Genomic DNA, 72,089 nt, shown 5'->3' with positions numbered 1-72,089 from the left:
AAGGAGTTGTCCCATTGTAAAAGCCTGATTTTGGAATAGGAAAACTGGGTCCTTTCATTTTCTTAATTTCAATGAGCCTAAAATCTATTTCAAAAAATGTTGATGGTATTTATCAAGTATTTTTTAAAAAGATTTGGGACAAGGATTAAATTCTCTATTTAAAAAGTATTGAAACAATGATTATACAGAAAGTTAACGATTGTTAATAAGCTTTAGAACTATAGAAAAGCTTGCTTCAATATTAAATTAACTTTTTTCTTATTTTTTTCATTTTTAATTTAATAATAATTACAATGTTGTGTTGCTTTCTGCCCTACATCAACATGGATCAGGCATCGGTATATATATGTCCCCTCCCTCATGAGCCTCCCTCCCATCTCCCACCCCATCCCACTCATCTAGGTTGTCACACAGCCCTGGTTTGATCTTAATGAGAGTTTAGAGTATTCAGAAACAATGCCATCTTCAAACTGACCTCTTCTTGAATATGACCTCTTCTTTGACCTCTTCTTTGAATATGAAAGATAAGCTAAACTTGGGAAGACACTATTCAGATAACTCAGTATCAAGGCAGTAGTCAACAAGTAAGTTTTGTTTTGCTTTTTAAAGTCTAATTATTTCCTTGTAGCCTGAAGCCTCAAAATGTTTGTATCAAAAACTTTGAATTTGAGCTTGGAATGGATTCAGTTGAACCACTATAGAGGCATGGTCTTCTTTAGACAGCTCTGGTTCTGTAATTAAGAGGCAAAAGGTGTGGTGGAAGCACATTCAAATGTATCATTCCACCCATGATGACTCTTGCTCTGGAGATTCAAACACACACACACAATTTTCACCTTGCATTACATGAATATTTAAAGAAATTGCTACAAGGCTAAAGGATTTTGTCTTGTAGCTGCAACTTTCTTTCCCAGGGATTAATTATTTTCTTTGATAGAAAGGTTTTGTCTTAAAAACAGGTATTCTGAAGAGACATCTTTGAAAAACTTAAATTTGAGTGGGGAATTGTATTGTCTACACTTAGAGCCTGAAAATGTAAGATTCTATTTGAACTTGTGTTTCCATGTTTCTAAGAAAGCTAAATTCATATGAATATTAGATTAGTACAAAACCAATTGCAATTGTTATTCACCCTTTGATATCAGAATGCATTCTTAAATAAATATGGTTATGTTTTACATAATTTTAAAACACATTTCTCACTTTAATTTTTTGCTGTTAATGACATTATTTTCTGTTTATTTTATATTTATTTTAGGCTAGGGGAATTATGTTTGACAAATAGCAAATCAGAGTGATTTTCTTATTTGAGTTTAAAATGGGTCATAAAGCAGTTGAGGCAACTTGCAATGTCAACAACACAATTGGCCCAGGAACTGCTAAGGAACAGATAGTGCAGAAGTGTATAAAGAAGTTTTGGAAAGGAGACAAGGCCCTTGAAGATGAGGAGCACCATGGCTGGCTATTGGAAGTTGACAATGACCAACTGAGAGGATCATCAAAGTTGATCCTCTTACAACTAACTACACAAGAAGTTGCTAGACAACTCAACATCAACCTTCCTATCTTCATTTAGCATTTGAACCAAATTGGAAAGGTGAAAAAGCTCTATATGTGGGTGCCTCATGAGCTAACCACAGATCAAAAACAAGTCATTGTTTTGAAGTGCTGTCATTTATTTTATGCAACAATGAACAACTTCTCAATTAGATTGTGATGTGCAAGGAAAAGTAGATTTTATAAGACAACCAGCAAGTACCAGCTCAGTGGTTGGACCCACAAGAAGCTCCAAAATACTTCCCAGAACCAAACTTGCACCAGAAAAAAGGCCATGGCCACTGTTTGGTGGTCTGCTGCCAGTCTGATCCACTGCAGCTTTCTGAATCCTGGCAAAACCATTACATCTGAGAGATATGCTCAGCAAATCTATAAGATACATAGAAAATTGCAACTCTCCAGCCAGCACTGGTCAACAGAATGGGTCCAGTCTTTCTCCATGACAATGACTGGCCAGACATCGCACAACCATTGTTTCTAAAGTTGAATGAATTGGGCTATGAAGTTTTGTCCCATCTGCCATATTCACCTGACCTCTTGTCACCCTACTACCACTTCTTCAAGCATGTCAACAGGTTTTTTCAGGAAAAATGCTTCCACAAGACAGAGATAGAAAATGCTTTCCAAGAATTCCTTGAAGGCTGAAGCACAAATTTTTACTCTAAAGAGTTAAACAAACTTATTTCTCATTGGCAAAAATGTGCTGATTGTAGTGATTCTTATTTTGATTAATAAAGATATGTTTGAACCTAGTTATAATGATTAAAAAGTCATGGTCTGAAACCTCAATTACATTTGCACCAACCTAACAACAAGGTGGCATGATTACGTTGTGAGGCTTCTCAGGTAGCACAGTGGTAAAGAATCCACTGCCAATGCAAGAGACACAAGATGTGGGTTTGATCCCTGGGTCAGAAGATCGCCTGCAGTAGGGAATGACAGCCGCTCCAGTATTCTTACCTGGAAAATTTCAAGGAGAAAAAAGCCTGGCTGAATATAGTCCATGGGGTTGAAAAGAGTCAGACATGACTGAGCCCACACACACACACATAATTCCAGTGTGGGAATGAGTGATGTAGTTTTGTTATTCAATTATGTCAGAGAAAGAACTTTATTTTTCTTTTCAAATTCAAATATTTTATGGGAAAACTACTCTTGATTGCTTGAGAGCCACATCAGTAAGGGCATAAAATTAATGGCAGCCGTTTGAAAGTATCTGACTCTGAAACTAACCATCAGTGGGTTATAGAAGTAGACAGAAATTCTAGGAAGTTCCCAACTCCTTATCTCTAGGACCCAAAGTTTGGTTTGTATGGATGCTAGGCAGTTTTAAGAAGGTGGAGAAGCATGAAAAACACAGGAAGAGATTTTGAGTTTTTCTATGTGCTTGCCACTTGGTTTAATGAGTTATTTTCCTTTCAGTCTTTTTACATGCTCATTTCAGTCGCTCAGTCGTATCCAACTCTTTGCGACTCCATGAATCACAGTATGCCAGGCCTCCCTGTCCATCACCAACTCCTGGAGTCTACCCAAACCCATGTCCATCGAATTGGTGATGCGATCCAACCATCTCATCCTCTGTCCTCCCCTTCTCCTCCTGCCCCCAATCCGTCCCAGCATCAGGGTCTTTTCCAGTGAGTCAACTCTTCACATGAGGTGGCCAAAGTATTGGACTTTCAGCTTCAACATTAGTCCTTCCAATGAACACCCAGGACTGATCTCCTTTAGGATGGACTGGTTGGATCTTCTTGCAGGCCAAGGGACTCTCAAAAGTCTTTTAGGTGCTACGTTGTGGTAAATTATTGTGATTTTAACATGCATGCTCTGATGATTAAAGATGTTGAGTATTTTTAAATTTTTATGTTATTATTGGCCATTGTTATCTTATTTTGTAAAGCTTATGATCAAGTTATTCACATATTGCAAAATTAAGGATTATGGGTTTCTTATTACTAAGCTATTCTTTACACAGTTTACATACAACTGTTTTGTCATATTTATGCTTTTTGTGTATATACAGATATATGAATCAATAATCAATTTACATATAATTATATAGAATTATATATAAAATTGCATTCTTGTAAAATTTAAACTTAAAAATGTGTACTATTGTTTATACATAAACTTGTATATACATATATATATATATATATATATGCAGAATTTACCCCATTTCATGGATTGTCTTTTTAATTTTAAAATGATGACATCTGATGAGCGAATTTAACATTTTGAAAAGGTCCAATTTTTAAATTTTCTTAAAGTTTTTGTTTTGTAATATATATATTAAAAAATTGATCTAACTCTAACTCAAAAAAAGTCTTGTAGGTTTTCTATAAAGTTAGCTGTAACATGTGTGTCTCTAGGTCTCTGACTCATTTTGAGTTAGTATTTCTATAGTGTGTGGTAATATTTAAGGTTCTTTTTTTCTTTTTTCCTTATGTATGATCAATTGATTTGCTATTTATAATAAATAGCATAATTTGTTAAAAGTCTATTTCCACATTTAAATACCTCAGTTTAAAAAATATCATGAGTAATTTGATGGGAACTCACATTAAATTGGTAGATTGCTTTGAGTAGAACTGCCACTTTAACAATATTGATTTTTCCAATCCCAGAGCATGGGATATCTTTCCATTTCTTTCAATCATCTTCCATTTCTTTTCTTAGTGCACCATCAGTTCAGTTCAGTCGCTCAGTCCTGTACGACTCTTTGTGACCCCATGAATTGCAGCATGCCAGGCCTCCCTGTCCATCACCAATTCCCAGAGTTTACTCAAGTTCATGTTCATCGAGTCGGTGATGCCATCCAGCCATCTCATCTTCTGTCTTCCCCTTCTCTTCCTGACCCAAATCCCTCACAGCATCAGGGTCTTTTCCAATGAGTCAACTCTTCGTATCAGGTGGCCAAAGTATTGGAGTTTCAGCTTCAGCATCAGCCCTTCCAATGAACATCCAGGACTGATCTCCTTTAGGATGGGCTGGTTGGATCTCCTTGCAGGCCAAGGGACTCTCAAGAGATTTCTCCAACACCACAGTTCAAAAGCATCAATTCTGCGCTCAGCTTTCTTTACAGTCCAACTCTCACATCCATACATGACCACTGGAAAAACCATAGCCTTGACTAGACAGACCTTTGTTGGCAAAGTAATGTCTCTGGTTTTTAATATGCTATCTAGGTTGGTCATAATTTTCCTTCCAAGGAGTAAGCGTATTTTAGTTTCATGGCTGCAATCACCATCTGCAGTGATTTTGGAGCACCACAAAATAAAGTCTGACACTGTTTCCACTGTTTCCCCATCTATTTCCCATGAAGTGATGGGACCAGATGCCATGATCTTAGTTTTCTGATTGTTAAGCCATAATTTTTAGCATGTAAGTCTTTCACCTCCGTGGTTTGTTGTATTTGTAAGCTTATATATATATATAATTAGTTTTAGAAAGAATTTGTTTGTTTTGCTTTCACTTTCCTTTTCTGATATATACATACATATATACGTGTGTTGTGTGTGTGTGTGTGTATGTGTGTGTGTGTATTGTTAATAATAAAGAAATTCAACCAATATCTGTATGTTAATATTGTATCCTTCTGGCTTTGCTGAATTTATCAGTTCTAATAGTTTTTGTGAGTCTTTGGGGTTTTCTATATATTTATTATATTACTGGCATGTAATATTAATTTTACCTTTTCTTTTCCAATTTGGATATGTTTTATCTCCTTTTCTTATCTGATCTCTTATGGCTAGGATATCCATTACTATGTTGAATAGAAGTGATGAGAGTTGGCATCTTTATCTTGTTTCTGATTTTAGCGAGAGGGTTTTCAACTTTTCAACATTGAGTGCTATGTTTCCTGTGGGTTGTTATAAATAGCTTTGATTATGTTAAGACATGTTTTCTACATACCAACTTTGAGTTTTTATAATGCACAGATATTTAATTTTATCAAATACCTTTTCATCTACTGAGATATTTGAATGCTTTCTGCCTTTTCTTTTGTTGATGTGGTATATCACATGAATTGATTTGTGTATGTTGAACCATCTTTGTGACGCTTGTATGAATACAACTTGGTTGTGGTGTATGACCTTTATGCATATTGTTGAATTTGGCTTGCTAATATTTTGTTGAGAATTTTTGCATCTGTATTCATAAAAGATATTGGGCTATAATTTCTTTTTGGTACTGTCTTTGTCTGATTTTGATTTCAGAGTGATGATTGCTTAATAGAATAATTTTATGTGGGTTCCCTCCTCTTCAATCTTTTGGAAGAGTTTGAGAAGGATTAGTGTTAAGTTCTTTTGTGTCTGGTAGAATTTCCCAGTGAAACCTTCTGGCTCCGGATTTTTTTCCTTTTTTTGCAGGGAGTTTTTTCTTTTTTTTACTTTTTTTTTTTTAACAGATTCTGTTTCACTTCTAATGATAGGTGTGTTCAATTTATCTATTTTTCCTTGATTCTGTTTTTGTGTATAATGTTTCCAGGAATTTGTTCATTTCTTCTACTTTGTCCAATTTATTGGCATATAATTATTCTTAGTATTCACTTCTGTACTTTTGTATTACAGTGGCTTTGTTTTTTCCCATCTTTCATTTCTTATTTTGTTTATTTGGATCCTCTCTGTTTTCTTCTTCATGAGCTTTACCAGAGGTTTGTCTATTTTGTTTTTCTTTTCAATGAACATGCTCTTGGTTTTATTACTTTTCTATTATTTTGTATCTCTATTTTATTGATTTCTATGTGATCTTTATTCCTTCCTTCTGCATACTCTAGGTTTTGTATGTTCTTTTTTTTCTAATCCTTTCAAGTGGTAGATTAGACTGTTTATTTGAGTTATTTAATGTTTTTTGAAGACCTGTATTGCTATGAATTTCCCTTTTCTGCATCCCATAGGTTTTGTATGGCTGTGTTTTCATTGCCATTTATCTCAAGGTATTTTTTAGTTTCCTCTTTGATTTCATCAGTAGCCCATTGGTTTTTCAGTGACATGTTTTTAGTCTCCGTAATTTTTTTCTTTTTGTTTCTGTTTCTGTGGTTGATTTTATTGTGGTCATAAAAGGTTTTTGAAAGTATTCCAGGTTTATTTAAACTTGTATATTTCTACATAAATTTCAGAATGGGATTATTGATTTATTCTGATTATTCTGTTTTATTTTATTGGAACCACATTGATATTTAAAAAGCAAAATGGTAAAATAGAATGTCTTATAATTCACCTATATGGCATATCTCTTTGCTTATTTATGTATTGAATTTTTCTAAGAAATACTTTCTGCTTTTGATATACAGGTTAAGTGTTCTACAAGTATATATTATTATATACTCAAGTTTATCTCTCAGGTTTTGTATTTTTTTTTTATTACAGCATACTAACACATATATATGGAATTTAGAAAGATGGTAACAATAACCCTATATGCAAAACAGAAAAAGAGACACAGAAATACAGAACAGACTTTTGAACTCTGTGGGAGAAGGTGAGGGTGGGATGTTTCAAAAGAACAGCATGTATACTATCTATGGTGAAACAGATCACCAGACCAGGTGGGATGCATGAGACAAGTGCTCGGGCCTGGTACACTGGGAAGACCCAGAGGAATCGGGTAGAGAGGGAGGTGGGAGGGGGGATCGGGATGGGGAATAAGTGTAAATCTATGGCTTATTCATATCAATGTATGACAAAACCCACTGAAATGTTGTGAAGTAATTAACCTCCAACTAATAAAAAAAATTTTTAAAAAAAAGGTTTTGTATTTTTAATTAATACCTTATATAGATGTTGATCCTAATTTCAGTTTTTAACTGTTGCTATTATAGAAATGCATTTAATTTTTTGTATTGAAATTATATCTTGTGAACTTTCTAAACTAATTGATTGCATGCATGCTAACTCTCTTCAGTTGTGTCTGACACTTTGAGACCCCTTTGGGCTGTAGCCCACTAGTCTCCTCTGTCCATGGGGATTCCCCAGGCAAGAATATTGGAGTGGATTGTGATGCCTTCCTGTAGAGGATCTTCCTGACCCAGGGATCAAACTCCTGTCTCTTGTGTTTCTTGCATTGGTAGGTGGGTTCTTTACCACTAGTGCCACCTTAGAATTCTTTACAGAACTCTTAGCATTTTCTATCAAATAACCATTATATCTGTATATGTGTATATTTATTACAATTTTATTCCTACCTTTTGAATCTGTATGTCTTATGTTTCTTTCTCTTACCTCATTACAGCGTCTAAAATTTAGGATTTAATCCAGAAATAGGACTGGACAGTCTTTAATTGGTCCAAACTTACAAAGTCTTCACTATTATAAGTATTAGTAGTTATAAGTCTTATACAGTTGCTATATTAGGTTAAGCAATTTCATTTCATTTGCTGAAATATTTAAAAAATATATATACATGTAAAAATTGAATTTTTAAATTATAACTAACTTCATGCATTTGTTGAAATAACCTTGTGATTCTCTTTATTGTGCTAATATAGTGAATTAAACTGCTGCATTTTGAGTCTTTTATTGCTGGGATAATTTCCACATGATCATGATAAATTATTATTAAATTCATTGCACCAGAAGTTATATTTGGCAAGAAGTTTAGCCATGAATTTAATTTCTTTAGCTGATATACAACAATTCTGCTTTTCTGAATCTTCTGTTAGATTCTACAATATTTTTATTAAAATTATTTTTTAATATTTTCTACACCCTGTTAATGTCTATCGATTCTGTAATGCTGTACATTATTTCATTCTTGGTTTAAGTATTTTGTCTCTATTTTCTCTCTTTCTCTTCTTTACTACTCTTCCCCTTTTCCTTATTTTGAGATATTATCAGTTTTATTGATCTTTCAAAGATTGTTTCTTATTTAATCAAATTTGCATTTAAGGACTTTTATTGCTTTCCAATATCAAGCAGCAAGGAGAAGACAGAGTTGTACACCACAATTTAAGGTGATTGTATTAAAAGATTGTTTCTAGATATTAACAGCATGGGGCAAGTACAACTAATATGAAATGCCTGAGGGTAGTGAGAGTTATATATATTAGAGTACAGTAAGTATCTAGAGTGGAAATGAGCAGTTTAAAAAGGAAAAATATATTATAAAATAAACAAAACCTTAGAAGGATCCTGCATGACCCATGAAAATCACTTGATAAGAAATAGGAACTAAGGACCACAGATACTCCACCTGACCCTTTAGTGTCTACTGATGCCCTTCTTCTCTCTTGCCAAAGGGATGAAAAGGGACAAAGGAAAGCAAAAAAAGAAAACTAAAATAAGAGAGAAAAATGGATTGTGGCTTTCTCCCCAACTGTCTAACGTTACCTGATACTAGATTACACCTGTTGACACAAATTGCTGTTCATGGCTTCTAAATTTCAAGTGGGAGTAAACAAACATTGAGAAATAATTTCCAAATTGTGGGTAATGTTAAGTATATATGGGAAGTATACATGTTCTGATTATCTCTTACCATACTTACACAATTAAACAATAAAGATTTCAAATATATTAAATGTGTATCATATATACCTTGGTAAACATTAGCAAACTCAGCTTTTGAGGAAATTATTTTAGGAGAAGTGAGAGACAGAAAAATAACTATCCATAATATTTCATTGGTTTCTATAACACTATAAAGTTATTGAGTAATTCCCATGATAACCCTCAAGAGATTAAAGAAAGAAGTATCAAACCTGTCTTATATATCCCATTAATTTTAGTAGCTTTATTCTTATAATTATAACCTTATACACACTGGCTGCTGTAAAATGCCTGTGGGATTTTTTTTTCCTGCTTTCCTTTGGCATGCTTTCAATTCAAGTTATACACAGCAATGCTTTCCTAAAAGAGTCTTTTGGATGGACAATTCCTGAGAGGGTCAGATGTATTCTATGTCCATTTGCTGTTTCAAAGCACAGTCTCAGAGAAATAAAAAGAAACAGTCTGAAGGATCACCTGGCATTTCAAATAAATGTAAAATTTTGCAGAAATCAGTATTATGATTAGTTGTACAGATGTACATTAAATTTCTATTAAAAAATTGGGATTTAGAAAAATTTTATGTAATTTTTGATTATAGTAATTGAAATCTTACATGCCTTACTAGGTGTTGGTAAAGGTGAAACAGTCAGTAAATGATTTTTTTTTTTTTTAGTTTTGTGCCCAAATCATTTAATCAGTTAGTGTCTAATGGCAACCCACTTCAGTGTTCTTGCCTGGAGAATCCCAGGGATGGGGTTGCACAGAGTCAGACACGACTGAAGTGACTTAGCAGTAGCAGTAGCAGCAACTCAGTGGGTAAAGAATTTGCCTGCAATACAGGACACCTGGTTTTGGTCCCTGGATTGGGAAGATCTCCTGGAGAAGGGCATGGCAACTCACTCCAGTATTCTTTCTTGGAGAATTCCATGGACGGAGCCTGGAGGGCTACAGCCCATGGGCTCACAAAGAGTCAGACACGACTGAGAAAACTACACTTGCACGTTCTGTTTTCATCTCAACACTTTACTCTAAATATGGAAAATAATGAAAACCATATGTGTTAATTTCATGATTTTTTCATCTATTATTAATATGATACACATTTAAAACGTTGATAACAATTTTATCAAATTACCCTTGATGGGTTTTTACACTGTCCTTGTACTGTCATGACCTTAATTATAAATCCCTGTCTTTCAAGTGCTCAGGCCTGGTACACTGGGAAGACCCAGAGGAATCGGGTGGAGAGGGAGGTGGGAGGGGGGATCGGGATGGGGAATAAGTGTAAATCTATGGCTGATTCATATCAATGTATGACAAAACCCACTGAAATGTTGTGAAGTAATTAGCCTCCAACTAATAAAAAAATTTAAAAAAAATAAAAATAAAAAATAAATCCCTGTCTTTAATATGCTTATTTAAGTGCTTTTTTTCTCTTTCAAGCTGTAGTTTGATATATCTTTTCAAACTATTCCTCACAGACTTTTTTTTTTCAAGAATTTAAAGTTTGAAGGAGGGATTTTTGGAAGAAACACCTTATCTGAAAGGTACGTGAAAACTTGAACTCAATATTCTTCCTTCACTCCCCAAACCCTTGGAATTTAAATATGTACTTGGGTGATGGTGGTGTGTGTGTGGGCTGGATGCAGCGAGGGAGAGAGAGAGAACAGGGAGGGGCAAAGGAAGGGACAAGGCGGGCTTTTCTTCCCGGTTTAAAGGAGGCCAGAAGAAGGGTAAGGCCTGCACTGAAGGACCTTTTTCCGTGAGCCTGTATTTTCCAAAGTTCTGCTCAACTATTGTAAGTAGTGGAGCACTGATTCAAATATTAAGGGATGCTGAGGCTTGTACTACTGTTTAAAAATGATGCTCAACTAAGAGTTGCATTTTCTACAGTTTTGGTTCTCTAGTTTTTCTATAATTTCTATTATAATTTTAATAAAAATGTGTCTTTAAATTTGTTTATATCATGTGATCAGAGTCTTCCATATAAATATAGACTATGTATGAATTTCACTTTGTGTTCTTCATGTAAGGAAAATACATCCAGTAGTACTAATTTCACTTACAAGTGGATGAAGCCTTACAAGTTGAAGAGAGGGTGAGCTGTTAAGTGCTTAACAAAAATCAAAAAAAGACTTGTCAGCCTGTATCATTCATTAGATGATGAATCTAACATGTCACATTGTTCCTCGATGATGCATTAAACAACAACTCATTACAATTAACAGTACTTGATGCAAACAATGATTTTACTGTGGAGAACATTTGGTTTTGGGTAAAAGTTGATTTTTTCAACATATTCACTCTATTCTTCTTGGTTTACTACATCAAAAAGGTGACACTGTTTTAAAAGTATTTAACTAAATAGGTCATTCTTTGTGTTGAGTTCACCCAATGTCAAAAATAAGCAAACAAACAAAAAACCTACTAGCTCTAAGGAGTATCAACAGAAACCTCTGAAACACATATTTATTGAAACTAAGGTAGGGTGAATTTTTATGTAACAATAAATTTTCGTCCTATATTCAGATGGCTCACATTGTGCTTAACTTCTCTGTTTCCAGTCTCTCCATGTTCTGAATCTTTATCACACATAACTACAAGGAGAGCCACTGAAAATATTTTCAACTAATACAGGTATGCTCTGCTATGACTAAAAGCATTTTTTTTCTTTTTTTCCATTTATTTTTATTAGTTGGAGGCTAATTACTTTACAATATTGTAGTGGTTTTTGTCATACATTGACATGAATCAGCCATGGATTTACATGTATTCCCCATCCCAATCCCCACTCCCACCTCCCTCTCCACCCGATTCCTCTGGGTCTTCCCAATGAACCAGGCCCAAGCACTTGTCTCATGCATGCAGCCTGGGCTGGTGATCTCTTTCACCATAGATAATATACATGCTTTGATGCTGTTCTCTCGAAACATCCCACCCTAGCCTTCTCCCACAGAGTCCAAAAGTATGTTCTGTACATCTGTGTCTCTTTTTCTGTTTTGCATATAGGGTTATCGTTACCATCTTTCTAAATTCCATATATATGCGTTAGTATACTGTATTGGTCTTTATCTTTCTGGCTTACTTCTCTCTGTATAATGGGCTCCAGTTTCATCCATCTCATTAGAACAGATTCAAATGAATTCTTTTCAATGGCTGAGTAATATTCCATGGTGTATATGTACCATATCTTTCTTATCCATTCATCTGCTGATGGGCATCTAGGTTGCTTCCATGTCCTGGCTATTATAAACAGTGTTGCAATGAACATTGGGGTGCACATGTCTCTTTCAGATCTGGTTTCCTTGGTGTATGCCCAGAAGTGGTATTGCTGGGTCATATGGCAGTTCTATTTCCAGTTTTTTAAGAAATCTCCACACTGTTCTCCATAGAGGCTGTACTAGTTTGCATTCCCACCAACAGTGTAAGAGTGTTCCTTTTCTTCACACCCTCTCCAGCATTTATTGCTTGTAGACTTTTGGATAGCAGCCATCCTAACTGGCGTGTAATGGTACCTCATTGTGGTTTTGATTTGCACTTCTCTGATAATAAGTGATGTTGAGCACCTTTTCATGTGTTTGTTAGCCATCTGTATGTCTTCTTTGGAGAAATGTCTAGTTCTTTGGCCCATATCATTAACAAAATTCTAGCAAACAGAATCCAACAACATATTTAAAAAATCATACATCATGGCCAAGTGGGCTTTATCCCAGGAATGCAAGGATTCTTTAATATACACAAATCAATCAATATAATACACCACATTAACAAATTGATAGATAAAAACCATATGATTATCTCAATAGATGAAGAAAAAGCCTTTGACAAAATTCAACATCCTTTTATGATTAAAACTCTCCAGAAAGCAGGAATAGAAGGAACATACCTCAACATAATAAAATCTATATATGACAAACCCACAGCAAGCATTACCCTCAATGGTGAATAATTGAAAGCATTTCCCCTGAAATCAGGAACAAGACAAGGGTGCCCACTCTCACCACTACTATTCAACATAGTTTTGGAAGTTTTGGCCACAGCAATCAGAGCAGAAAAAGAAGTAAAAGGAATCCGTATAGGAAAAGAAGTGAAACTCTCGCTGTTTCCAGATGACATGATCCTCTACATAGAAAGCCCTAAAGATTCTTCCAGAAAATTTACTAGAGCTAAGCAACAAATATAATAAAGTTGCAGGATATAAAATTAACACAGAGAAATCCCTTGTATTCCTATACACTAACAATGAGAAAACAGAAAGAGAAACTAAGGAAACAATACCATTCACCATTGCAACAAAAAGAATAAAATACTTAGGAGTATATCTACCTAAAGAAACAAAAGACCTATACACAGAAAACTATAAAACACTGATGAAAGAAATCAAAGAGGACACAAACAGATGGAGAAATATACCGTGTTCATGGATTGGAAGAATCAATATTGTCAAAATGGCTACACTACCCAAAGCAACCTATAGATTCAATGCAATCCATATCAAGCTGCCAATGGTATTTTTCACAGAACTAGAACAAATAATTTCACAATTTGTATGGAAATACAAAAAAACCTCAAATAGCTAAAGTAATCTTGAGAAAGAAGAATGGAACTGGAGGAATCAACCTGCCTGACATCAGACTATACTACAAAGCCACAGTCATCAAGACAGTATGGTACTGGCACAAAGACAGAAATATAGATCAATGGAACAGAATAGAAAACCCAGAGATAAATCCACGAACCTATGGACACCTTATCTTTGACAAAGGAGGCAAGGATATACAATGGAAAAAAGACAACCTCTTCAACAAGTGGTGCTGGGAAAACTGGTCAACCACTTGTAAAAGAATGAAACTAGAACACTTTCTAACACCATACAGAAAAATAAACTCAAAATGGATTAAAGATCTAAATGTAAGGCTAGAAACTATAAAACTCCTAGAGGAGAACATAGGCAAAACACTCTCCGACATAAATCACAGCAGGATCCTCTATGACCCACCTCCCAGAATATTGGAAATAAAAGCAAAAATAAACAAATGGGACCCAGTTAAACTTAAAAGCTTTTGCATAACAAAGGAAACTATAAGTAAGGTGAAAAGACAGCCCTCAGATTGGGAGAAAATAATAGCAAATGAAGCAACAGACAAAGGAATAATCTCAAAAATATACAAGCAACTCCTTCAGCTCAATTCCAGAAAAATAAATGACCCATTTTTCAAAAATTTCAAAAATAATATTTAGTTCCATTGAATGTATAGAATGTTCATCTGAAATTGGGATTTTGTATGTGATATACATGCACATGGAGAAGCGGAGACGTTTCCATAAATATGTAAATAGCCATTACATAGATGGCTAAAGGCTGGGATGGAGAATGACTTTATATTTTTTACAGTGATGGACAAAAGCTATAATTTCGGTGGTCAGTGAATATTGCTGCATAGTTCCCAAGAGCAAGAACTCTGGTATCAGAGTCAGGCTCATCTTAGTTTGATTGCAACTTAATATCTTAATGATTTTGTACAAATTACTGAAACCTTTTGCTTTTATTTTACAAATATAAAATGAGTATCAGAATACCACCTCTTGGTTGGGTTAAGTTCCAGACATAATTATTATTCTATTAAATATTGTTTGAAATATGCTGCTCTTAATATCAAATGATAGATTGCTTATAGTAAATCTTCTGTGACATACATCTTTGCTCAATGTACAATAATCCAAAACTTAAAATATGCAATTTAAGATGTATTATGTTCTGTATTGTTTCAGATGAACTGAATTTCTGTTGGGTCCTCTGAGTCTACCCTACCTCATGGAAATCCAAAACAACGTCACAGATTTTGTTTTCATAGGGTTGTGGGGAAATAAGAAAATGGAGTTACTGTTTGTCTTCCTGTCCCTGCTCTGTTACCTGGCTGTCTTACTGGGGAGTGTTGTCACCTCACTCACCATCAGCTGCAGCCATCTCATGCAGCAACCGAGGTACTGCTTCCCCTGTCACCTCTCCCTCATGGATGTCAGCTACACCTCCACGGTGGTCCCCAGGCTAATCAGGGACTTAGCTGCAGCAAGAAAAACATTCCCTATAACAACTGTATGACCCAGCTCTTCACTGCCCACTTGCTGGCAGGTGTGGAAATTTCTTCTTGGTGTCCATGGCTTTTGATCACTACGTCACCATTGTCAACCCCTGCACTACATGGTCATCATGAACAGACAGAGGTGTAACATGTTGATCGTCCTGGCCTGGGCTGTGGGTTTTTGGCATTCTATTGCTTTACTTCTCATGGTACTCAAGCTACCTTTCTGTGGTCCTAATCAGATAGGTCACTACCTATGTGAGGTGAAGACTCTTTTGAAACTGGTGTGCAAAGATGTTCATGTTGTGAGTATCTTAGTGATTGCAAATTCAGAAATTGTGGTGGTTGTCATATTTCTTGTTCTAGTAGCTTCTTACATAGTCATATTATATAACCTTAGAACACATTCTTCTGCAGGGGGAAAAAAAGCTCTCTCAAAGTGTCATTCTCACACAACAGTTGTAGTGTTATTCTTTGTGCCCTGTATCTATACTTACATTCTACCTGAAGAGAGCGAGAACAAGGACAAGGACATCTCTGTGTTTTACACTGTGATTGCCCCCATGCTGAACCCTCTCATCTACACCCTGAGAAACATGAAGATGAAAATCGCCATGAGGAAGATATGGTCTAAAGTGACACATTCAGGTTTAAAGTAAATAGGGTGATATTCATTATGATTTTGGGCTTCCCTGGTGGCTCAGAGGTTAAAACGTCTGCTTGCAATGCAGGAGACCTGGGTTCAATCCCTGGGTCAGGAAGATCCCCTGGAGAAGGAAATGGCAATCCACTACAGTATTCTTGCCTGGAGAATCCCATGGACGGAGGAGCCTGGTGGGCTACAGTCTACGGGGTCGCAAAGAGTCAGACACGACTGACTGACTTCACTTCACTTCAATTCATTATGATTTAGGTTTCATGTCTTGTCTTCAGGACCTGTGTCCTTTGAGGTATTAGAAGAAACATATACACTTTCTTTGAGGAATTGAAATAAATGTCATCTGGCATTCAGTTCAGTCACTCAGTCATGTCCGACTCTTTGTGACCCCATGGACTGCAGCACACCAGGCTTCCCTGTCCATCGCCAACTGCTGGAGTTTACTCAAACTCATGTCCATTGAGTTGGTGATGCCATCCAACCATCTCATCCTCTGTCATCCCCTTCTCCTGCCTTCCATCTTTCCCAGCATCAGTGTCTTTTCCAATGAGTCAGCTCTTTGCATGAAGTGGTCAAAGTATTGGAGTTTCAGCTTCAACATCAATCCTTCCAATGAAGATTCAGGACTGATTTCCTTTAGGATGGAATGGTTGGATCTCCTTGAAGTTCAAGAGACTCTCAAGAGTCTTCTCCAACATTGCAGTTCAAAAGCATCGATTCTTCAGTGCCCAGCTTTCTTTATAGTCCACCTCTCTATGCCTGGCATTAAGTTAGCCAAAGAACCATGCTGCTGTGATTCAGACTATAAACTGCACTTTAAAGGATCCAACTAGTTTTGTGTACGAGCACTTAGAGGAATGCAAGAATTGTCCTTCTAAAGCATATCTTTTATTGTATGACCGACTTGCCCCCAAATTGCTGAGGAACCCTATTTTCCTTGGAATAAAATCCAACAGTCTCGCTTGTGCAATAGAAAATTAAGTATGACAATCTAATTTCATAAATCATCACACTGAAAGAAATTATGAGGTTACAATGAGACTGTATGTTAAAGGAAACCTGGGTGACTCCTCAATTCGTTTGGTTTTATGCCTTTGTCTTGGAAATTTGTTCTAATTATATTGTTTTTGACAATGAATGTTTATGAAATGAGAAAATATTATGCTCCATAAAATGAAATATTAATTTGGCTACCAGCTGTTAAATTCTGCTAGGGTATGGATACAAGAAACTCATACTAGGTGCTTTGCATGGGATTTGGTGACAAGAAACTCATACTAGGTTCTTTCTTGTTTCTTCATTATTTTCCCTCAATTTCCTCTCATTAGATGCTTTTATCCAGCTACATTGGGATCATCTACATTCTCTAAACTTACCCTAAAATCTGGTAATCTATGACTTTTTCTTCTATTTTCTCTGGCTAGGATCCCTCTACTCTTATGTTTTAGGGTCAAAGTCTTAAATATTATTCACATTTCAAATATTTTCTTAATCAGGAATATTTTGCAGATCCATAAATAGACCAATAAAGGAGAGAAATGGTAGGGACATAACAGAAGCAGAAGATATTAAGAACAGGTGGCAAGAATACACAGAAGAACTATACAAAAAAGATCTTCATGACTCAGATAATCATGATGGTGTGATCATTCACCTAGAGCCAGACGTCCTGGAATGTGAAGTCAAGTGGGCATTAGGAAGCATCACTATGGACAAAGCTAGTGGAGGTGATGGAATTCCAGTTGAGCTATTTCAAATCCTGAAAGATGATGCTGTGAAAGTGCTGCACTCAATATGTCAGCAAATTTGTAAAACTTGGCAGTGGCCACAAGTCTGCAAAAGTTCAGTTTTCATTCCAATCCCTAAGAAAGGCAATCCCAAAGAATGATCAAACTACCACACAGTTGCACTCATCTCACATGCTAGTAAAGTAATGCTCAAAATTCTCCAAGCCAGGCTTCAGCAATACGTGGACCATGAACTTCCAGAAGTTCAAGCTGGTTTTAGAAAAGGCAGAGAAACCAGAGATCAAATTGCCAATATCTGCTGAATCATCAAAAAAGCAAGAGAGTTCCAGAAAAATATCTATTTTGTTTTATTGATTATGCCAAAGCTTTTGACTGTGTGGAGCACAATAAACTGTGGGAAATTCTGAAAGACATGGGAATACCAGACCACCTCACCTGCCTCTTGAGAAACCTGTATGCAGATCAGGAAGCAACAGTTAGAACTGGACATGGAACAACAGACTAGTTCCACATAGGAAAAGGAGTATGTCAAGGCTGTATACTGTCACCCTTCTTATTTAACTAATATGCAGAGTACATCATGAGAAACACTGGGCTGGATGAAGCACAAGCTGGAATCAAGATTGCTGGGAGAAATATCCATAACCTCAGATATGCAGATGACACCACCCTTATGGCAGAAAGTGAAGAAGAACTAAAGGGCCTCTTGATGAAAGTGAAAGTGGAGAGTAAAAAAGTTGGCTTAAAGATCAACATTCAGAAAACTAAGATCTTGGCATCTGGTACAATCACCTCATGGCAACTAGGTGGGGAAACAGTGGAAACAGTGTCAGACTTTATTTTTTTGGACTCCAAAATCACTGAAGATGGTGATTGCAGTCAGGAAATTAAAAGACACTTACTCCTTGGAAGGAAAGTTATGACCAACCTAGGTAGCATATTAAAAAGCAGAGACATCACTTTGTCAACAAAGGTCCATCTATTCAAAGCTATGGTTTTCCACTGGTTATGTATGGATGTGAGAGTTGAACTGTGAAGAAAGCTGAGCGCTGACGAATTGATGCTTTTGATCTGTGGTGTTGGAGAAATCTCTTGAGAGTCCCTTGGACTGCAAGGAGATTCAACCACTCCATCCTAAAGGAGATCAGTCTTGGGTGTTCATTGCAAGGACTGATGTTGAAGCTGAAACTCCAATACTTTGGCCACCTGATACGAAGAGTTGACTCATTGGAAAAGACCCTGATGCTGGGAAAGATTTAGGGCAGGAGGAGAAGGGGATGACAGATGATGAGATGGGTGGATGGCATCACTGACTCAATGGCCATGACTTTGGGTAAACTCCAGTAGTTGGTGATGGACAGGGAAGCCTGGCGTGCTGCCGTTCATGGGGTCGCAAAGAGTCAGACTTGACTGAGCGACTGAACTGAGCTTAAATAGACCAGAATTATTTCCCTTTTGCTTTTCTTTTATTTTGTTGGTTTTCAGCTGTACAGTTACTGTATGCCAAATAACCCAAACCGCATACTACTGTTTGTGTGTGTGTGTGTGTGAATTGCATTTTCCCTGTTTGACTGAGGCAAAAATTATATATTGTATCTTTCTAACCCTGAAGTTTCTCATAATAAATCTGAGACAAATTGAGCTGCAATTAAACATTTATGAAGTTAAAATCAAATCTTGTATTCTCCTTTTAACATGAATGTATATATTGTTCTCTTGTATATAAAATTCCACTTATTTATTAATAATATGTCAGAAAGAGTAAAACATTAGCATAAATCCCATGATATATCAGACAGGGAATGCTGAAGAAACTATATTTTTCCCTATTATATATACTTGGCATTTATGTAGAAGATTAATTGCCCATAGATGTCCATAGGTTTAATTCTGGGCTGTCTGTTATGTTCCATTGATTCATATGTCTGTTTTTGTACCAGTACCATGCATTTTGTTTACTGTTGTTTTCAGTATTGTATGAAGAGTAGAATTGTGATACCTTTAGCTTTTTGTTTTTGTTTTTGTTCTAGTTTGCTTTGTTAATTTGGGGTCTTTTGGTTTCATATGAATTTTAGAGTTGTTTGTTCCAGTTCTGTAAAAATTTCATGGGTATTTTGATAGGAATTGTATTATATTTCTAGATTGTATTGAATAGTATAGACTTTAACATATTAATTATTCTAATCCAAGGGAATGAGATGTGTTTTCATTTATTTGCATTGTCTACAATTTCATCCATCATTTTCGTTTTATTTTCTTTTTCAGAGTGTAGGTTTTTACCTTCTTGGTTAAGTTTATTACTAGGTAGTTTATTCTTTTTGATGTTATTTTAACCAGGAATTTTAAAAAATATTGTCCCTCTTTGTTAGTTCATTTTTAGAGTATAGAAAAGCAATAGGTATATACTAATCTTAAATCTGGTAACTTTGCTAAGTTTCTTTTTCTAATATTTTAAAGGTAGAGACTTTAGAGTTTTCTATATAAAGTTATGTCACCTGCAAAGAGTGAGTTTTACTTCTTCCCTTTCAATGTGGATAGCTTTTATTTCTTCTCCTTGTCTGATTGCTGTGTGGGACTTCCAATACTATGTTAAATAGAAGTGGTGAGAGTGGGCAGACTTGTTTCATTTCTGATTTAGCAAAAAGACTTTATGCTTTCACCATCGAGTATGATGTTACCTATAGGTTTGTAATAAATGGCTTCTACTATCTAATGAGATGTAATGGATCAGTGAATTATAAGCAAATATATTTTAATTATAATTTTATTAAAAACATTGCATGTAGAGGTCAAATCATGTTCTGATACTGATTCTGTGGTACTGGAGAAGTTGCGATCTAAAATTAAAGTAATATTTACAATTTCTGATAGAACATTCATATATACATCCACTAGAGTCATTGAGAAATGAATTGTGCAACAACAACAGCAACAAAAACACCAGTATGTAGATTATGTTTTAAAGTAGTTTCTGGGTCAACTGTTCTGACTTCCCTTTGGAAAAAAAAATAATAATAGTAGTAATTAGTGTAGACAGAGAAAGAAGCAAAAATTCAGACTAATATATATTCTACCTACTGACCAGATTTTAAAAACATTCCCCATAAAACTTAAGGAACTAAATTAAAATGTGTAAATATTCACCCACTTCTACTTGTCTAAAACTCGTAAGTGAATGGAAGTCAAAACCAAAGACCTTACCTTATACACTTAGGAAAAAAACTAAATACAATCAGCAAAAGACAAATATGATCTAGAATAGAACAAACAAACTGACTGCAAAACTTACTTGTTTGCACATGATGTTTATACCAACTTCATTAATAACTGCCAAACCTTGAAGCATCTAAGATGCCCTTCAGTAAATAAAGCGAGAGTTATGTCCAATTCTTTGCAATCCCATGGACTATAGTCTGCCAAGCTCCTCTGTCCATGGGATTCTACAGGCAAGAATACTAGAGTGGGTTGCCATCCCCTTTTCCAGGGAATCTTCTGAACCCAGGGATCGAACCCAGGTCTCCCACATTACAGGCAGATTCTTTACTGGCTGAGGCACCAGGGAAGTCCAAAACCATGGCACATTTAGACAATGTAATACACCTCAGTATTAAAAAGAAGTGAGCTACCAAGTCATGAGAAGATACGGTGGACACATAAATGAATATTATTAGGCAAAAGATAAAAAATGAGTCTGTAGAAGTTAAGTGATTAATTCAAATAGCTAGTAAATAGGAGAAAAATAATTGAGTGCTTTCTGTAAGTGAATAAAACAGCATCTGATCAGTTTGGTAATTACTTTATGTTCTTGTTAACAAAATAGAGGTAACAGCATTTATATCATTACTGTGAGATGGAATTATAAATTTGAAGCATGAAATAATCTCAGTAGACAATTGTTATTATTACTTTGTACTACTTAAGATATTATAAAAATTAATTTTCTGAAGTCTTACATACTTGAAAGAAACCATTAACACATGGATTTCAGTATGAGTAAGGGATTAAATACCTAAACTTTAGGGTGTACTTTTAGGGTGTTATCTAAGAATATTCAAAGGCCTATTAATTTTTATATTGTAATATAAGCCACATTCTGCTCTTCACAACCAAATTTCCTTTCAGTTCAGTTCAGTTCAGTTCAGTCTCTCAAGCATGTCTGACTCTTGCGACCCCACTAATCGCAACATGCCAGGCCTCCCTGTCCATCACAACCCCCCAAAGCTTACTCAAACTCATGCCCATCGAGTTGGTGATGTCATCCAGCCATCTCATCCTCTGTTGTCCCCTTCTCCTCCTGTCCCCAATCCCTCCCAGCATCAGGGTCTTTTCCAATGAGTCAACTCTTCGCATGAGGTGGCCAAAGTATTGGAGTTTCAACTTCAGCATCAGTCCTTCCAATGAAAACCCAAGACTTATCTCCTTCAGGATGGACTGGTTGGATCTCCTTGCAGTCCAAGGGACTCTCAAGAGTCTACTCCCACATCACAGTTCAAAAACATCAATTTTTCAGCACTTAGCTTTCTTCACAGTCCAACTCTCACATCCATACATGACCACTGGAAAAACCATAGCCTTGACCAGATGAACCTTTGTTGGCAAAGTAATGTCTCTGCTTTTTAATATGCTACCTAGGTTGGTCATAACTTTCCTTCCAAGGAGTAAGTGTCTTTTAATTTCCTGACTGCAATTACCATCTGCAGTGATTTTGGAGCCCAAAAACATAAAGTTTGACACTGTTTCCACTGTCTCCCCATCTATTTCCCATGAGGTGATGGGACCAGATGCCATGATCTTAGTTTTCTGATTGTTGAGCTTTAAGCCAACTTTTTAACTCCCCTCTTTTACTTTCATCAAGAGGCTTTTTAGTTCCTCTTCACTTTCTGCCATAAGGGTGGTGTCATCTGCATATCTGAGGTTATTGATATTTCTCCCGGCAATCTTAATTCCAGCTTGTGCTTCTTCCAGCCCAGCGTTTCTCATGATGTACTCTGCATATAAGTTAAATAAGCAGGGTGACAATATACAGCCTTGACATAGTCCTTTTCCTATTTGGAACCAGTCTGTTGGTCCATGTCCAGTTCTAACTGTTGCTTCCTGACCTGCATACAGGTTTCTCAAGAGGCAGGTCAGCTGGTCTGGTATTCCCATCTCCTTCAGAATTTTCCACAGTTTATTGTGATTCACACAGTCGAAGGCTTTGGCATAGTCAATAAAGCAGAAATAGATGTTTTTCTGGAACTCTCTTGCTTTTTCAATGATCCAGACGATGTTGGCAGTTTGATCTGTGGTTCCTCTGCCTTTTCTAAAACCAGCTTGAACATCTGGAAATTCTCGGTTCACATATTGCTGAAGCCTGGCTTGGAGAATTTTGAGCACTACTTTACTAGCATGTGAGATGAGTGCAACTGTGTGGTAGTTTGATCATTCTTTGGCATTGCCTTTCTTAGGGATTGGAATGGAAACAGACCTTTTCCAGTCCTGTGGCCACTGCCAAGTTTTACAAATTTGCTGACATATTGAGTGCAGCACTTTCACAGCATCATCTTTCAGGATTTGAAATAGCTCAATTAGAATTCTATCATATCCACTAGCTTTGTTTGTAGTGATGCTTTCTAAGGCCCACTTGACTTCACATTCCAGGATGTCTGGCTCTAAGTGGGTGATCACACCATTTTGATTATCTGGGTCATGAAGATCTTTTTTGTATAGTTCTTCTGTGTATTCTTGCCACCTGTTCTTAATATCTTCTGCTTCTGTTACCATTTCTGTCCTTCATTAAGCCCATTTTTCCATGATACGTTCCCCTGGTATCTCTAATTTTCTTGAAGAGATCTCTAGTCTTTCCCATTCTGTTCTTTTCCTCTATTTCTTTGCATTGATCGCTGAGGAAGGCTTTCTTATCTCTCCTTGCTATTCTTTGGAACTCTGCATTCAAATGGGAATATCTTTCCTTTTCTCCTCTGCTTTTCATTTCTCTTCTTTTCACAGCTATTTGTAAGGCCTCCTCGGACAACCATTTTGCCTTTTTGCATTTCTTTTCTGTGGGGATGGTCTTGATCCCTGTCTCCTGTACAATGTCACAAACCTCATTAGTCACATAGTTCATTAGGCACTGTGTCTATCAGATATACTCCCTTAAATCTATGTCTCACTTCCACTGTGTATTCATAAGGGATTTGATTTAGATCGTATCTGAATGGTCTGGTGGTTATCCCTACTCTCTTCAGTTTAAGTATGAATTTGGCAATAAGGAGTTCATGATCTGAGCTACAGTCAGCTCCCAGTCTTGTTTTTGCTGACTGTATAGAGCTTCTCCATCTTTGGCTACAAAGAATATAATCAATCTGATTTCGGTGTTGGCCATCTGGTGATGTCCATGTGTAGAGTCTTCTCTTGTGTTGTTGGAAGAGGGTGTTTGCTATGACTAGTGCGTTCTTTGGCAAAACTCTATTAGCCTTTGCCCTGCTTCATTCCATACTCCAAGGCCAAATTTGCCTGTTATTCCAGGTGTTTCTTGACTTCCTACTTTTGCATTCCAGTCCCCAATCATGAAAAGGATATCGTTTTGGGGTGTTAGTTCTAAAAGGTCTTGCAGGTCTTCATAGAACCGTTCAACTTCGGCTTCTTCAGTGTTACTGGTTGGGGCATAGGCTTGGATTACCATGATATTGAATGGTTTGCCTTAGAAACGAACAGAGATCATTCTGTTGTTTTTGAGATTGCATCCAAGTACTGCATTTTGGACTCTTTTATTGACTATGATGGCTACTCCATTTCTTCTAAGGGATTCCTGCCCACAGTAGTAGATACAATGGTCATCTGAGTTAAATTCACCCATTCCAGTCCATTTTAGTTTGCTGATTCCTGGAATGTCCGTGTTCACTCTTGCCATCTCCTGTTTGACCACTTCCAATTTGCCTTGATTCATGGACCTAACATTCCAGGTTCCTATGCAATATTGCTCTTACAGCATTAGACCTTGCTTCTATCACCAGTCCCATCCACAACTGGGTATTGTTTTTGCCTTGGCTCCATCCCTTCATTCTTTCTGAAGTTATTTCTCTACTGATCTCCAGTAGCATATTGGGCACCTACTGACTTGGGGAGTTTCTCTTTCAGTATCCTATCATTTTGCCTTTTCATACTGTTCATGGGGTTCTCAAGGCAAGAATACTGAAGTGGTTTGCCACTCCCTTCTCCAGTGGACCACATTCTGTCAGACCTCTCCACCATGACCTGTCCGTCTTGGGTGGCCCCACATGGCATGGCTTAGTTTCATTGAGTTAGACAAGACTCTGTTCCTGTGATCAAGTTGGCTAGTTTTCTATGATTATGGTTTTAGTGTGTCTGCCCTCTGATGCCCTCTCACAACATCTACCGTCTTACTTGGTTTTCTCTTACCTTGGACGTAGGGTATCTCTTCACGGCTGCTCCAGCAAAACACAGCCGCTGCTCTTTACCTTGGATGAGGGGTATCTTTTCCCGGCCGCCCCTCCTGACCTTGAACGTGGTATAGGCATAAAATAAATGACTTTATGACTCTCAGGACTGAAAATATTTGCTTGCTTGTGTGAGAATTGCATAATACTTGTCTGATTTATTTTAATCTGAAGATCCATTGGTTCCATCACTGACTCACTGACTCATGTTTTACTCCCTGGGCAAATATATACAATTTTCTAAGACTCTGCACAATGAGTATCTCAGGGAGAAACTATTCCTGATTCATCCTAAAAATTCATTGTACAGCCACTTAGATGTGATGGTCAGTGAATTAGTGAAATAACCATTTCATTTTTTAAAAAAGAATATTTGAACAAGTGTGCATTATATAGCATTTAAATTTATTCTCTTTAGTTTAACTTTTGATTACCATAAAATTATTTGGCTAACTTTAGTGTTACTTGCACATTATACACAAGTAGAATTCCAGTTGAGAAAACAGTTGAATTAGAGTTAAAAAATATTCTATATATAGTGAATTGCACTGAGTACTATTTTGGTTCTTTTATATTTTCCTCTTTCCTCTGTATTCTTATCAAAGAATAGCCCAGTTTATGCTTGTGTATCTCCACTAATAATTTCCTAACTTCAAAATCCTTGCCATCCTGAAATGGGCTATAGTCACTCGATTCAATTAAGGTAATTTTATAGCAGACCAATATTCTGATACACCTAGGAGAAAATTTGAACTTATGGCAGAAGTTTTACCTTAACTATAATAACAACTATTCTTATAATTTAACCAGCAAAATGAAAAAAGAATGCTGAATTTTTGTGAAATGCTACTAAAGAAATAAAAATAATTATTTAACTATATTTTTGTAGGGCAAAGAAAATTGTGACTTAGTAATTAGTGTTAAGAAATGCCCTAAGATAACCAATATCTTAGAGTAGTTTTGTTTATTTTTATTAAAAGATTATAAAAATTAAAACTTTTCCTGATTATCTTCATAAATCTGTGCTGTGATATTTCTTTTATTTTATCTTTATTGGATTTTTTAATGAAATGCATATATGGTAATTTCAGAGACTGCTCACTCAAAACATACAGTAAGGAAAAGTAAACTAGCACGTCATACCCATATATGACCCTGGAGTATTTCAAATTATTTCTTGCCTTATTCATTGTATTCTAAATTTTTGTAGTAGTATATAAAATCTATACATATAGACAATGTGCTTTTAAGAGGTGAGCAATGTTCATAAATCATAGGGAAGGGGAGAAAATTAATTCTATTTACTGAGCTCCATATTAAAAATATTTGCTATATAGGGCAAAGTATTTAATAAAATTGATGAGAAAAAAAAAATGTTTGGATAGATTTACAGTGATTGCAAAAGCTGGCTATAGAATCTTCAGCATTTTCTCAGACCTCTCTTGCTTGGGAAATTTGATTTTTTTCATGTTTATTTTCCCTCTTTTCTCTTCTTATACCTGTCTCAAGAATTCTTCAACTCGACATTGTATTTTGACTGTGATATATATATATGATTTTTTTCTTTTGAAATGCTTAATTTTATAGGAAATCGTAGGTGGTGGGTAGTGGGAAGTGGATGTTTACTAGATTTGAGTGAGATAATGTTGTCAATTCTTAAAATGAAAGTGAAAGTGTTAGTCATTCAGTTGTGTCTGACTCTGCGACCCCATAGACTATAGCCCACCATGCTCCTCTGCCCATGGAATTCTCCATTCCCTTCTTCAGGGGATCTTCTTGACCCAGGGATTGAAACTAGGTCTCCAGTATTGCAGGCAGATTCTTTACCATCTGAGCTACCAGGGAAGACCTCTTAAAATATCAGACCAATATTAAATAAACATCCTTAATTACTGAAACATAAATTCTCTAGTATCTTATAGCTAATTTTCTAATTCTCTCTTTTGGATTGCCAATCTTATTCTAGTGTGTTCTTAATTACATAAACTAATAGGAAGTCATCTGCTAAAGGAAAAATATTGTGAAATTTTACTCCCAGTATCTCACAGGAGAGCATTTAAAGGTGGATTATTGAGTCCAGGCTAATAAGTAAATGAGCGCAACGTTTAACTCCTTTTGCCACTGTTTATAAACACTACTCTACATTAAATTTGAACCTCCTAACAAAAACCAATAACATCTCTATGATTTTGCAAACAAGATGCTTCTACAAAGATAGTCTCCCTCTTTCTCTCCCAAAAAGGAAATGCAAATCCTGAACATTCTGGACAATGCTAGTTTCTCTTCTAGTTCAGGTTGCAATCTTTCTTGAATTATCTGTAACACTAAGAATAGATTGTAAAATTAATACTCAAAAAAACTTTTTTAAGTATGTAATTAAATGTATGAAAATTATGCAATACTGAATTAGCCCTTGTTTCTGTGATTGGGATCAGGAATTTAGACATAGTGAAGATGGCTTATCTTTGCTCTGTGATGTCTGGGGTTACAGCTTAGAAAATTCAAAAGTTCATTAACCAGCAGCTGAAATTGTTTAGCACCTTGAATTATATGCCTGAAAGTTGATGCTGGCTGTGAGCTAGGACCTCTGCTGAGATGTTGGCCATAAAAATCTGTTTCTGTCTTGTATGTGTGGGTTTTCAATGGACTAGTTTGGGCTTCTGTACATTTTGGAAACTGATTTTTTTTTTTCTTTCACGCCTTCTATTCTATTCTTTCTAAAGTTAAACATCCAGTGAAACCATTAGTAAACGTCATGAACTGGAATAGACCTACACATCTAGACATCTTGTGGTCTATACAAACTAGACAACCAAATGCATTGGCTAAGATTTTCTTTTTGGAAACATTCATGTTTGAGGCTGTAATGCTATAACAGTCCATGTTCAGTTAGTGCCGAATTTTCTCGTAGAACTAAATACAAACAGATGCAATCATGTTTTTCCTCCTCTGCCAGTCCCCCACAAGATCACAGTTTTTGACTGAGGGAAAAGAAACAATTTGGCAAGAGTTTCATGAACATTTCTTAATCCGATGAGATTTGTTCAAACCTAACCTTTTAGATATCATTCTGACTTGATGGTATATTGCTGGCAGTCACTGAGTATCTTCATTGCAGTAAATTTACCACCTGGTTTTTCACTTGGGAGGGTATATACTCTTTGTCTCAGAGACCTGAATCCTCAGACATTGACATGAGCTTTTGGTCAAATTACTTATTCTGAAACAGGAGGTATAGTTGAAGCCATCATCTAAGTAATTTATGAACATCTGTTCCCAGTGTCCAAGGTATATCTATCTCCAAGCTAAACAAGTAAATTGAGAAGAATGTGTAATAGAAATTAATGCCTTCTATTGTTTATTTTTGTTGTTGTTGCTGTTTTTGTTGTTGTTGTTATGGTGAGCTTTATATATGCATGTCTATCAGAGATATGTTGTTATTTTGGTTACACTGTATTATTGGTAGGGAAACTATATTCCATGGGCTTACATTTGGGTATAATAAGAATCAAAAAAAAAAAACAATGAAAGGATTCTGTCATCAAAAATGTCTATTTTAGCTGTGCATTTAGGAACTATGGAGATAAACATAGTGTGAGTCCCTTGTTCCCATGGAGACCAATATAAGATGGCCTGGGAACACCTTATCTCTAGCAGTGAAGTGCTTTCATTTGAGGTTAACCATGGCAGAATTCCAAGATTCTTATTGAAATAAAAAAGTCTATTTTTTGGAACTTGCTGATCTATCATAAATTGCTGTTCACAGTATTGAATCCCTCTTTACTATATCCTATAAATTTCTTGTTACAATATCTGCTACCACCGAAAAGACCTAAACTAGTGGCATCATCAGTGAAGGTTATGCCCCTTAAACTTAATGGACTATGACAGAAACAGAAAAAAAATCTTCTTTTAAATAATAAATAGGATCCACATGTGACAAATTTCTGTAACAATGACAGAAATGAAAATTTCCAAAATTTCGGGAGGGTGAAACAAACAAAGAAAAATCTTTTTAAAAGACAAGAAAAGAGGACAGATTCAAAATAAAAACATATTCAAAATAGAAAACAGATATAGAACTATAGAAGTGAATCCATGAAAATATGTCAGACTGTTTGATTTAAATTATTGAGCTAAAAGATAATAACTATAAGACTTGACTTTTAAATATAGCCATATATTTTAAAGAGATAAACCTAAACAATAAAGATGCCAAGTGGCTAAAAGTAAAGGAAGAATATTGAGTGGGTAAGTGCTAATGAAAAGAAAGACAGTATTTGTGTTAGTGTCAGAAGAAAAAATTAACAGAAAAAAATATGTCAATAGTGTTAATGACATCTCATTGTACTAGGAAACTATAAAAATTCTATGGAAAAGAAGTTTATATATCCTATGGAAATAGAGGTTTACAGATTTAATGAGATCTCATGGACAGCTGCAGCTCACTTGAACCAGAGACTCTGGAATATACATTTAATTTAAGCACACAGTTATTACTTTTTAAAATATCATATGTTGTGCTATAAATTAGTTTTCTTCAAATCTTCATTACTTTGACCACCTTATCTGATTACAATTCAGTTAAGTATCTATTGCAATAAGCACATATTTTAAACAAATTGAAATTTAAAACTATACAATAAAGCAACTAGTGAGGTTGGGAGTGTCCTTTAGATTTGAAGTAACACACAAGATGTTTCTCATTCTCTTTTCAAACCGTTTATTCTATAATAAACCTAACTTTAAAACTTGGTTCTGGGGCTTCATTGACAGTTCAGTAGACTTTGCCTTCCAGTGCGGAAAGTGTGGGTTCGATCCCTGGATTGGGGAGTTAAGATCCCACAAGACCAATACCAATACCAATACATAAAACAGAAGCAATACTGTAACAAATTCAATAAAGACTTTAAAAATGGTCCACATCAAAAAAAAAATCTTATTTCTGATTATCCTGGCCTTTGGCTTCCTCAAATTTTGTTTCAAGGTAAAGAACATGATTTACAGTCTCAGTATTGAGCAAAAGTGGGCTTTCAGTTAGTACTCAAACTCCTCAGAGTATAAGGAATTATTAGCTGTCGCATACTAGCTGGCAAGACTTGGCCAGCTCTTCTTTGGGGAACTGTCTCATCCTTAGAAAAGGTGGCAGGGAGGTTGGGGATTATAATCTCCCAGTTCACCTAATTTAAACACCTTTGGAAATCAAACAGGCTTATGTGCACATTTTCATTCCCAGAACCACAGAGGAGATACAACATTCGTTGTAGGAAAAAAAAAAGTACTATTCAACATAAATGCTAGAGATGATTTTGCTTTATTTTAGTTTCAAAAATCAGAAGAGAATTTCCTATTTCTATAAGGACAGCAGGAAAGTCCTAGAACAAGGATTCATGTGAGCTGATTATATGATAAAATTCATTAATCTTTAGCAATGCAGTTAAGATTCTGACTGCATTCAGAACATTGCCACCATTTACTCAGAGATCAAAGATTTTATCTAATGAGATAATCATCTGGTAAGTAAAATTTCAATCAAACTATAGTAAATAATAAAAACTTTCAAATACAAAAAAATTAATTTTGCATATATAATTTAAATTAAACTTTATCTATAAACATGCTGATATCATATGTCATTCCCCTTGTCATATGCCTCAGAAGATGCCAAAGTTAAGCAGACTTTTTTTGGCATGATTTTGAGAAATTTTGTGTCATATAGGGGCTATATAAGACAAAAGTGTAAAAAAAAAAAAAAAGGCTAGTTATGCTTCAGACAGAAGAGAAAAAAAAATACTAAAAAGAAAAAGGGTTACAGTTAAAATAAGTTAAGGGAATGCACTAGTATAGAGATTCATCACTCTTCTGCCTCCGTTGCTACTCTGCATAATACGTATATACTGATTAATTGAAAAAGCAGAAGGCTATAGTATAGAAAAACTTAATATCAGAGGATCTGGAATATCAAGGTAGAGCAAATTCAATAAGGAAGAATGAGAACAGGATGAACAGTTACACAGAGAGCAAATATAATTAGTTTAGCCAAGAATTGGTACAGGTAATTAAGAGAAACTTTGAAGCTGTTGGGAAAAATTTAGCTTATTCATGACTTTTTGTCATGTGAGATGACTTGGTTATGAAAGAAATAACAAAAAAAAAAAAAAAAGGAACATGTCTCTAGAATCATAGTTTGTACCTGGCAACCAAATTAGCAACATCCGGATAGTGAAAAAATTTTAAAATAAACCTAAAAACAGTCTTTAATATTTATCAGTATTTATCCAAATTGTTAACTGTTTGGCTTCCTTTTTTGCAAAAGAGAGACAACAAAATGATCACTTATTAGGATTAATGGTTCAATAAATGTGAAATGTTTAAAACAGCTTCCAGGAAATATCAGGTATTATTATCATTACTTATCTATTATGTCTGTGAAAAACCTGCAGTAATAATCAATTTGATATGAGTTGTAATAGCTTCATTTTCAGCTCTTAATCTTTCAGCACACTTTTGGTTAGTTTTTATCATGGTGTATGGGATACTCAATCTATACATAATGCTGTGAAGAGAAACAAAGTGAAAGAGAAAATAATCAGTGCCCACTTCCTAGTAGGTACCTGCTAATTCTACCTGCACTACCATGAAACATTTATATTTATACTAGAAATGCTCGTATTAAAAAGGAGAAATTTGTTGTCATATATAATGAATTTGTGTTAGTAGCAATGTTAGTCTTTGTAATTTATGATAGGAAATGTTCTCTTTAAATCACTTAAACATGAAAATGAAGATCTTGTATATATAAAATCAGTAATTCAAATATTAACAAAGGAAACTGGAAATAACATGGGAGTTTTTGGAAATGTAAGTTATAATTTAAATAACATGAGTATGAAGTCCCTGATATTAAGTTGGAGGCTGTCAAGGAGAAACATTTAAGAGGAAAAAAAAGGAACCAGTTAAGTTTTCTAATTATTTTCCCATTTTGTTAGTATAGCATCTAGTCAACATGAAAGAGACAAACATTCAACCTATCTTACCCAGGAATTAATGGAGCGTTTCTACTGTTTTTTTTTCTCCTAGAATATCTTTTCCTCCAAGAATCTTATGAGCAAAGTATCAAATTGATGTTAAATTCTTGGACTAAAAATATGCTTACAAACTATAGAAGCATAATGGAAAATTACTTGCACATGAAAGCATCTACAACCTAAACTAAAGCTATTTAAGGAAGTAACTTTTACATATTTTTCTGATTATAGAAATACTAATAACATATGTGATATTTTGAAAAATATTTTGAAGGATATATTATTTATGATACAATTTGACTAATTATAATCTCCCTGCTTTGTTAACATTACAATGATTTCTTTTAGAAATAATGATTATAAATCTTTATAAATATTTATTATAAATAATTATAAATATTCTTTTATAAAAATTATTGAAACCTGATCTGTATCAAGCAAATGCCATTCACTTCCTTATTATCATTATTAGTCTTTTAGGCAACCTTTGTTTCTCAATTTTACATATTATTACTATTACCATTTACTAATTTACATTAAAAAGAAATGCCACAGTTACTTTTGCTTCACCTGATACAGTATTTTCTTTATTATTCTCCACAAAGTTTGTAAACATATCAGACTTTTTCCCCGAATCAGGACTTCTTCTCATTCAGTCATTAAGTATGTCCAATTCTTTGTGACCCCATGGACTACATGTAGCATGCCCGGCTTCCCTGTCCTTCATTGTCTCCTGGAGTTTGCTCAGATTCATGTCCATTGAGTCGATGATGCCATCCAACCATCTCATCCTCTGTGACCCCCATTTCCCTCTGCCCTCAATCTTCCCCAGCATCAGGGTCTTTTTCAGTGAATCAGGTCTTCATATCAGATGGCCAAGATATTGGAACTTGAGCTTCAGCATCAGTCCTTCCAATGAATATTCAGGGTTGGTTTCCTTTAGGATTGACTTGTTTGTTCTCCTTGCTATTTGGACTCTCAAGAGTCTTCTCCAGCATCACAGTTAAAGCCTCCATTCTTCAGCACTCAACCTTCTCTACATTCCAGCTCTCACATCGGTACACGACTACTGGAAAAACCAAAGCTTTGACTATGTGGACCTATATTGACAAAGTGATATCTCTTATGTTGTCTAGGTTTGTTATAGCTTTTCTTCAGTGAGGCAAATGAGTCACTTGCCCTGTGTGCAAGCAACTCACTGATAAATATAATAATAATTTAGTGCAATATTAAAAAATATTTTATTAAATATTTTTAATAAAAAATATTAAAAAATAATTTAGTGCAAAATTAAAAAGAAAATTACATTTTAAATAAAGACAGGGTTCTATCCTGCAATTGCACAGCTTACCTTATTTCCTTCACTTTAAGTCTGGTTATTTGACTCTCCTAAGCAAACAAGTTGCTTCAGGAAAAGAAATGCATCTTTCCTAAGCTCACTTTTCATCCCATACATAAGATGACTGTGCATGTTTGTTTATACTTGAGCAATTGTACTTATTAATTCTATTCTCTTTCACTCTAGAAAATAATCAGATCTGGTGTATTATATAGCAAGCTAATCATATGAGGTTTAGAATGAACTATTTAAAAGTATAGTGTAGGAAGCAGATTTACTAAATGAATGTATTTCTCCAACATTTTGCCAATACACACGCAATGCTTAGTCAATATTTCTCATGCTAACCTTTTTTTTTTTTAGGCAAACTCACTGAGCCCTCACTGCATTAGACAATGAAATATACAAATAACATCACTGAATTCATTCTCTTGGGACTTTCCCAGAACATGAAAATCAAACATGTGTGCTTCCTACTATTCTTATTCTGTTACATAGCTATTTGGATGGGAAACTTGCTCATAAAGATTTCTATCACAAGCAGTCAACTAAATAATCGACCCATGTATTTCTTCCTTAATTACCTTGCTCTATTAGATCTGTGTTATATCTCAACAGTGACACCCAAGTTAGTCACTGCCTTGCTGGCAGAAAGTAGCACAATGTCATACACAGACTGCATGGCACAGCTTTTTGCCATGCACTTCTTTGCGGGGATTGAAGTCTGTATCCTCACTGTGACGGCCTCTGACCACCCCGTGACCATCCGCAGGCCCTGCACTGCACCGTCAGCCTGAGCAGGCACAGGCGCTGTGCCACGGCCACTGCTTGTTGTGCTGGCGCATTACTGCCCTCCTTGGTCCAGGGTAGCCTCACCATTAACTTACCGTTCTGTGGCCCCAATGAACTAGATCACTATTTTTGACAGTAAGGTAAATCATCTGAAATCACTTTGCTTCCTCATTACACATCTTATTCAAGTTATATTTGCTTACTTTAGTTTAATAAACAATGGACTTTGCTCTAGAAAAACTAAGCATAAACACTAGCATCAGCTGAAATCCTTTCTTCTATCAATCCATGTTTCTTATTAACATCTTCTTCTAGCAACAGGAGTCATCATTTCCTTGTTGAAGTTACGCTTTGCTTTGCTTTTTTTTCTCTCTCTTTCCATAAGTCGCTAAATGGAGGTTACCATTCTATTCTCCCCATACTTTAGTTCCATGGAACAAATCTCCTAATGTACATAAGCTACAGTCGTGTTGATCATCCCAGACAGAAATTCCATAGAACCTTGCTCTACTCCCTGCATTCTCATAAAAAAAGGAGTATCAGAAATTTAAAGTCTTATTTTCTACTCAGCTGAGGACTTTCCATATTCATTGAAACTATTTGAAAAGCGAAAATTAGTTAGGTAGGAACTGAACACCAAAAATATGATTTATGTAAGAATCACTATATAAAAATTGGAACATGTTTCTAAAGTGGTTTTTATGAAGTCATCTTAAAAATAACAAAAAAATTAGTAATTATATAAACTTTTACCATAACAATACCTTCATCTTCATATATACTGAAAAATTAGTTTGGAAATAAAAAAGGGGAGCTATGTGATTTATTGCTCAAATTGAGATAATTTGAGTGCAAGAAGAGGAGTTCTGCTAATAATTATGTCAAAATAATGGACATAAAATGGGATTGTATCAAGCAAGTAGGAAGTCTGCCCACTTTCAATGTCTGAGATGTGTGGATACTCTAGTGAAAAGGTTAGTGGCAGGAACATTGCAGAATCGGCATGTAATCTTAGTTGAAGTCAATGGGACTGTAAAAACAAACAAATGTTGGTACTGAATCTATTCAATCTAGTGTCTGTTGTTTTTCGATTACCATTGCATTCTCATGCCCTCCTCCAGGGGATCTTCCCCTCCCAGGGATCCAACCCAGGCCTCCTCATCTCCTACACTGCAGGTACATTCTTTACTAGGGCCATTTGGGAAGCCCAAAGCAAAAGGTACACATTTTCAATTTCCATAGAATTTCTATACACCTTGATATCCCTGGATATATATAGAATTAAGAAGTATCTCTTCTCAAATAATTGACCTTTATTTTTTTAATTCTTTAACAAAAGAAGATTCATTCTACATCATGAAAATAACTTGAAGGGGAAGCATAATGTATTATATTGCACATGTACAGGGGCTTCCTAGGTGGAGCTAGTGGTAAAGAACCCACCTGCCAACGCAGGAAAGGAAAGAGATGTGAGCTCGGTCCCTGGGTGGAGAAGATCTCCTAGAGGAGGGCATGGCCTCCCACTCCAGTATTCTTGCGTGGAGGATCCTGTGGACAGAGGAGCCTGGCGGGCTATGGTTCATAGGGTCACAAAGAGTCAGACAGGACTGAAGCAGCTTAGCAGTAGCAGCAGCACGTTGAAGGGAAAAGAATTACAGATAGACTGAATATGTAAATGAATCCATATAGGGAAGAAAATGTCATAGCGCAGTGTATGATGAAAAATTTCAGAAGAGTTCAAATGGGGAAGTAAGGGGAATGTTCATATAGGTACTAAAAAAATTGTTATTAGTGCAATTGATAACCTAGCTAATTCTATGAATTATTATGAAGTTTATATCATAATGCATGCTAGTTTGCATTAGTTCCGTAAAGGTATCTTGAAGCAATGAAAAAATTATTAACAAGTGTTTTATTTTTTAATATCTTACCTTAGGTTAAAAGAGTTTGTTTTCCAATAAAATTATTATTATAAAATGTTGAGTTACTCTAAAATTGTACAAATAGTAGAGGTGGCAGTTATGATTCAAGTGATTTATTAAAATATGAATTTAGTAACAAATGAACAGGAAGCATACAGATAAATATCTTACTAAGTGAGGGGCCCTGAAAAGACCTTGTTCTTTTTTTATTCCTCTGTTGTTTAAAGAGATTAGTAACTAGCTCATAAGCTAATTGTGATGCTGAAAGGAAATGTGTAATATTATTCTTAGATTGGAAACTGCTCAAAATTGTTTTGCTATTGTTCTTATTTTTAATGTTATGTTAGAAATATATATCTTATTTCTAATAATAATATTAGAATACAATTCTAGTAATTTCTGTAAATTTCTATGAAACAAGAATTTTTTTTTTAATTTTTAAACAACTTTATTCAAGTATAGTTTTACAGTGTTGTGTTAGTTTCTGGTGTACAGTGAAGTGATTCAGATTATATGTATATATATATATGTATATACAAGCATTCTTTTTTTGGGGGGGTTTTGTCATACATTGATATGAATCAGCCATGGATTTACACGTATTCCCCATCCCGATCCCCGCTCCCACCTCCCTCTCCACCCGATTCCTCTGGGTCTTCCCAGTGCACCAGGCTGCTATGGAAAACAGTGTGGAGATTTCTTAAAAAACTGGAAATAGAACTGCCATATGACCCAGCAATACCACTTCTGGGCATACACACTGAGGAAACCAGATCTGAAAGAGACACGTGCACCCCAATGTTCATCGCAGCACTGTTTATAATAGCCAGGACATGGAAGCAACCTAGATGCCCATCAGCAGATGAATGGATAAGGAAGCTGTGGTACATATACACCATGGAATATTACTCAGCCATTAAAAAGAATTCATTTGAACCAGTCCTAATGAGATGGATGAAGCTGGAGCCCCTTATACAGAGTGAAGTAAGCCAGAAAGATAAAGAACATTACAGCATACTAACACATATATATGAAACAAGAATTTTATAATAAATATTTTATTTTTACTTTTTTCATTATATTATAAACATAAGCAGAAGATTTCTGTGGCTTATGTTCATGAATGTTTAAGTAGCATTATAATAAATATGATTTCAATCTTCACAAGATATGTGTGATAATTTTTTCTTATAAAGCTCTATAAACTCTAGTTCTGAAAGATTGGTCTGATTATCTACTTTATTTTACAGAGGTGTAAATTGAAACTCAGCAGATAAAATTGTTTCTAAGCATCAAATGGCAAAGTACAGTTAAGACTGTTAAGTAGTCAGGTTTGTGTGTGTGTGTGTGTGTGTGTGTGTGTGTGTGTGTGTGTGTGTGTGTGCACGCTAAGTTGCTTCAGTAGTGTCTTTTTGCGAGCCTATTAACTATAGCCTGGAGGGGTTGCTATAACCTCCTCCAGAGGATCTCCCAGACTCAGGGACTGAACTCACGCCTCTTATGTTTCCTGCATTGGCAGGTGGGTTCTTTACCAGTAGCACCACCTGGGAAGCCCCCTAAGTAGTCATGTAAGGGAAACCAAAAACCATAAAACTGATGGCAACACTCAAAGTTTTATTTAAAGCTTTTCAGCAAGGAGGAAGTCATCATAAAGGTGGAGATCAAAGATTTCATCAATAATGACATGTATAGTAGTTCAGTGCAGTTCAGTTGCTCAGTCATGTCTGACTCTTGGTGACCCCATGGACTGCAGCATGCATTTATAGTAGAAAAAGCAGAAAATAGAGTGGAATGGGATTATCAGACTAGATAAAACTGAGGAACACCTGGTTTAGTTTTTAAGCAAAACAGATAGTTGGGTAAATGAATCCAACTTCTTCAAAGATAGTCTTAACCCCATTAAATTCCATCAGATAGTTGCTCAAAAATTTCATTTTCTCTCTCTACCCTATATATATCTCAGACTTCCCTGGTAGCTCAGCAGGTAAAGAATCCTCCTGCAATGCAGGAGACCCCTGTTGATTCCTGGGTCAAGAAGATCCCCTGGAGAAGGGATAGGCTACCCAATCCAGTATTCTTGGGCTTCTCTGATGGCTCACTCAGTAAAGAATCTGCCTGCAATGTGGGAGACCTGGGTTCAGTCCCTGGGTTGGGAAGATCCCCTGGAGGAGAACATGGTAACCCACCCCAATATTTGTGCCTGGAGAATCCCCATGGACAGAGAAACCTGGTGGGTTACAGTCTATGTGGTCACAGAGTCAGATACACCTAAGTACAGTAGCAGAATATACTTACATATATATATACACACACACACACACATATATATATATATATATATATATTCCCATCACTGAGCTTGATCTATATTTCATCAAATATTTTTTTAGGCTTGTTCTACACTTGAATTTAGGTAGCAAGTGAAAATCTTTTACTTTGAGATAAATCATCCATTTTGAGGAACTAAAGGATTTATATTTTCTTCTTTTTTGTAGCAAAGTCACTTGTGGTTTATTTATTCTTTGATCATATATACTTAATGACAATCCCAGTTAAAATATCATGAGTTCGTGTGTATATATACACACACACACATATATATTTTCCCCAATACTTACAATGTCACTTCACAAGCAGATCACACAGTGCCATGTAGACTATAAGACTGGACTTTACACTATGTTCTACTTAGATGTATATATTCTCTTCACTTAAGTAAAATAATAGTGGTTCACAAATACACAAAAAAATCTCTAGATATTTGATTTTTAAAAATCTAGAGTTGTAGGGCACGAGGCTAGGTATACAGTTCTGAAAGGAGTTTGCAGTATGTGATTGTTCCTATTTTCCTATAACTGCCTTTTTGTTGTTGTTTAGTCGCTGAGTCATGTCCAGCTGTTTTGCATCCCCACAGCTGTAGCCCACAAGGCTCCTCTCTCCATGGGATTTCCCAGGCAAGAACACTGGAGTGGGTAGCCATTTCCTTCTCCAGGGGATCTTACTGGTCCAAGGATAGAACCTGTGTCTCATGCATTAGCAGGCAGATTCTTTAACTGTCTTTGACCTTTTAACGTATTATTACCTTTTATACCTTGAGGCCAAGTATTTTGAGGGCTAGGTTTCCCTCAGGTTTAGCCCGCAATACTGGCAGGATCACCCTTTCTCTAGATTTTTCAATGTGTTTTTACCGTGTAAAAAGTTTTCTTTTCTGTTTTTTTAACAAAGGGGATTATTACTGAAAAGTGAAATCAAGGAAAATGCATTGAGAGGAAAACAAAGAAGGAGCCACTGAAGGCAAGTTGTTAAACATTCTGACTGATTTTCCCATTAGCAGGAGAGAATCAGCAACAGAGGGAGTGATGAGAAGACAGTCACTGGCATCAAAGATGAATGACGTTCAAATCATTAACCTCCCTTCCCAGAATCTTTTATTGCACCAAACTCTTCTTATGGAATTTTTCATCTACATGTTTCTAAGTCTGTAGATAAGCAGGTTGAACATAGGGACAATAATTGTGTAGAAGAGTGTAAACACTTTATCTTCTGGTAATGTTGTGGCAGGTCTAATGTAAACAAAGATGACAGGTGGGAAAAAGAGAATTATGACTGTAATGTGAGAACTACAGGTGGAAAGTGCTTTATGGTGGCTGTCTGCAGAATATGTGCACATGTTATACAAAATCAAAATGTAGGAGGCCATCAAAACCACAAAGATCACCAGTCCCATCAAGCCAGAATTGGCAATGACAAAAAAGCCAATTTTGTGTATATCATCAGGCTAGTTTCAATAAAGGATATGCATCAAAGAAATAGAGATCTATTTCATTGGCACCACAGAAAGGTAAAACAATCACAAGAAGAAAAAGACCATGAGAATGAAGAAGTCCCCCTGCACATGATGCTATGAGAATTGAGTGACATCTTTGCCTGTTCATGATGATGGCGTAGTGGAGAGGTTTGCAGATGGCCACGTAGCAGTCATAGGCCATCCCTGTGAGGATGAAGACCTCAACACCCCCAAAGAAGTGTGTGGTGAAAAGCTGTGTCATGCAGTTTTTATAGGAAGTGACCTTTTCTCCATCAGTAAGTCAGTCGTGAGTTTGGGTGTCACAGTGGAGGTGTAGAAGAGATCTGAGAGCACAAGGCAGTTAAGGAAGAAGTGCATGGGCTGGGTGATTAGCTGACTGCATGTAATAGAAATCACGATGATCAAATTCCCCATCCAAACAGCCAGGTAACAGAGTAAGAAAAATTAAAAAGCAGAGGATCTGGACTTTCTTGGCCATAGAAAGTCCCAAGAGAATAAATTCAGTAACATTATTTCTATCTTCCATGATCTGATGATGTTCAAGAAAATTATCTGAAATGACAGAAGTAATGAAACAAATCAATGATGAGAAAATGGAAACATAATATCTACTTAAAATGGCACCAATGCCTTTTAAAGACAAGTCATTTTGAGACCCACTGAAATCATTTCATTTAACAGAGCTCTTTTGAATATCTAGTACTAATATTCTTCTAAGAGTTAAGAATACAATGGCAAATTAGAGAAAGTTCCAGTTTTTATATAATTTAAATTATTTTGTGAGGAAGCAAGAAATTATATTTGTCAAGAATGAAAGAAGAGATAATCTTAATAGTGTTAAGTAGGGTGACATATAATGCGCCAATTTAAGATGTAAAATAGAGGTAACTACAGAATTTGTTTGAATAAATGGTTTCAAATGAAATTGCAAAATTGGTGTAGGATATGTGGGTGGGTTTTACAGTGCTTGCCACATGGCCAATGCAAAATAAATATAAATTAAATTAAAAAAAACAAAACTGGAAAGCAAACAATGTGCTATAGTTTTGAAAGAATAATAAAAGAAATAAGCAATCATCCATTAGTCAGATAATTAATGATAAAACTGAAGAACAAATCACTTTTATGAGTGGACTCATAATCTTTTTTGATTTATAAGAGGAAATAATCCCTTCATGTGAAATACTCCATGAAACTTTTATATTTCTTAAAATTTATTTGTAACATCTATAGGTTAATGTATCTACAACTCTGCTTTTTCTATTTGCCTGTATTTCTCTTGCAAGATTATTTCCTCTTTCAAGATAAATTTACTTTCAGAAGCTATTTGAGTTACATCTTATAATTATAGTTGCCTAGGTTGGAAATATTATAGAGAAATGGGCTCTTTTGATTCCAAAATAGTTTCCTCCAAACACAATACAATAAACACCATGTAGCACTTCTTCCCTTAATTTCTTAGAGAATTCACCCACACAATCTGCATGACTATATAAAACAATGTTTTCAATTATCTGAAATAGAAGCACTTATACCTTCATTCAGCTGATCATCTGGTAAATGCACTATATGAATAGACAAAATACTTAGATTTTTTCCTCTCATTCTGTTGTTTATTTCATCATTCCCTAGGATCCCAGGCTCCCACTGATAAAATAAGAGATTAGGTAATCTCTGAAGATCTCCCCAGATTCCAATAATGTGTGACTTCTGATTCTCCATTAATTTAGGGAAGATATCTGTCTACCTCTCTCCTGCCTTCCCTTCTCTGCTTGATACGCTGAGACTATAAAAAATAAAAACTACAGTATCAGCAAGTGGTTATTTCATTACGGTTCTGGTGCCTCAGTTTACTTCTCTGTAAAACTGAAGTTAAGATAATATCTCTTTATATGTGATTTTTTAATAAAAATTACTAAATATGAAATTTCTTAAAACATATCTGGAAAGTACTATACATTCAATAATTATTGGCCATCCTCTACAATTACTAAGGGCTTCCCTGGTGGCTCTGATGGTAAAAATCTGCTTGCAATGAAGGAGACCAGGGTTCAGTCCCTGGGTTGGGAAGAGCTCCTGGAGAAGGGAATGGCTACCCGCTTCAATAAATAATTTTGCCTGGAGAATTCCATGGACAGAGAAGCCTGGTGGGCTATAGTCCATGGAGTCACAAAGAGTCAGACCCAACTGAGCTAATAACACATAATTTCTAAATACAAGTTCAAAGCCCCAGAGAAAATGTAAGTACACAAGCTCACCAATTGCATCTTGTACTATCCTTCTCTGAACAATACAGGAAATATTATTAATATTAATATCATAAACTTTGGAGATAGACCCCAGTTCAGCACACAGCTCGGATACTCAAATTCGAGTCTTCACCTCTTTTAACACTTTGTCCTTCTTCCTTAAAATAAGCATGCAGTGCTTAATTTACAGGACTATTGTGGAATGTAAATAAGCTTACATATACAGAACTTGATGCTCAAAAACATGCTAGTTTCACCTCCTTCCTCTTGAAACCCCCATAGTGTTATAAATTTAGGAGATCCTTACACTATTCAAGTAGTAGTAGATTCTAGCAATTAAGGTTATGAGTTCTGGACCTACATAGAATGTGATACCAGCTCCAAAATTCTCTTGAAGCATACTCACAGACAAAATATGTAACCTCAACTTTTCATCTATAAAATGAGCAATACTGTAATTAACTCTGAGATCTGCTATAAAGATGTGTTAAGTTCAGTTATGTAACAGTTTAGGACGCAAAGAGTCGGACACGACTGAGCAACTTTCACTAGGACAGAAAGTGAAAGTGAAAGTCACTCAGTCATGCCCCACTCTTTGTGACACCATGGCCTATACAGTCCATGGAATTTTCCAGGCCAGAATACTGGAGTGGGTAGCCGTTCCCTTCTCCAGGGGATCTTCCCAACCCAGGGATCGAACCCAGGTCTCTGGCATTGTCAATGGACTCTTTACCAGCTGAGCCACCAGGGAAGCCCTTAGGACAGACACTGGTATATATTAAGAGAAATCATTTACTAAACATTCATTGTCATTGACATGTCTGTCGTATCAATGGGTATATTGTATTATTCTTACTATACATTTTGAGCTTATTTAAAATATGTAATATTGTAACATGGGATAAAGATAGATAAATAAGACATAGCATAGTTTCCCTGCCATAAACAATCTGTTCTTCCTTACCTGAAGGCTGTAGTTGCTCACTTCAGAGAAACATTTTATTATTAAGCAAAATCTTTCTCTCTGGTCTGGATTGAGCTGACTTCCCCACATTTCTGAAGATAAATGTTCTGCTTATTTCAGTTAGTTAACACTTTTGTTTTCTTTCTTTTCAACTAATTAACCCTACCCAAATTAGAAAGATGTTTGTATTTCCCTTTGATAATTTTTCTTCATTTCAAAAAATAGATTAGCTAAACATAGGAAAAAGAAGTCTACTACTTAAAGACTATCCATTCAAGTAGGTTGTTTGAAAATTTCATCATTCATTTTTGCTTCTGCATTATTTTAGAAGCATACTGGTGTTTTGATTTGATTTGATTTGATTTTTTTTTTAAATATTCAGTTCCTTCACAGCAATACTGTCCACTAATCTTCTGGGCCAGTCCATTCTTCTTCATATTCAACTTTTCTCCATTATGGAATCCAAAAGGCTAACTGTATGATCAAATTTATGAAATATTAAAAGATAAGTAAATCTAGTAATGTTCTGATAGCTGCTGAGAGATATAGCACTGATAACTTTAAGAGCTCATGTGCAAATCACAATTCATGTTAGTTGAAGCCAGAACATTTCCCCAAGTAGTAAAAGTAGCATTTTAAAGATTCTGGAATTTTTCAAAGTTTGGTTAGAATGCTTAGATAATAAATACAATCAGACTAATTTAAATATTCATTTTAAGGAAAGTCACTAGTATAATTAGGAACTGGATTTAACTTACCAGCTACTTAACTCATCAGACAGATGTCTTATAAGATGAGACTTCACACCTAAAATAAAGTCAGAATTTTAAAAACTACCATTTCCATGGAGCAATCCATCTCTAATTGCATAAAATCTTACAAGAGAACTCATGAGTTCTACTGATAGGGATATATTTGGCAAATTGAACTAACTTTGAGATACTTTTAGCATGCGGTTTTTCCATTTCTAAAAAGTAAGTATGTCTCTTTGATATTTTGCCTCTGCCTCTATAGAAAAGTTATATATATATATATATATATGTGTGTGTGTGTGTGTGTGTGTGTGTGTGTGTATTCACACATATATGAGTATACATGTATATATGATATATTATTTTTTATGTTGAATTGGCATTCAAGGAGAATTCTGAAAAAATGTTTAATATAGAATAGGTCTCAATATTTCTGAAGATTTAGATGTTTCCCATCAATATACTTTGCCAAAGATATAAACCATAGATTCAGTTTCTCAATTTCTACCTAATAATTAAATATGCCAAAGTCCTTAATTGCAATTCCCTATTGCATCAACATCCAAGGCACTATGATTAGACATGGGATGTGGAAACTATAGGAATGTAGTATATAATCCCCATTTGTCAGGACAGGGCAGAATCAGTTAGCTGAGGGAGGTTGAAGTGAGCTTCCATGGGAAATACTGAGAACCCTACAGTCAGAATTAAAAGTTCAGAGAGTAAACCCAGGATTTAAGATTGAATTTTCCTTTGGGGGGGGAAATTTTTTTTAGGGTGTTACAATTTCTAGGTGATGCCTGGAAAAGTCTCCTATGCTTTAGAGTGGTTTTTGTTTGTTTGGTTTGTTGGTTGGTTGGTTTCTTTGGGGGGTGGAAGCTCACATGACCCCATGGGTTCTCTTGTCAGATGTGCAGATAATTTGCTAATTTATCTTTGTATGGCTAACTCTTTACTAAAAAGATGTGCTTTTCCAATTGAATTTTCCATATGTATTTTGTATAAAATTTATTTTAAAGAGAACTATAACAAAAACATAAAATGGTCTCATAAATTCATTCATATGAAAATATTTACTATTTCCTACTTCTAAAAGGTCTGCCTTGGATAAACCTTACTATGGGGAATGCATTTGCTGTTGTTTAGTTGCTAAGTCATGTCCAAATCTTTTGCAACCCCATGGAATGTAGCTCACCAGACTCCTCTGTCCATAAGATTTTGCAGGCAAGAATACTGGAGTGGGTTACATTTCCTTCTCCAAGGGAATTTATTGAGCCAAGGATCAAACTCACATCTCCTGCATTGGCAGGTGGGCTCTTTACAACAGAGCCACCAGGGAAACACTAGAAAATGCTTTGTGGTGAACAAAACAGATCTTTGCCCTCAGGGAGTCTGGAGACAAAAGGAGCGATTGGAAGAATGAATATTGTCAAAATGACTATACTACCCAAAGCAATCTATAGATTCAAGGCAATCCCTATCAAGCTACCAACGGTATTTTTCACAGAACTAGAACAAATAATTTCACAATTTGTATGGAAATACAAAAAACCTCGAATAGCCAAAGTAATCTTGAGAAAGAAGAATGGAACTGGAGGAATCAACCTGCCTGACTTCAGACTATACTACAAAGCCACAGTCATCAAGACAGTATGGTACTGGCACAAAGACAGAAATATAGATCAATGGAACAGAATAGAAAGCCCAGAGATAAATCCATGAACCTATGGACACCTTATCTTCAACAAAGGAGGCAAGGATATACAATGGAAAAAAGACAACCTCTTTAACAAGTGGTGCTGGGAAAACTGGTCAGCCACTTGTAGAAGAATGAAACTAGAACACTTTCTAACACTATACACAAAAATAAACTCAAAATGGATTAAAGATCTAAATGTAAGACCAGAAACTGTAAAACTCCTAGAGGAGAACATAGGCAAAACACTCTCCGACATAAACCGCGGCAGGATCCTCTATGACCCACCTCCCAGAATATTGGAAATAAAAGCAAAAATAAACAAATGGGACCTAATGAAACTTAAAGGCTTTTGCACAACAAAAAAAACTATAAGCAAGGTGAAAAGACAGCCCTCAGATTGGGAGAAAATAATAGCAAACGAAGCAACAGATAAAGGATTAATCTCAAAAATATACAAGCAACTCCTGCAGCTCAATTCCAGAAAAATAAATGACCCAATCAAAAAATGGGCCAAAGAACTAAACAGACATTTCTCCAAAGAAGACATACAGATGGCTAACAAACACATGGAAAGATGCTCAACATCATTCATTATCAGAGAAATGCAAATCAAAACCACAATGAGGTATCATTACACGCCAGTCCGGATGGCTGCTATCCAAAAGTCTACAAGCAATAAATGCTGGAGAGGGTGTGGAGAAAAGGGAACCCTCTTAACACTGTTGGTGGGAACACAAACTAGTACAGCCGCTATGGAGAACAGAGTGGAGATTTCTTAAAAAACTGGAAATAGAACTGCCATATGACCCAGCAATCCCACTTCTGGGCATACACACCGAGGAAACCAGATCTGAAAGAGACACATGCACCCCAATGTTCATCGTGGCACTGTTTATAACAGCCAGGACATGGAAGCAACCTAGATGCCCATCAGCAGATGAATGGATAAGGAAGCTGTGGTACACATACACCATGGAATATTACTCAGCCATTGAAAAGAATTCATTTGAATCATTTCTAATGAGATGGATGAAACTGGAGCCCCTTATACAGTGTGAAGTAAGCCAGAAAGATAAAGACCATTACAGTATACTAACACATATATATGGAATTTAGAAAGATGGTAACGATAACCCTATATGCAAAACAGAAAAAGAGACACAGATGTACAGAACAGACTTTTGGACTCTGTGGGAGATGGCAAGGGTGGGATGATCTGAGAGAACAGCATCAAAACATGTATATTATCAAGGGTGAAACAGATCACCAGCCCAGGTGGGATGCATGAGACAAGAGCTCGGGGCTGGTGCACTGGGAAGACCCAGAGGGATTGGGTGGAGAGGGAGGTGGGAGGGGGGAACAAGATGGGGAATACATGTAAATCCATGGCTGATTCATGTCAATGTATGGCAAAAACCACTACAATATTGTAAAGTAATTAGTCTTCAACTAATAAAAATAAATGGAAAATAAATTTAAAAAATAAAAATAAAAAATAAATTGCAAGTCTAAAAAAAAAAGGAGACAGACATTGAAATAAACAAAAAACCAAGCAAATGTATAATTATAAATAGTATATTTTAAATAAATGAAAAGGAAGCTGTGGGTCTTTTTTTTAATTTACATGAGTTTTACTCAATTGTAAATCTTTGAATTTTTATGTTATACAGATATTCATTATTTAGTTGTCTCTTGAATTTTACTTTATGTAATCTATAAGACAATTGTATTTTCTCATCCATTTTGTACCTGAAAATGTTGTATTTATATTTGTTCAAAAGCTGAAGTCATACAACTGAATTCATCTTTTAAAAACCTTACTTTATCTTTATTGTCTGTCTGAAAGCTTCGAAGATCTTTTCATGTATTACTGAATTTTTTAAACAGTTAGTGGGTATCTGTGAATGGATCTATTTCTATAGTTTCTTTAAAGCTTATCATTTGTCAAATGATGCATTTTTTTTTTTTAGTTTTCCAACTTCATTTTTTTTTGCTTTTTTTTTTTATTAGTTGGAGGCTAATTACTTCACAATGATGCATTTTAAGAGAGAACATATTTGTGCTTTTATACCTATGTTGAATGAACATGTCAAAGATTCTATTGAACTTACAATTAATATTTAATGTAGAAATCACTAAGATATTACCCTTGGTTCAGACAACAGTTCCCCATATATTTATAGTCAGTAAAGGGTGCTAAAATGAATTTATAAGTTGATGCAAAACTAGTCAAATACACAAAGGCTTATCATTAGTTGCATTTCACGTGACACAATTTGAATTTCTATGGCCAGACATTGTTAGCATTGATATTATTTGGTGTGAGTCAACTTCTCTATTTTGACTTGTAAAATATTTTAGCCAAGGTTAATGAAAGGTGGATAATAACATGAATGCCAGAACTGGTAAGGTCACTCACTCAGTTACAAAGAATCTCATCATGATTTCTTGATATTTTACCTGCTATTAATGATCTAGCTAGAGAGAGAAATATGGTTGATGTTCTTGAGAAGCTGAGAAGGGAGGAGATCAAAGTGCAAAAGTGAAGGAATTCCCTAGTTAATGATTGATATTGACAATGACATGTTTGTTTGCTTATTCTATTAAACTACAATCTATTTAAAATGTCATGCTGGTTTTAGGTATGTAATCATGTGATTCAATTCATATATATGTGTGTTTATATGCATGTATATTTTCCATCTCATTACTTTTCATTATAGGTTGTTACAAGATATTAAATATAGTTCCCTGTGCTATACAATAGATCATTGTTGTTTATCTATTTTATATTTTGTAGTCTGTATCTGTTAATCCCAAACTCCTAATTAATCCCTCCCCTCCCCTTTTCCTTTTGATAACCATGAATTTGTTTTCTTCAACTGTGAGACTGTTTCTGTTTTGTAGATAAGTCCATCTGTGTAATTTTTTCTTTTAGACTCCACATATAAGTTATTGCATATATTTGGTTTTCTCTGTCTGACTTACTTTACTTAGTAAGATAATTTCTTGGTCCATCCATGTTGCTGCAGTCTCCAATTATTTTAGTAACCCATATTCACAACTTTTATTCCAAGAGTAAAAATAAAACAGAAACATTTGTGTTAATTTTTGAAGTTTTATTGTTCAACAATACAAGTCTGGTTGGTTGGAGGATAGGGCTTCTGAAGCAGAGGGAAACTTTGAGGGCTGGCTGGTCTTCTGATCAACGATCCTGCTTATTTCACACCAGAAGGTGATCTTTCACTTTCCTGCTCTATTATGTTCTCTGACGTGTATACTGTGCATGCCCTATCCAGGAGTTTTCAGATAGCTGTCAAGAGCTAGGTTTAAAACAACAAGCAAATATGTTAGGATATTTTTGCAAGAATTTCTAGCACATATTTTTAGGTTTATTTGCTAGGCATTTTTTTTTCCATTTATTTTTATTAGTGGGAGGCTAATTACTTTACAATATTGTAGTGGTTTTTGTCATACATTGACATGACATTGAATGACATTGAATCAGCCATGGATTTACATGTATTCCCCATCCCAATCCCCCCTCCCACCTCCCTCTCTTCCCAACCCCTCAGGGTCTTCCCAGTGCACCAGGCCCGAACACTTGTCTCATGCATCCAACCTGGGCTGGTGATCTGTTTCACCCTTGATAATATACATGTTTTGATGCTGTTCTCTCAGATCATCCCACCCTTGCCATCTCCCACAGAGTCCAAAAGTCTGTTCTGTACATCTGTGCCTCTTTCTGTTTTGCATATAGGGTTATCGTTACCATCTTTCTAAATTCCATATATATGTGTTAGTATACTGTAATGGTCTTTATCTTTCTGGCTTACTTCACACTGTATAAGGGGCTCCAGTTTCATCCATCTCATTAGAAATGATTCAAATGAATTCTTTTCAATGGCTGAGTAATATTCCATGGTGTATGTGTACCACAGCTTCCTTATCCATTCATCTGCTGATGGGCATCTAGGTTGCTTCCATGTCCTGGCTGTTATAAACAGTGCCACGATGAACATTGGGGTGCATGTGTCTCTTTCAGATCTGGTTTCCTCGGTGTGTATGCCCAGAAGTGGGATTGCTGGGTCATATGGCAGTTCTATTTCCAGTTTTTTAAGAAATCTCCACTCTGTTCTCCATAGCGGCTGTACTAGTTTGTGTTCCCACCAACAGTGTTAAGAGGGTTCCCTTTTCTCCACACCCTCTCCAGCATTTATTGCTTGTAGACTTTTGGATAGCAGCCATCCGGACTGGCGTGTAATGATACCTCATTGTGGTTTTGATTTGCATTTCTCTGATAATGAATGATGTTGAGCATCTTTCCATGTGTTTGTTAGCCATCTGTATGTCTTCTTTGGAGAAATGTCTGTTTAGTTCTTTGGCCCATTTTTTGATTGGGTCATTTATTTTTCTGGAATTGAGCTGCAGGAGTTGCTTGTATATTTTTGAGATTAATCCTTTATCTGTTGCTTCGTTTGCTATTATTTTCTCCCAATCTGAGGGCTGTCTTTTCACCTTGCTTATAGTTTTTTTTGTTGTGCAAAAGCCTTTAAGTTTCATTAGGTCCCATTTGTTTATTTTTGCTTTTATTTCCAATATTCTGGGAGGTGGGTCATAGAGGATCCTGCCGCGGTTTATGTCGGAGAGTGTTTTGCCTATGTTCTCCTCTAGGAGTTTTACAGTTTCTGGTCTTACATTTAGATCTTTAATCCATTTTGAGTTTATTTTTGTGTATAGTGTTAGAAAGTGTTCTAGTTTCATTCTTTTACAAGTGGCTGACCAGTTTTCCCAGCACCACTTGTTAAAGAGGTTGTCTTTTTTCCATTGTATATCCTTGTTGCATGTCATCCTTGCACAGGGGCCATGCTAATCTTGTCTGCATCGTTCCAATTTTAGTATATGTGCTGCCAAAGTGGGCACTTGCTAGGCATTTTAAACTAAGTCACAGAACTATGCTATTTTTCTTTTTGTATTGTGCACCCATTTTCAGAATTCTCAACACTGACAACTCATTTTGTATCTAGCATGGCTCTCTCTACAACTTGAAAACAAATTCTCATGCAAGCAAATCAAACCCAAGTCTCCCACACTGCAGGTGGATTCTTTACTGTCTGAGTCACCAGGGAAGCCTAGTCAGAACATGACATTAAATACGAGTCCCATTCTCACACCCCCACTGCTCCAAAGGAAAGTTATTATCAGAATGGTTACCATTTCTGATGCATCACAGGAGACTGGGCAATAAAAGGGCTCATACTAATTGAGTACTTACTGTGTGACCAAGCAGTGTTTCAGTCCCACACATATCCTCACAAGACTGTGTGTTGGGCTATTATTATCACTTGATGGATGGTCTGTTGAGCATATGTCCCAGTCTTCATAGTTAGTAAGCAATTCTGGGTCCCGAACACATGCCCATCAGAAATATACACTATCAGGTGCTAGAATTAGCCAGAGTTGCAGTTCACATTTACACTGACAGAGTTGGAAGAGACAGTTCCTTAGAACCAAAGAAAAGAGTACTGGTGTTGGACACATAAGAAGCTCCAAATGTCACTGGCTACAAAATTATCAGAGTAGAAGCTATATTTTTAAGAAATATAGTTGCAGGTCCAAAATTTGGTCATTTAGAATATTCTTTAAACAATGCAAGTAAATGCTAGAATTATCTTCTAAATCATTGCTACCTGGAATTAGCTTTATTGATTAAAGTCACATACAAGAATGGGCTGTCTGTGTTCTCAGTGTTGATTTGTGTTACATGATACCTTTGATAGTCTACTGCTAAATATCTAAATTTACTACACAGCCAAAAGATCAGAGGGGAAGAGGAGATGTAAATAAGAAAGCTGGAAAGGGCACAGCAGAGAGTCTGGATAAATCCAGGGAGTTGTACGTTTTTGCTCATATTTGAATCTATATGTTGCTAAAACAAAACAAAAAACATAGGCAAGTATTATACATTTTAAAGTTTTCAGGGTATAAAATTCATATATTCAACAAGTTCAGTGGTGAAAATCAGAGGTAAGTTTTAGTTCATATCCTTTCTTACTGTGATATGGCACCAGAGTTTCTTTATGGCATTCTTCATCTCCATGTTTCTCAGCGTGTAGATTAGAGGGTTGAACATGGGAGCAATGATAGTATAAAAAAGAGAGAACACTCTGTCTTCTGGTATACTTACCAGAAGTCCCATTCTCACACTCCCACTGCTCCAAAGGAAAGTTATTATCAGAATGAAGAATAAAGGAGAGATAAAGAGGACCACCACAGTGATGTGGGAACTGCAGGTGGAGAGAGCTTTGCTGCGATTCTCTACAGAGTAGGACCTGACAGTGTGTAAGATCACAGCATAGAATCTCAACAAGACCACAGAAGTCACCAGGCCCATGAGGCCCAAATTGGCGATGACAAGGAGACCAATTCTGGTGGTGTCAGTGCAGGCCAACTTCAGCGAAGGATACACATCGCAGAAGTAATGATCTATTTCGTTGGGGCCACAGTAGTGTAAAAAGATGGCCAGGAGAAACTGACCGAAAGAAGGCAGGAAGCCCCCAGCGCCAGAAGCAGCGATCATGGCCCCACACTCCTGTCTGGTCATGATCAGAGTGTAGCACAGAGACTTGCAGATGGTCACATAGAGATCAAAGGCCATCCCCGTGAGGATGAAGACCTCGATCCTCCCAAAGAAGTGCATGGTGAAGAGCTGTGTCATGCAGCCATGGTAGGAAATGGTCTTCTTTGCTGCCAGTAAGTCAGCGATCAACTTGGGGGTCACAGTGGAGGTGTAACAAATGTCTGCGAGGGAGAGGTGACTCAGAAAGAAATTTATCAGCTGCTTCATAAGTTGACTGGAGGAGATAGAAATCATGACAAGTAGGTTTCCGATCAGAATTCCAACATAACAAAGTAAGAACAGTAAAAAACAGAGAATTTCAATTTCCTTTTTCTGAGAAAGTCCTAAGAGAATAAATTTTGTGATGTTATTCTTATTTTCCATGACTCAGAGCAATTTGTAGCCACCTGCAATTAGTTATCAATCTTTATAAGTATACAAATATGATGATGCATATTATTCCTTGTCATCAGTTCAGTTCAGTCACTCAGTTTGTGTCTGATCCAACTCTGCGACCCCATGGACTGCAGCATGGGGCATTTTATAATGGAAAGGGTTCAAAACTTGAAGAAAAAGATTTGGTTTTTATTTTGAAAGGCTTTCCTTAAGTTCTTTTTGTCCCTATCTGGAAAATATTAATTCCTCATAAACAACTTTGATACCTGATTTGAAAACTAACACTGTAGAATGCAGTATATTTACATAACCATTCTATTAGCATGTATTATCAACCATAACTGGATATTATGCCCTGGTAGAATTCAAGAAATGGTACTGTAGAAAAAAAATCAGTCATCTCTTTCCTATTCTCACTATTAGTTATTGAGAAAATAGACATAGAATGAAACCCTGAGAGAAAATAAAAAAGCACAAATATATGAGATATAATATATGGATAATGTTATATGTGAGAAATTTCCTTCCATCCATCCTAGATGGAAATGTGATAAATAGAAAAAAAATCAACAAATTTGGAATCATGAGGTATATATACATGGCCAAAATCAGCTATATCTATCTTGTGCCTAATTTACAAGTGTGCTTAATTTACTGATAAAATATTATATTTTATAGTCAAACAAAAGGATAACAAGCAAAGTGTAATTACCTCTAGTTTTTCAAAATATATCATCCCAAACGTTAAAAATATGTGTTTTAGATATTCAGTAAGGCATTTGAGGATACTATTGTTTCACTTGAATTTTAGTCTCCCAAAGTGTCTTATTCACTTGCATAAATTGGTTTCTTTCTAACGATGTACTCAAACTGTTCAACTCTTATGTTTAATTCTTTCTGTTTCTATATCACATGTCTTAGAATCGCAGGCTGGCTTTTCTCTCTCTCATTTCTGTTATTTTTACCTCCTTTGCCTCCTAGTCACTGCTATAAAATAATGTAAGACCAGCTCTAATAATGTATTTATAACTATTACACCTTTGAATAAACCAATACCTTTCTACTGGTAGAAGTTCAAGAAGCATAGACTAGGGAAAATTACTGAGACCTAATCATTCCACTAAATCATACCAAAATTCTCTACTTCAGCTATTTAAAACACAGGACCTTAGTATTTAGAATATTTTATTTCATTTACTCCAAACTTCAGAACCAATATATTCACAATTTATTCTCAAATCTGTAATGCTCCTCTCCTTTTTCATTTACAGAGAAATTACCATTCAAACCTGTGTACATAAAACGAGGTTTGGAAGAGTAAAACTGCAAATCTGTCTAGTGTACGAGAGTCATCATAAATGGCCACAAAATGACATTTAAATATGTATTATCTTGAATAGTGAGGAGGGGATATTTGTAGTGGTCAAATAAGCCATCTCATTCAACTAACAATTATGTTTTAGGCTTTTAAAATTATTCTCAATAATTTAAAAGCATGTAATGCTCTATTTTAACTTCTCCCCTAAATTAGATTTGTTTGATTTGGTGGGAAATAATATAAATTAAATATTCAATCACAGATTATTCTTTATATAATACTTGATTTTCTGCATGAACTGATCAGTTAAGTTACATTTTCTCAGGCTTTTTTTCCCTTACAATATGTCTAAAATCCTGCCTCTGTGAGATTCTTTATCAGACAACAGGCCAAATCATATTTGAAAAAGACAATGTAAATACCATTTTGGTAAGTGTGTTTGCAGACTAAAAGTGCAAAATCAATGAAACGATTATGAATTATTGAGAAAGTAAACAAAAGCTTTTAAAATGCAGATTATTTTGTCTTACCAATACTTGAAAATTTCAGGCAAAATTGAAAATTATTTTTTAAATTGTTATCATGTAAATGCACTCAATCTAGTCAATTAGAAAGCGATGTGAAAGAGATGTGAAAAATATGTGAAAAATACCTATAAAAATTTACTTTTTAAAATATAAAAACTGTATAATGCATGACTCAAAAACTATAACCTATATTCCTAAACAACTTGAAAGCATTTTCCCTATTTTTGATTATTTCTAAAGAAATAAAACAGTATGATTCATATGTCTAGAAGCATTTACATATTTTAAAAAATAAATACTATATCATCTTAACAGAAGATATTCTTTAAAATACTGAACTATTTGGAAAATTAAACAAAATTGTCTCACTGTACTATTTTCTAACTTGTTGACATGAGTGTGCAACATCCCTTTTTTATATTTCAGGGCTTCCCTGGTGGCTCAGATGGTAAAGGATCTGCCCGCAAAGCGGGAGACCCAGGTTCAATCCCTGGGTTGGGAAGATCCCCTGGAGAAGGAAGTGACAACCCACTCCAGTATTCTTGCCTAGAGAATCCCATGGACAGAGAACCTGATGGGCTACAGTCCATGGGGTCTCAAAGAGTCGGACACAACTGAGCGACTTCACTTAGACATCAATAAGCAATGGGAGTTAAACTATATCTTTAAGGATCTCTGCTGGACCCAAACTTTTTGTCCATGGTTCTGACATAAATTTTGAGGAGTCAGCAGCTGGATGTTGATGATTATTATTTTCCAAACAAATCAGAATAAATTTACAACCCTCCTCCAGGCTACAGTCTCTCTTATCTCTTATAAGATTAACTGATCCGGTCTCAGAAAGAAGCACAACTCCTTGAGCTCTCCTTTACTTTGGATCCTTTCAGTTCAGTTCAGTTCAGTCGCTCAGTCATGTCTGACTCTTTGCGACCCCATGAATCACAGCACGCCAGGCCTCCCTGTCCATCACAAGCTCCTGGAGTTTACTTAAACACATGTCCATCGAGTCGGTGATGCCATCCAGCCATCTCATCCTCTGTCGTCCCCTTCTCCTCCTACCCCCAATCCCTCCCGGCATCAAGGACTTTTCCAAAGAGTCAGCTCTTTGCATGAGGTGGCCAAAGTACTGGAGTTTCAGCTTCAGCATCAGTCCTTCCAATGAACACCCAGGACTTATCTCCTTCAGGATGGACTGGTTGGATCTCCTTGCAGTGCAAGGGACTCTCAAGAGTCTTCTCCAACACCACAGTTCAAAAGCATCAATTTTTCAGTACTCAGCTTTCTTCACAGTCCAACTCTCACATCCATACATGACCACTGGAAAAACCGTAGCCTTGACCAGACGGACCTTTGTTGGCAAACTAATGTCTCTGTGTTGTCTAGGTTGGTCATAACTTTCCTTCCAAGGAGTAAGTGTCTTTTAATTTCCTGGCTGCAATCGCCATCTGCAGTGATTTTGGAGCCCCAAAAAATAAAGTCTGACACTGTTTCCACTGTTTCCCTGTCCATCTCCCATGAAGTGATGGAACCAGATGCCATGATCTTAGTTTTCTGATTGTTGAGCTTTAAGCCAACTTTTTCACTCTCCTCTTTCACTTTCATCAAGAGGCTTTTTAATTCCTCTTCACTTTCTGCCATAAGGGTGGTGTCATCTGCATATCTGAGTTATTGATATTTATCTTGGCAATCTTGATTCCAGCTTGTGCTTCCTCCATCCCAGTGTTTCTCATGATGTACTCTGCATAGAAGTTAAATAAGCAGGGTGACAATATACAGCCTTGATGTATTCCTTTTCCTATGTGGAACTAGTCTGTTGTTCCATGTCCAGTTCTAACTTTGCTTCCTGACCTGCATATCCTTTAGAGCCTGCTATTTTAAGTTCCCTTTATCCAGTTCAGGTATATGGAAATCTCTGTCATCTATAGTTCAAACTTAGGTATTCTTCTCTGAAATTCCTAATGAGTCCATGAAGTAGTGAAGCTGGACTCGCAGTTCCGAATCAATCTTTGTTCAGTTCTATCACAATGTATTAAACTCCTGCTACTTCCAGGTAGATCTCACTAACTACAGCCCACCATGCCATGGTTACTCAAATATTCTGTCTTGTGGTTCTTAGAACTACCTACCTTGCTTTGTATTTTTATCTAATTATTGTCAGACACTGTTAAATGCTTTAGCTTATCTCTCTAAAAAAATTTTATCTTGGTTAGAGTTAGGGTCAGTGCCTCATTTTCTCCCTGACCTGGACATAATGAAAAACAAAACAAAACAAAACAAAATTTATGTCATTCAGATCTATGTGGAATAGTGAATGCTTGAATTTAGAACAGATTATGTAAACTTTCTGAGCCTCCTTACTTGTTTAATCTCTAAAGAAAGGAAAATAAAACTCAAATTATCAATTAGTTATCAATTACTATGTGCCAGGAGTTGTACTAGGTGGAAAAAAGACTAAAATCACCTAGGAGACTTTACTGAAATTATCATTTAGTAAGTTAGTTACCTAGTTCTCCCATAATAAGATTGTGACTGGATAATGAAATAATGAATCATGAAGGATTTGAGGTATTATATTAGATTATACAATGCATTCCTCATTTAATCAATTATAAGTCACTTTATCTCATCATGAATTAAATTATTAATTATATTAGTTTTCTCATTTATCCTCACTCTATACTTTGATTATTTTAAGTTTTTAGTATGTATTTGTCATAGAAATAATTTTTATTTCAATATTTGATAGAATGAACTGAAAATTCATTTTAATTATGTCATTGTCAATATAATTGGTTTGTCATGTATTTAAGAGACATAAAAACACAGAATCTTATAATCATATTTACTTCAGAATGATAGAGAACTCAGAAAGATCAACTTAGAATTGCTCTTCTAATTTTTACTAGTATTCTGTCTATTAGTAAAAGTTATTTGAAGGTCACATAAATCCATCCCTGTAACCTTCCCCCATTTCTCACTCCCTTGGTTTACTATGGAGACTAGACCCTTAAGAGTACTCTTATACATTAAAACTCAGTCACTTGACCTAAAACCCTGGTTGTCTCCAACCTGGGTTGTCTCCAAACTGTGCAGAACTAAATCTGACCATGCTCTATTAGCCACTCTTTCATTTATTCTGAATAATTATTCAGATCAACTTCATTAACTTCCTATTTTAATAAAAGCTCTGTCTTGGCTGAAATGTAATAGAATAAGTGGTGTTAATACAGGAATGAGAAACTCAAGCTACAAATAAGGCACATTCAGGCAATTAATAGAAAGTAAGAACAAAGTGATTTTACATACTCTGTACTTCTTGAGCTTTTCCTTAACAGATTTTTTTTGTATTCTTTACTGAAATATAAGTCACCGACTTCCTGCTTTACTTGTTTCCCTTAAAAATTCCCCAAGTTATGAAAAAATGTTTATCACTGTCATTGTTTATTACTTTATGCATTTGACATAGGAAGGGTAAGTTATCACACATGAATTGATAAAAAATTATGTAACCATGAAAGAGATGCTCTATGTTACCAGGTAGATAGAGCAATAGTTTCAAATATTGACTGTATATAAACATGGCTAAAGTTTTCTAACAAACATTAGCCAGAGGGCAAATGATCATTAAATTATATTTAAATAATAAATTCTAAAAACATATTGATCTAGCAACAGTGATTAATTGTGGGTTGATTAAAGAAAAGTTAACTCATGTCCAACTCACCAGATATTTGGCTTAAATCTAAGGTACACGTAATATTTCACAGTACCATACCTTAAGTTAACCAGTAAATTCTATGACTATGTAGTAATATGTCTCATTATACAAGTAATTTTGAAGAACTCTGAAAACAGAACTTACCTGCTCTTTAAGGTAAGGTGTCCAGCTTTTTTCTTAAGCAAATTCAAAAGGCTTTTCCCAGTTTTATTTTAATATTTAAGAGAATAAAATGATACCATCAGCATTTATGTTGGCAACTATTCTTTATTTCTCTTTAAATACCACTTGTATTATATTCTATGCTGAACATAAAAATAAAGACAACACACAGTTCCTTACTGATTTCTAAACAACTTTACCAGGGAGATATTTAACTTGCAGACATTTATTGCAGTATTTCTGTGACTGTGGAAATTCCCTTTGGAATAATTTGACCAAAGTGAAGCCGAACTTTTTTTAACATTATTCAAAGACCTAAAAATAATTATATGATCAAGTCATATTTTCCCTATGCACATATGGAAACAAAGCACAAATCATCTTCTATTTTAATACAGGGACAATTGTGAGAAAACGCTAATGACCTGGAAAGAAAGCTCATAATATCCACACCTCAGAAAGAAGAGGTGAAGAAAGAGAAGGAAACTCTGAGTTGCAGGTAAAAGAAAAACACTGATGCTGCCTCAATTCAGTTTGTGGTGGGTGCTGGCTATTCCAGCATGCATCTCCTATAGTCTATTAATAATAAAACCACTTTGAAAAGTTACCACAATCTGTTGTTCTTTCTTCCTCAATGTCCTTTACTGTTGATTTTTCTGTCAACAATTCACACAAACAGCTCCTTTATTTACTTCATACCTGTAATGGAAGACAATACCATTTTTTGTGATTATTTATGCTTTTCTTATTTCTCAGTAACATTTTGAGACAGTATTTTCTCTTATCTGACAACGTTTTATTCAAGCTCCAGCGACCATATTCCTGAAATGTGTTTGCATTTTTTAAAAAATGGTACTTTAACAGTTTTAAGTGCACAGCTCAGTGGCATTAATTATATTTAAATAGTGTGCAACTGCTGTATATTTCCAAAACATTTCATCACTCCAAACAGAAACTTTGCACCCATTAAGAAATAATAACTCCTCAGCCTCCTTTCCCTCTGCCACTGATGTCCTATAATACACTCTGCCTCTGTGAATCTGCTTCTTATATTTCATGTAAGTGGAATCACACAATGTTTGTTTCTGCTATCCTTTTTTGAAATTAATTAGTTAATTTGGCTGTATTGCATCTTAGCTGTGGCACAGGGATCTCATTGCACTGCCTCGGCTCTTCATTGCAGTGTGGAGTCTCAGCTGCTCCTCCACATGTGGGACTGAACCTGTGGCCCCTGCATTGCAAGGTGGATTCTTAACCACTGGACCACCAAGGAAGTCCCCTATCCCTTTTTCCTACCTTGCAATTTAATCTTCAGTTCATCTCAGTTCAGGCATTCAGTCATGTCCAACTGTTTGTGACCCCATGGACTGCAGCATGCCAGGCTTCCCTGTCCATCGCCTCACGGAACTTGCTCAAACTCATGTCCGTTGAGTTGGTGATGTCATCCAACCATCTCATCCTCTATCATCCCTTTCTCCTCCTCCCCTCAATCTTTCCCAGCATCAGGGTACATTGCAATAAGTCAGTTCTTCATATCAGGTGACCAAAGTATTGCAGTTTCAGTTTCAGCGTCAGCCCTTCCAATGAATATTCAAGACTGATTTCCTTTAGGATGAACTGGTTGGATCTCCTTGCAGTCCAAGGGACTCTCAAGAATCTTCTCCAACACCACAGTATAAAAGCATCAATTCTTTGGTGCTCAGTTTTCTTTATAGTCCAACTCTCACATCCCTACATGACTACTGGAAAAAACATAGATTATTTGACTAGATGGACAACTGTCAGCAAAGTAATGTCTCTTATTTTTCATATGCTGTCAAGGTTGGTCATAGTTTTTCTTCCAAGGAGCAGGCATCTTTAATTTCATGGCTGCAGTCATCATCTACAGTGATTTGGGAGCCCCCCAAAATAAAAGTGTCTCACCGTTTTGTTTCCCCATCTCTTTGCCATGAAGTGATGGGACCAGATGCCATGATCTTAGTCTTTTTAATGTTGAGTCTTAAGCCAGCTTTTTCACTCTCCTCTTTCACTTTCATCAAGAGGCTCTTTAGCTCCTCTTCACTTTCTCCCATAAGGGTGTTGTCATCTGCATATCTGAGGTTCTTGTCATTGCATATCTGGCAATCTTGATTCCAGGTTGGGCTTCATCCAGCCCAGCATTTCCCATGATGTACTCTGCATGTAAGTTAAATAAGCAGGGTGACAATATACAGCCTTGACTACTCCTTTTCCAATTTGGAACCAGTCTGTTGTTTCGTGTCTGATTCTGACTGTTGCTTCTTGACCTGCATACAGATTTCTCAGGAGGCAGATAACATGGTCTGGTATTCCCATCTCTTGAAAAATTTTCCTCAGTTTTTTGTGATCTACACAGTCAAAGGCTTTGGCATAGTCAATAAAGCAGAACTAGATGCTTTTCTGGAATTCTCTTGCCTTTTCTATGTGGTTTATATTGCCATGTGCTTCTTTTAGCAATACCTTTTCTAAAGAATTTTACTGTCTGTCATCAGGAGATACTTGTAGTCAGTGCTATTTATATTACTGTGTCACTCTGCCATCTAGTGGATATGCTATTTGCATCACTTGCTAGGGAAAGACAAATTCATACTCTTTGCTACTAATTTGCAGAGGGATTTTATGCTACTTGTGGCTCAGAAGGTAAAGGATCCGTCTAGAATGTGAGAGATTTTGGGTTCAATTCCTGGATCAGGAAGATCCCCTGGAGAAGGGAATGGCAACCCACTCCAGTGTTCTTGCCGGGAGAGTTCCAGGCGCTGAGGAGTGTGGCGGGCCTCAGTCCACAGGGTTGCAGAGTCAACCATGACTGAGTGATTAGCACTTTATACTCTTCTATCCTATGAAAAAATTCTGCCAATTACTATGCAGCTTTGCTGAGAATGAGAATGAGAATACAAATAGACAATGTAGGGTCAAACTGGGAATGTTGGGGGGAAATAAAACCAACATTTCCTTCCCATTATGCCAAACTAGTATTTAAACTGGTATATAAACTTGAGGGGAAAAAAATAATTTCTTGTGTAATAAGAAATAATACTGGACTGAGATTATCAGATTTACTTTAATTCTTTAATCTTCTCTGAATATGTGCCAGACTGGAGGCCCAGACCAGATCAAAGAAAGATAAATAAAACTGCCTGTGAGCACAGTGAGTGACCCTGGACACCAGGGTGCTCCTGATGGCCTGCCTTCACACTCGCCGTTCTCAGAGGCATCTGCACATACATACCTGGGGGGGGAGTGCAAATGTTAGCTGCTCTGTCGTGTCTGACTCCTCGCGACCCCATGGACTATAGCCCACCAGGTTCCCCCATTCATGGAATTCTCCAAGCAAGAACACTGGAGTGAGCTGCCATGCCCTCCTCCAGTGGATCTTCCCAACCCAGGGATTGAACCCGGGTCTCCTGCACTGTAGCAGGACTCTTTACCATCTGAGCCACCTGGGAAGCCCCTCCTCAGTTATAGAGAAGGGTTGATAAAGCTTGCATTGAACTGAATCCTTACATGTTAAGGTGGTTAGAATGTACTGTTTAATTACAGTAATAGACATTTTATTGAATGGAGAAGTTAAATCAACCTGATAGAGATGTATAAGTATACAGATAATTTTGAAACTGTACTTTGAGAACACCAAGTGTAAAGTGATCTTAGTGAAAACTCTAGGCCAAGGTGAGGACCAGGCACACAGTATGTAAAATGTAGAGAAAGATTGTGAAGTTTTATATCTTGTCTGAATTCTCCATGAAGAGTTACCCCCTTCCTTTGATACACATTAAAGCTTGTGTCTCTAGAGCTCCTTCTTGTATACTTTTAGTGAAATTGGGCAACCCAGAGAGTCTGAGTCATTCACACTATTCTGTTTTTGGGCACTTTGGAGAAAAAAATATTCTTTTGTTATTGTTGTTCTGAAATTAGTTTCCTGTGGCTTTTAAAAATTAATTCATTTAACGTTAAATTTCTCTCCTGAAGACACATAAATGAGACCAGTGTTTCTTTCATATTTTAGTCTTGAAATATTTGAAGACACTGGTAAGAGTCTCATTTTATTTTCCTTCTGTGTTCCAGATATCTTCAGGTCCTGGATTGGTTTATCAGATGCTCTAGCTCCCATATTACACCTCATTGTTATTACTTCACATTGTAGGTGTCTATATAATTATTGCTAGTTTCTGGGAATCATTGACTCGTCTGCAGTGAGATGCTGTCAAGAACAGAATGCTTGTTTCTGAACTAAAATGAAAATTGGAGTTACTTCTTTCTGTTTACATCAATTACTAATGCAACCACAATGAATGCCATGATTATAATATTGAAACTGAACCAATTTCATTCCCATCATTGACACAGTTTTACAACCACAGCCTCTTCATTACTACATACTTGTCCCATAGGCATGAAACTCTGTTACAACTCTATTCAGCAATTGGTACTAATCCTAATTGCATTCTTTACACAATTCAGATCCTTTAGTACACTGATCTTATATTATACTTTTTGTTGTTGTTCAATCTCGCAGTCATGTAAGACTCTTTGCACCCCCGTGGACTTCAGCATGCCCTCTGTCCCTCACCATTTCCCAAAGTTTGCCCTGCATTAACTCTACTTCTCATTGAAAAAAACGAACATTCAAACTCCTACCTTGGCTCAGGCTGTCATCTCTGCTTAAAATGTCTTTTGTTTTTCTTTCTTATCCTTTCACTTTATCTTAACACTATAGTTTGACTCAAAGTTCAAAGTCCAATTGTGATTTTATTGATCGAAATATCTTGATCATTATTCAAGTATTTCAACATGTGAAGAATACTACTGCTTGACAAAACCTTGATGAAAAATAAATAAACAAAACACAAAAATGTTATGAACAGTGGCAATGCAGAAAAATGCAGTATTTTGTAAATTAAATTATTGTTTCTCTCACTACATTATAATTATACCATAATAATCACATTGTTGAACTTCCCAGGTGGTGCTAGTGGTAAACAACCCAACTGTCAATGCAAGAGAGACAGGTTTGATCCCTGGGCTGGGAAGATACCCTGGAGGGGAGCACTGCAACCCACTCCAGAATTCTGCCTGGAGAATCCCATGGGCAGAGGAGCCTTGCGGGCTTCAGTCCATATCCTCTCACAGAGTCAGGCACTACTAATGTGACTTAACACACACAAGATCACATTATCATAAGCCATATTTGAGAACAAGCTTAGGTCTCTGCGTTGCCACTCAGAGGACATCTGCCTACTGCTCTGCAAATAATGTTAGACTTTGAACAATCAAGAAATGCATTCTATTGCATAGGTTGACAAGGTGTGATCTGCAAACCAAATCTGGCTTACTGTCTTTTATAAATAAAATTTTATTGGAACAGAGCCATGGCTGTTGATTTATGTGTTGCCTATGGGTGAATCCAAGCTGCAAGATGCAGAAGTCCATAGCTGAAATTGAGACTATGTGGCACATAAAGGCTAAAGTATTTACCGTACTTTTTCCAGAAAAAAAATTGCTGCTCCCTGTTCTATTAAATTAAGTCACTGGAGTTGAGATGCTTACATGTTAAGATATGGCAGCTTCCTAAATAATAATTATGCTATACTTCCCATAAACCTAGACAAAAATTGAAAAACAGAATACCAGCTTTCTTTCAATTTCAATAATAAATGTAAGAATAAAAAAGAATTGTGCTCATATTTGTAATAGTAATGCGAGTTGTATTATCTTAAGAAAATCAATGGCTTTTATAGAAAATGAAACACAATACAATGTTAAAGAAAGGATAAAAAACACTACATGATTCATAGTCTATAAGTTTTACATCCAACACATCAATATGTCCCTCAGATACAGAGAAAGTGGAAGTCACTCAGTTGTGTCTGACTTTTTGCGACCCTATGGACTATACAGTCTATGGGATTCTCCAGGCCAGAATACTGGAGTGGGTAGCCTTTCTCTTCTCCAGGGGATCTTCCCGACCCAGGAATCAAACCGGGGCCTGATGCACCACAGGCGGATTCTTTACAAACTGAGCTATCAGGGGAGCCCACAGATAGAGAGGGACAACCAGAAATTCAACAGAAATTAAGAATCTTTGGATTGTTACCCAATAGCTGATTTTGCTTTTGTATATTTCTGCGTTTTGCAAGTAAAGACAAAAATATAGTGTCTAGTTCAACATTTTCAAAAGATCAGTGTACCCGAGTGCATGATGAAATTGTTCCCCAAACTTTGGAAAAAAAATACATATGCAACCAAAGTATCACAAGGGCATTATTTCATCTAATTGCCCCATTTGTGGTCTCAAGGCAATAGTTAAATAATATTCTCTAAGGTTAACCTCCTTAGGGTTTCGGTGGCATGTATATGTGACAGTTTGATGTTAGGGTTCAGCTTTTTGATCTCCTTTTCTCTTTGTCATGTCTGAATATATTTTTAATACATTATAAGAGAAATTCATTTTTCTTAAATATTCATTCCAATATACTCTAGATTCCTGTTATTATTTTTCAGGTTTATTACTATATTAAAAAAAAATTGACTTCTCAGCAGAAATTTTCCTGGAATCCATTAAACTTAGAAAAGAAGCTTTATTAAATGAGCCAGTCAAATTCTTCTACACTCAGGTGAGTTGATTTTTATTTCACTTTAAAAGGAAAATAATATGGTCCTAACATGTTCCATTAATCTTTGCAGGAGGCAAACACATGTATAAATCTAACTGCCAGGTTACCTGTTTAGTTGACTAGGAGTCTTTGATAATTTATCTTTCACCACATTTATTATTGTTCACCAGGCTACATCACAAGGAAATATTTTTGTTTTTTCTGGAGCACAATATTTTCATTCCCTTAATGCATACAAACTTTAATAAGAAGCAAGAATTATAAGTTATCATTTGTGCTTATGTGGATTATTTCCTGGAATAATGCTCTAAGAAACAAATTGAGGCTGAAGCTCATATTTTATAATGTTATAGTTTCTAAAACACCTGTTACAGGACTGAGTAAACAGTGGGTCTGCAATGGGAAAATTATCCCAGGGTAGTTGCACAAGAAAGTAGATAAATACTGTACACAGCATCTGTGCTCACAGCTGAGCACGGCTGGCACTTCCCGGGGCCAAATGAGCAACTGGGAAAGTTGGCCCCAAGGCTGTTGACAAACACAGAGTGTGGGAGGTGGGGTGAAAAGCTACAGGTGTAGAGAGGTGTGTGGGGAAGAAGGAACAAGTCTGCATCAGAAACCGTATTCATCTCTGGTGAATACTTCCCTTTCAAACCTGGGCTATTCAAACTTTGTTACCACAGACATAGGGAACAGATCCTGATGTTTGGGGAAAAGTGTCTTCAGTTAGAGAATATGCGCTCTATGATTTGTATGTTAAATTGAAAAATACTTTCAGCAAGTCATACATATGAAGGAATTAATCACATGTATCAAATCAAAGGAATCTAAAGGAACAGTTGAAGAAATAGAGTGGGAGAATATGTGAATGATACACATGTACAGGAAACCTTTAATCTGCTGTATGTCCTTTAATCTTGGAGTATGAAGTAATAAAAATTGAAAATAGTGGAGCTTTAATTTCAGCTCCTAATGAGATGTAGAATTTATACAGAATTCTATGTGGAATGAACTTCCTTTTATACTGAGTGCCATTTCAGGTTTGGTAAGAAGTTAGGAAGTACCTTTGAAAATAATTAATTTTAATGTCAGAAAAAGACAGTAGAGGCATTTTGGAGGAACAGAAGCTAACTAAAAGATAAATACATACATGCATAATAGCACTCTTTCCCCACAGGCACTCTCATTCTATGCTAATTCAGGAAGCTTAAGTCCCTAGGTTTCACTCTGCTACTTGCTTCACAGGCCTCGGCTGTGTTCAGTGCACGGAGTCTACAGTGCGGTGCTGATTTAACAGGGAAGTGTAGCTTCTTTTACTCCACTGTGCTTAATCATGGGGCTTCCCCAGTGGCTCAGCAGTTAAAGAATCTGCCTGCAAGGCAGGAGCCACAGGAGAAGCAGGTTCGATGCCTGGGTCAGGAAGATCTCCTGGAGGAGGGCATGACATCCATGAAATTAAAAGATGTTTCTTCCTTGGAAGAAAAGTTTTGACCAACCTAGCCAGCATATTATAAAGCAGAGACATTACTTTGCCAACAAAAGCCCATATAGTCAAGGCTATGGTTTTTCCAGTGGTCATGTATGGACGTGAGAGTTGGACTATGAAGAAAGCTGAGCGCTGAAAAATTGATGCTTTAGAACTGTGGTGTTGGAGCAGGCTCTTGAGAGTTCCTTGGACTGCAAGGAGTCTCAACCAGTACATCCTAAAGGAAATCAGCCCTGAATATTCATTGGAAAAACTGATGCTGAAGCTGAAATTCCAATACTTTGGCCACCTGATGTGAAGAACTGACTCATTGAAAAAGACTCTGATGCTGGGAAAGATTGAGGGCAGGAGGAGAAGGGGATGACAGAGGATGAGATGGCTGGATGGCATCACCGACTCTATGGACATGAGTTTAAGTAAGTTCCTGGAGTTGGTGATGGACAGGGAAGCCTGGCGTGCTTCAGTCCATGGGGTCACAAAGAGTTAGACACAACTGAGTGACTGAATGAATTGACATTGGTCATAGCTTCTCTTCCAAGGACCAAGCCTTTTTGTTTGTTTGTTTGTTTGTTTGTTTGTTTGCATGGCTGCAGTCACCATCTTCAGTGATTTTGGAGCCCAAGAAAATAAACTGTATCACTGTTTCCATGGTTTCCATAGCTATTTGCAATGAAGTGATGGGACTGGATGCCATGATATTTGTTTTTTCGAATGTTGAGTTTTAAGCCATGTTTTTCACTCTTCTCTTTCACTTTCAGTGAAAATCCATCTTTGGTTTCTGATATGACTCATTAGATGGTACAAGAATAGCTTGAAATTAGAAATAACCCTAAAGATGAACAAAATGAGTTTCAATGTTAAAAATATTAAGCAAGAAAATCTTTCATCTATTAATTTTGCCATCATTAATAGAGTGGCTTTTGAGATGGCATTTACATTGAAAATTGCCATCAGTCTATCATTTTGTTTAACTCCCAAAGTTACCTGTTGTCAACTAGGTTAATGCTGCCATTTAATCTACAAATAAGCCTGCATCAATGAAAAATTGATTGGTCTCTCTATGAAAGAAATGGAAATTTTTATTCAAGCCATGTTAGGATTATAAACTAGGATCAATCTCTCATAAAGCTCTAAGAACCATTTTGCCTGTAAGTGGTCAAAGGAAAGTTATTTAAAATTTTAAGACAGAGAACACTGTATTTGATGTTGTTGTTTAGTCACTAAGTCATGTCTAACTCTTTGCAGCCCCATGGACTATAGCCCACCAGACTCCTGTGTCCATGAAACTTTCCACACAATAGTACTGGAGTGTGTTGCCATTTCCTTCTCTAGGAGATCTTTCTGATCCAGGGATCAAATGCATGTCTTCTGTGTTGGCAGGAGGCTTCTTTACCATTTGGTTACTAGGGAGACCCCAGGCTGAACATTAAATGATGTGTAACTGAGTGTACACAATCCAGATCCAAGTAAGTAATGGGTCATCAGTCATCTTGCCCCCATATGGGATCAAGAACAGATCTTATCTTTTAAGGAATTGTCTTGCTGATGCTGGGAGAATGTTGCTCTTTATGGTTGAATGGGTACCTCTGCTGATGGGGGACATTTGTTTGATGTATAATGTGGACAAACATTGCACAGTAAAGGGGAGAAAGGAGGCCAAAGACCAGAGAAAGATTTTTGTCTAAAATTTCTTGTCTTTCCATAAAGCATGAATTTTACTTCACAACTGTTTTAGCAGCACAAAGTTTGGGTAAGTAGAATTGCCCTTCCAAAGTTCATCAAGAGTATAAGTCTGTCTATTATTCATATCAACAAATTATATCCTAAAATTCTGGAATAATAAAAGACTTCTAGGGAGGAGCCAAGATGGCGGAGGAGTAGGACGGGGAGACCACTTTCTCTCCTACAAATTCATCAAAAGAATATCTGAATGCAGAGCAAACTTCACAAAACAACTTCTGATCGCTAGCTGAGGTCATCAGGCGCCCAGAAAAGCAGCCCATTGTCTTTGAAAGGAGGTAGGACAAAATATAAAAGATAAAAAGTGAGACAAAAGAGCTTAGGACGGAGATCCGTCCCGGGAAGGGAGTCTTTAGAGGACGTTTCCAGACACGGGGAAACCCTTGCACTGGCAGGCCTGGGGACAGTGTTTGAATCTAGGAGGGCAACCTGACTGGGAGGGAAACAATAAATAAAACCCACAGATTACGTGCCTGAAAGCAACTCTCAGCAGAAAAGTGCCCCAGACACCCGCATCCACCACCAGCAAGTGGGGGCAGCACGGAGAGGAGCGGGCGGCATTGCTTGGGGTAGAGTCCGGGCCTGAGTGCCCTGAGGACAATCGGAGGGAGCTTTTGTGAGTTGCCAACTTGAACTGTGGGAGAGCAGGGAAGAGAGAGAAAATTAACTGGCCCGAACACGCTGCCGGCCATTCGCAGAACAAAGGGACCGAGAAAGTCCAGAGAAGAGCTCACAGACTGCGGACCGGCCCAGACCCACCTGAGGCGGGAGCAGGTCGCAGCGAGACACGGGGCGCAGGTACCCAACCAGCGCGGGCGGGGACTGGGGCTGGGGATGCAGAGGGCAGAAGGTGCATGCACCCGACTGGCCCCGGCGGAAACTGAGATTGGGTCCGTGGAAGGGAGTGGGCACGCCGCACCCGGAGAGAGTGCGCCTATCAAGCTCCTGGCTGCCTGGACCACTCTGACGGGGAAGGCACAAGAATGGACGCAGCCTTTTGTTCCACGCTTTTGTGGAACACCCGAGGGCTGGAGCTGTGCGCAGCGCGCTGCGCGCTCCATATAGAACAGCCGGGAGCCTGAGCAGCGCAGACCGAGAAAGCAGGCCAGCCCCTCCCCGCAACACCAGCCCCTCCCCGCAGCGCCAGCCCCTCCGTGCAGCGCCAGCCCCTCCCCGCAGCACCAGCCCCTCCCAGCAGGGCGACAGAACTAGCCACCTGAATAAGAGTCCACCTCCGCCCGCCTGTGTCAGGGCGGAAATGAGGCTCTGAAGAAACCGGCAAACAGAAGCCAAATAAACAAAGGGAACCGCTTCTGAAGAGAGCGGTGCAACAGATTAAAATCCCTGTAGAAAACACCGATTACACCGGAAGAGGCCTGTAGATATCGAGAAGTGTAAGCTGGAATGAGGAGATATCTGAAACTGAGCCGAACCGACACTGACCGCAACAGCTCCAGACAAATTCCTAGATATATTTTTACTTTTTGTTTTTAAATAAGAAAAAAAATTTTTTTTTTATTTTTTCTTTTTTTTTTTTTCTCTTTTATTTTCCTTTAAAATTCCCTATTACTCCCCCATTACTCTTTAACTTTCATTTTCATAGATTTTTACAATTTTTTTAGTTAGGGAAAATTCTTTTTTTTTCTTTTTTTCTCCTTTTTCTCTTCTATTTTCTATTTTTCTTTTTCTCTTATTTCTTTTAAAGTCCGCAAGTACTCCTCTACTACTCCTTAATTTTCATTTTCAATACACTATAACCTTACCAAAAAAAAAAGAGAGAAGCCCTATTTTTTAAACTGAACTTCATATATATTTTTAAAATTTTTTGTGTGTGTGTTTTGGTTTTTGTTTTTAATATAGTATTTTTAAGAGTTTAATCTCTACTCTAGATTTTTAATTTTTGTTTTTCAATATATGATATAAATTGTGAACATTTAAGAATCCAATATTCAGTTCCCATTTTTATTCAGGAGTGTATTGATTATTCTCTCCCAATCTTGACTCTGTTTTCTACCTCAGAACACCTCTATTTCTTCCTTTCCCCTTTTCTTCCCAATTCACTTCTGTGAATCTTGGTGGGTGTCTGGGCTACGGAGAACACTCTGGGAACAGACAACTGCGTATATCTGTCTCTCTACTCTTGAGTCCCCCTTTTTCTCCTCCTGCTCAACACTATCTCCCTCCTCCCTCTCCTCTTCTTCATGTAACTCTGTGAACCTCTCTGGGTGTCCCTAATGGGGGAGAATCTTTTCGCCATTTACCTAGAAGTTTTATTATCAGTGCTGTATAGTTGGAGAAGTCCTGAGACTACAGGAAGAATAAAACTAAAATCCAGAGGCAGGAGACTTAAGCCCAAAACCTGAGAACACCAGAAAACTCCTGACTACATGGAACTTTAAGTAATAAGTGATCATCCAAAAGCCTCCATACCTACACTGAAACCAACCACCACCCAAGAGCCAATAAGTTTTAGAGCAAGACATACCACGCAAATTCTCCAGCAATACAGGAACATAGCCCTAAACGTCAACATAGAGGCTGCCCAAGGTGACACCTAACACATAGACCCATCTCAAAACTCATTACTGAGCACTCCATTGCTCTCCAGAGAGAAGAAATCAAGTTCCATACACCAGAACACCGACTCAAACTTTCCTAACCAGGAAACCTTGACAAGCCAATCGTCTAACCCCACCCACTGGGTAAAACCTCCACAATAAAAAGGAACAACAGACCTCCAGAATACAGAAAGCCCAGTCCAGACACAGCAATCTAAACAAGATGAAAAGGCAGAGAAATACCCAACAGGTAAAGGAACATGAAAAATGCCCACCAAGTCAAACAAAAGAGGAGGAGATAGGGAATCTACCTGAAAAAGAATTTAGAATAATGATAATGAAAATGATCCAAAATCTTGAAAACAAAATGGAGTTACAGATAAATAGCTTGGAGACAAAGATTGAAAAGATGCAAGAAATGTTTAATAAAGACCTAGAAGAAATAAAAAAGAGTCAATTAAAAATGAATAATGCAATGAATGAGATCAAAAACACTCTGGAGGGAACCAAGAGTAGAATAACGGAGACAGAAGATAGGATAAGTGAGGTAGAAGATAAAATGGTGGAAATAAATGAAGCAGAGAGGAAAAAAGAAAAAAAGGATCAAAAGAAATGAGGACAACCTCAGGGACCTCTGGGACAATGTGAAACGCCCCAACATTCGAATCATAGGAATCCCAGAAGAAGAAGACAAAAAGAAAGGCCATGAGAAAATACTCGAGGAGATAATAGCTGAAAACTTCCCTAAAATGGGGAAGGAAATAGCCACCCAAGTCCAAGAAACCCAAAGAGTCCCAAACAGGATAAACCAAGGCGAAACACCCCAAGACACATATTAATCAAATTAACAAAGATCAAACACAAAGAACAAATATTAAAAGCAGCAAGGGAGAAACAACAAATAACACACAAAGGGAGTCCCATAAGGATAACAGCTGATCTATCAATAGAAACCCTCCAGGCCAGAAGGGAATGGCAGGACATACTGAAAGTAATGAAAGAGAATAACCTACAACCTAGATTACTGTACCCAGCAAGGATCACATTTAGATATGAAGGAGAATTCAAAAGCTTTACAGACAAGCAAAAGCTGAGAGAATTCAGCACCACCAAACCAGCTCTTCAACAAATGCTAAAGGATCTTCTCTAGATAAGAAATGCAGAAAGGTTGTATAAACGTGAACCCAAAACAAAAAAGTAAATGGCAACGGGACCGCACCTATCAATAATTACCTTAAATGTAAATGGGTTGAATGCCCCAACCAAAAGACAAAGATTGGCTGAATGGATACAAAAATAAGACCCCTATATATGCTGTCTACAAGAGACCCACCTCAAAGCAAGAGACACATACAGACTAAAAGTGAAGCACTGGAAAAAAATATTTCACGCAAACAGAGACCAAAAG

General features: G+C 36.4%; 1 protein-coding gene and 4 pseudogenes across 1 annotated transcript; 2 read left to right on the top strand and 3 right to left on the bottom strand.

The window, feature by feature from the left end:
• Nucleotides 1-14,859: 14,859 nt before the first annotated feature.
• LOC122452912 lies at nucleotides 14,860-15,786 on the top strand (annotated as a pseudogene).
• Nucleotides 15,787-33,734: 17,948 nt separating this feature from the next.
• On the top strand, nucleotides 33,735-34,264 carry LOC122452925 (annotated as a pseudogene).
• A 5,186-nt stretch (nucleotides 34,265-39,450) lies between these two features.
• On the bottom strand, nucleotides 39,451-40,387 carry LOC122452973 (annotated as a pseudogene).
• A 9,944-nt stretch (nucleotides 40,388-50,331) lies between these two features.
• LOC122453443 lies at nucleotides 50,332-50,448 on the bottom strand (annotated as a pseudogene).
• A 1,111-nt stretch (nucleotides 50,449-51,559) lies between these two features.
• Nucleotides 51,560-52,528, bottom strand: LOC122452859 (olfactory receptor 4P4-like). The gene has a single exon (XM_043486608.1). It carries the CDS (start codon nucleotides 52,526-52,528, stop codon nucleotides 51,560-51,562), a length of 969 nt encoding a protein of 322 aa, XP_043342543.1.
• Between the last annotated feature and the right edge of the window lie 19,561 nt (nucleotides 52,529-72,089).

The sequence above is a fragment of the Cervus canadensis genome, chromosome 14 (genome assembly GCF_019320065.1).
Source record: "Cervus canadensis isolate Bull #8, Minnesota chromosome 14, ASM1932006v1, whole genome shotgun sequence".
Lineage (NCBI taxonomy): Eukaryota > Metazoa > Chordata > Mammalia > Artiodactyla > Cervidae > Cervus > Cervus canadensis.
The sequence above is the reverse complement of the archived record's forward strand: the minus strand, read 5'-3'. Positions and strand labels throughout refer to the sequence as shown.

Coding starts and splice junctions, on each gene's coding strand:
- LOC122452859 (XM_043486608.1), bottom strand. CDS start 52,528: ATGGAAAATAAGAATAACATCACAAAATTTATTCTCTTAGGACTTTCT.